The sequence below is a fragment of the Melozone crissalis genome, unplaced genomic scaffold, assembly GCF_028551555.1.
Source record: "Melozone crissalis strain CALT ecotype California unplaced genomic scaffold, PUWL_Pcris_2 ptg000004l_1, whole genome shotgun sequence".
Lineage (NCBI taxonomy): Eukaryota > Metazoa > Chordata > Aves > Passeriformes > Passerellidae > Melozone > Melozone crissalis.
This window is the reverse complement of record NW_026535782.1, coordinates 23,178,190-23,250,278: the sequence shown is the minus strand read 5'-3', so window position 1 is coordinate 23,250,278 and position 72,089 is coordinate 23,178,190. Positions and strand designations below refer to the sequence as shown.

The following is a 72,089-nucleotide window of genomic DNA, read 5'->3' as shown; positions in this document are numbered from 1 at the left end:
TTCTTTTTCTTTTTCTTTTTTTATTTTCTTTTTTCTTTTTCTTTTTTTTGTTTTTCTTTTTCTTTCCTTTTCAGCATTTTGGGAGAGAGAGGAAGGGAAGGAAGAGGAAGACACCAGTAGGTCCCTTTCCAAGTCATTTTCCAAATACAGATTTTATTTTTCTGTACATAAAATTTTGATCAACTTGTAGCATCCATTTTGCCTAATGCTGACAGTCCTTTCTGATTATGTAAGGGAGAAAACTGAGACTTATTGGATTTGTCTAGAGACAACTATAGTCTCTCCAAGACCTTATGTCTCTCCACTCTGCAGAAGCTCCTGGCTTTGGACAACACAGAGTTTTGGAGCAGGAAAGCATAGGAGATGGAGTCCATCTGCTAGTAACAACAGCTTCCCCTGACAAGCCTAGTATTTGCAATTGGAAATTCAAAGAGTTAATGCCTGCCTCAAAGCCTGAGGCACAGATAACTTCACTTTCACTCTACCTGGCCACAAACCAGAGCTGATGGCCTTGTTATTATGTGGCAGCCAGTCAGAATTAAGTCTAAACTGGACCCTAGCTTTCCTCATTCCTGTGAAACAAAGAATCACAAAATACCTACCTATGTCTGCACACAAACAAAGCTTCTATTCTTATTGACATTTGACAACATTATTCCAAAAAAGAGCTAACACATCCACAGGCAGTGTGATTCCCAGAGAGTTCCAATATCACTGCACTGAGAGACCCAATTTACTATACATAGTTATGAAGTAATTAATATGTATTTATTACTTATTATTTTATTATGTGTTTATTTTGGAAAGGCAATAAACTATCTGCAAGGCTCTTTTTAAAGATGTTTTATATCTTTGACTTGTCTTGGTTTGAAAATTACCAAATTACCAATTTTGCAGGCAATGACAGTGGGTCTTGTTTGGTTTCAAAAAAATAGTCCTCTTGTCTCAGGTACCAAACTCCAACTCAGGAACAGCAAAGGAAGTTAGTTTTCCTACTTAGTTCATTAAGAAAGCAAAATATATGTTTTGTCCAGCTTTGACAAGTTCCTATGAAATCAGACTATAAAGCTGTAGTCCTTCCATTAATTCCATTGTGCAGTCACAAAACGTGCATGGAGTTAATGACCATCTGCCTAGTCACAGTTCATAGCCCAAGCACAGGGGTTGGTTTATGATCTGTTTTCCATTTGTTTCACAGGCATTGCCCACTGTCTAATGGATAGGATATTTGGTCAAAAATCAAGGAAATAAACTAGTTAGAACTGAAGCACTGCAAGTTCCTGACTGGTACGCATTGTTGCATTTGCATTGAGGGTTTTGGTTTTTTGGTTGGTTGGTTGGGTGGGGTGGGGTTTTTTGCTTTGCTTTGCTTAATTTTTGGGGTGGGTGGTTGTGAGTTTGTTTATGGGATTTTTTTTTGTATAAACAATTCTGTTAACAAAAGTTTGGGCACTCTTTTTATTCATTACTTAAATGCAAAGACTTGTTCCTCTGAATAAAGTCCTTTCCATTTGGAGGTAGAGTGGTAAAAATTAAAACACTTGATTAATATATTCCTTGGCAATTTCCCACCAGCACAACCAGAGATACGATTGTTTTTCATAATAATATTTTCCCTCAATAACTCTTAGTAGAGATTCCCTTTAAACCTACCAAGGCAATCCTCAAGAGCAGTTGGTTTTACCATGCTTCTTTAGGAATGTAAATGAAGTTGTTCAACTATATTTTGTTGTATTCCTTGAGGAAAAAAAATTAGAAGTTGACTGCTTGTAAAAATCCAAACAGTGACAACCATCCCATTGACTTCAAAATTTTTATGGGTCTAATTTTCTCATTCTATTTTCTTTCAATATTTTGTAGCTATACTAAATTAATTTTTTAGTGGAACAACATCTAAAAAGTGTTTAAAGGGTTTTTTCCCTCCCCTTTCTTTGGCAATAAACATCTTGAGGCTTCACAATAGGTCTCTCGTTTGTTTTGTTAAAACACATCTTTATTACCTCTTTCAGCTGTCATGAAAAGGTGCAAGCATTTCGCTACACTAAAAGCTTTTTGCTGTGCTGAGCTCAGAGGAATAAACAGACTTGAATGTAATAGTGATGCTCTTAAAAAGTAATTACCGAGGCGCTTTCTGGAAGGATTAGTGCCATTTAATATGCTGATTAATCAGCTCCTAAATAGTGAATTTGTAAAATCAAAAGCAGTTAATACCTGAAGCGTGTTTAATTGTACAAACAGAATTCTTTTCAGAAAGAAAAACGTGTTTGGTAACATCTTTACTGCCTACCTATTCTGTCTGGCCGAACATTTAATTTAAGGGTTTTCTTATTCTGTCAGTAACAGGCAATAAGCCCCGCAGACTTCAGTGACACCCCAGGGACAGCGATACCAGGGATGGTGAGCGGGCTGGCACCGCGCCCCGGGCACCCACCCGGGGAGTCAGAGCTAATCGGGCAGCTCTAATTCCTGCTGAGCATTGGAAAGGGCCCCTGAAAGCTTCTTAGGACGTCTCAGTCAAAGGCAACCTCCAAAAGCAAATGAATAGCAGATAAATACCTTATAAATGCCCAGTTAGAATTATTATTCACTGTAACGTAGGAGTGCTCTGCCTCTTTCTTAAAAGCAAACATAATTTGCAAATGCTTCTTAAGCGGCTTGTCACACCCACGTCTTCACATGAACTTAATCAAAGTGTCAAATGTCCAGTTGGGTGAAACAGATTCCAAACTTTCCCCTGCGCTGCAGATAAAGCAGGGCACTTCTCTGGTCTGTCACTTCTACATCTACTTTTGTCTGAATTTTCTTCTCTAAGTAGTCTCCTTTATGGCAATATAATTTTCAAAGTACACTTCACTATATATATATGGATTTAACGTGTTGTACAAATAATCTCCAGAAAACACTGTGCTCCTGTCTTTTGCGACTTCAGATATAGGAGTAAGCTGATGGAATTAAAAGACCCTCACACTCTTAAAATTAAACATAACAAATTAAAATTTGTTATGTTTACAATCTTTATTTTTGTTTTTACCCATTCTTTAAGGCTGCAAATTAAAACAAAGAAGACAAGCCTTGGCATCAGGAGCTGTACTTCGATGATCCTTGTGGGTCCCTTCCAACTCAGGATATTCTAATCCTATGATACTACAGGACATTTTTCACCAGTGTCTCTTCAAACCCTTTATTGGTCTTTACTGAAGTTTTCAGCGGAAAATTTGATATGTGACAGATCAGTTAGGGAAAAAAAAAATAAATAAACCAAATCACCACATCAGATTTAATGATACAATCTATTGACCACTCTTGCTTAATTTACCAGAATGGACCAAATCTATTTCCAAAATAAATCACCAAATCCATAGCAGCTGTAGGACTGTGCTAGGGTCACTGGTAGACAATATGAAATAACACTATAAACTGTGGGACAGAACAGCATCTTTCGGATGATGAGAAATGTATAGCCTTTTCTTTCATGTGGAGAAGTACCAGCCTTTTTAAAACCATGCAATAAAACACCCATTAGCTGCACTGTTATCCTCCTTACTTGACGGTTTGTTTGCTTTTTTGTTGTGTTGTTTTTGTTTTTTTTTTTTTTTTACCGTATGTGTGGCAATAACAATATTCCAAGTTTAGCTTCAAAGAGACTCAAAGTTGCAGTTGTATAACAGTTTGGTGCATTTGGAAGACTGAAGCAAAGGTTTCTCATCTGGGAACTTGTAACGCCTCAGCAAGGAGGATGTTTCTATCAACACTGCAAATCACAGAAATCCGTGGGGTGCAGCAGGATTTGCAGGTTTTCCTGCCAGGCTGTTGAGCCTGAGGCTGACAGAGACCGTCTCAGTTGAAAGCTGCACTAGCTGTGCTTGGAACCTACAGTACTTGTGACAAAAACATGTACATGCAGTACATGAAGTTAAATATCATATGCAGAGAAGGTTAAATTACATATAAAACATAATTATGTGTATATATGAATTTACAGGTGCACTATGAGTGTCTGAGTATTCAAATCAAGAAACCAGGACAAAATTGTGCACTAAAGAACTGTAGCATGCATGCAAACTTTGTGGTTTTAGACAAACAAATCTTAGACAGCACTAGAAATGGAAGAACTTAAAATACAAGCCCTGATACATGCTGTCAGGTTTGTTTTCAAGTATTTTTCAAATTTTGAGCCCCTACACATTATTTACTGGCATTATGAATGCCCGCCAGGCTTATGAAAATGAGCTTGTTTTTCTTCTACTGCAGGTTCCATGATCATTTATACCACACCTGTGCATTACTGGAGTAAATGGAAATGCACATTGGAGATAGATCAGGTTTGAATACACAACTGCATTCTGCCAAACTGGACAGTAAGATTTTTAATTCTGTCTTTAGGATCTTATACTAGCTTTTTTTGAGCTACAGATCGATACATTCTGAACTTGCATAAAGCAAAAGCAAGGGAGACAACATTTGTGACAGCAAAGCTTCAAGATCAAAGATGTCTATGAAAAAAAAATGAATTAGTTTGAAGAGGCAGAGTGGAGTTTTTAAGTTCAAGGGACTGTTATGTTTCTAAACTCAGATTCGGTGCACAAAGACTGGATTTACCACCATAATAAATGGTACTCTTTAGGGCACAATGTATTTGACACACTCTTTTCAGAGGTAACAACCATTTAGGGTGCACCTAGGACCCCTAATGCCTTGCTACTGGTTCATATAATGACAGCCAGCATCATTTGTGGGGCCAAATGACAAACCAAACAAATGAACAGAGGCAGGTTAAAATAACTCTAACAAAAAAAAAAATCATGATCTGGCTTCATCTAAGGCACCACAAGCAGCTGTGCTCACACTGTCCAAAGGGTGGTTAGGGCAGGTCTGAGCAGGCAATGTGCTGGATGGGAAAATCTGAAGCCAAGGTTGCTTGAGAAAATTGTATGGGGAGCCATTCATAGGGATACTTATTCTGTTTGCTCTCCACTGCCTCAGCCTGTCAACCTGAAAACTTGTCTACAGGTATGGAAAGGTCCTCAGGCCACAGGCAAAAGGTTATTCAGGCACACCTGCTCTGCTGAGGGAGAAGTGCTAGAGACAGCTTAGGGAAACATGCTCAAAATGCTGGCAGCTATGATGATTTTCCCCATCCACTGTATTCAGCTTTGTTACAAGTCCAACACTCAAGTCTAGTTCAGAAAGGGTCCTCACAATCCATCTTACTGGGCTTAGAGTTCTGAGTCCAAACCTCCTTCTGAAATACATGCTCCAGGACTCTTTGAGTAAATGACATTTTTCAATAGTCCAGCTCTGGAAATCAGTGTATGCTCCTAAATAAAGATGACAACAAAAGATTGTTTGCATTTGCAAAGCAGCTTCTCTGGTAGAATTATTCATTTCTGTGAACTGCTTTTACATATTTTATAATTAATTATACACTTAATTTTATCTGTTTAAGAAAATTAAGAGAATGAAGTATTTGGAAAGCAGTAGAGTAAGTTCAAGAAATATAAAATGCAAGAGAAGTCAGGCAGCTATACCCAAAAATTTTAAACAAAATTCTACCCTTTTATATTTCACTGTTGACATTTTTTTAGACAGTCACATTTAGTTTTAACTTTTAATGATTTCTTCTTGTCGATTTTAACATACTTTATGGTTTATTTCTTATGACATCCATTCATATATATGTGTAAAAAGAACATTTACTTATAATTGATGATATTAATTTATATACTGAAATATACACAAGGCTAAGCTTCTTCGTTAGATCTCTTTTGATCTTATTTTTAAATAGTATTAGTTTACAAATAAGATGCTAGTCCAAGGGTTTAACATTGCCCCAGGAGAATTAGTCGCTGAGGAACACATTGCTCACAGCTGCAGTGAAATATCCATCACTGAAAATTTCAGCACTTTTAATTCCATCTCAGTGACATCAGTGGGATATCTGAAATATTACTCACATGTGATACTCAGTAAGGGCATGTATGATTTTATGAAAATTCTAGAAAAGCAATTTTGCGTTTATCATTAGCAGTTTTTTCTAACAAAAAATCAGAACAAAAAATATTACTGTTGTAACATGGTGCATTTGTGGTGGAATTTTTTTTCCATTATGATTACAATAAGACGTAATTTTCCTAAAGTTTAAAATGATCAGCAAACCTCTTCCTGGTTACTTTAATTTATAGAAAATTATCAGCAAACCTCTTCCTGTTTACTTTAACTTATAGCTTCTTTCTTTTAATCTCCCCATTAAATTGGGAAACTCATACTGTAGCAGTAGCTTAGCCAACCTTATGGAGACTTTACTGATAATTTCCCAGAATAACTAGGTTGGAAGAGACTTTCAAGATCATTGAGTCCAACCCAGCCCTAACACCTCAAATAACCATGGCACTGAGTGCCACATCCAGTCTTTTTTTAAACACATAAGTCACTCAAAGGGTAACTCAATTACTGAGCATCTGCCACTCAGTGAAAGACAAGGTTTCTTAATCACCACTGCCAGACTTATGCCCAGCCTGACCACGCACATGTGAGACACCACTGCTTTGACACTGCACGTGTGCACCAATACACGTACACAATATCCCACACTGTGGCACTGTGCCTTCTCATCCTCAGATCCTCATACCTCAGATGTGGTAGGATGCTGACACTGTTGTTGATATCTTTCTAGAAGATTGTTTTTTCTAATGCTCAGGTCAGTTCTGTCCACGGAGAACTGTACACTAAACTATTTGTCTTGTGGCAATGCTAATGCATTGCACCCTTGCATCCTATTTATTTCCTCTCCACAAGCTGAACAGGAATAGAGAACACAAATGCAAGGACAGTCCCTGGATCAGAAGTTCCTTCTCTGGAGATTACAGTACAGTACCAGGAAAGTATCTGAAGACTCGACATATACAACTCTCTGCCCTCCTAAATATTTTGTTTTATAGATTGAAGAGTGTAGAGAGGTTAGTGTAGAAAGGGTGAAATTACTGAGAGGAGATTACTAGGCTTCAAACATGTGAGGGAAAACAACAAAAGAAAAACTTCGCAACTGAAAACATTATGGGAAATGTATGCTGAATGTTAGCTTAGCTTACCCTAGCAAAAACCCACTTGATTAAGTTACTTAGTATCAAAAGAAGTACCACGACTGTTAGGAAACTGACAAACCTGAGTTTCCCAGTGTTCACTGGCAGGGGTATTTGAAAGTGACATCTCCATTTCAGAGACTTCCCAGACCATGTTGCCTCAATGTCAGAGATGTTCAAGAGGCCACAGAAACGTTTGCTTGTATAAAGTTCTCCAAAAGGATTCAAACCAGAATCCCTTGCAGTTTCTTCTGATTCCATATTAACAAGATCAAAGCGAAGAGTGTGCTGCAGACCATTGTTCACCCATCTGGCCAGCTGGTGCACAGGACTGGTGTTTGCTGTAACTCCTGCTGGGATGTAGCTGGCACCCAGCCCATTCAGATGCGCAGGCTGTGTGCTGCTGTTGGAACCAGCCTGCTCTTTGATGCTCCAGCTCAGAAAGTCAGACTTTATTGGCAAACATAGCTATTTCAAGTAACCACTTGAACAGCTGTGGTAGTGGTGCAATGTGTGTTTGGCCAACTCCTCACTGGGATAGTGCTTGCTTATTTTGTTGCATATAATCATTGGGAAAGCAAGAGGCAGTAGACAGCAGAACAGGGGGACCAAGTCCAGATGACACTACAATGTGCTATGACTCACTGGTTTCCCAATGATGGCAATGGAATAGCTTTGTGCAAAATATCAAGTGTTACTTGCTGTACTGCAACACTGGGTATTCATTTTGTGAGAGCTGGAAGCTCTGTCCTCCTGTCCTTGCTCCCAGCTTTTTGTAGCCTACTCCATTCCTCTCCTTTAATATGTGACTTCCAAATGGGATATAGTACTTCACCTCAGTCCTCATCAGAACACTATTTCTTTCTCTCACATAGAAAGATCCAAGTGATATACCCCAAAAAGTTTCCTATATAGTTATTGTTGACACATACTTATTTAGTTTGTGATGCACTACGAATCTTCCATGTGTCCTCATTTTGTATTAGTACATGATACTTCATTTATGCATAGCACTTCCCCTTTGGTTTACTAAGTATTGTAAGATTTAACCTGTTTATAAATCCTTAGTAGAACTTGTTACATCAGCAGGAAACAAAGTAAACTATTACAAGGGCATAATAAAATTTAAAACTACAATTCATATTTGTGATAAATTTTGCTTACTATTGTTACAATAATATTTAAGGTACTATCATGGGTTGATGGTGGCCAGATGCCAGGCACCCACCAAAGCCAGTCACTAACTCCCTTCTGTAGCTGAACAGAGAAGAAAAAATACTATATATGGGTTGAGATAAGGACCAGGAAAGAATCACTCATCAAATACCATCATGGGCAAAACAGATTCAACTAACAAAATCAGACAAGGATAATGAGAAGTAAAATAAACCCTAAAAAATGCCTCCCCCCACCCCTCCCTCCTTGGAAGTCCATCACCTACTCCAGTGGCTCAAGGAGGCAGGGAATGGGGTTATGGTCAGTTCACCACCTGAGGTTTCTCCTGCTGCTCAGGGAGAGGAGTTATTCTCTGGCTGCACAATGGGGTCCCTGCCATGGGAGACAGCTCCCCATGAACTCCTCCAATGTGAGTCCAACTCACGAGCAACAGCTCCCCACAAACTGAAGCAATATTTGCCCACCATATGGGCAATAGTCCTCCCAAAACTGCCACAGCATGGGTCACTCTTCCATGGGATGCAGTCCTTCAAGGACAGGCTGCTCCAGCATGGGAGCAGGCCTCCTCTCTCCATGGGGTCACAGCCTCCTCTTAAGCATCCACCTGCTCTTGTGCAAGGGTCCTCTACAGGCTGCAGCTGGATCTCTGCCTCCCCATGGACCTCCATGGGCTGTAGCAGCACAGCTGCCTCACCATGGTTATCACCAAGGCCTGCAGGAATCTCAGCTCGAGCAGCTGGAGCACTCTGTCTCCTTCACTGACATTGGTGTCTGCAGAGCTGTTCTTCCCACATATTATCACTCCGTTCTTCTCTTGCTGAAATAAAACTATGCCAATACTTTTTTAATCTTTCTTCTTAAATGTTAGCACAGCGGCGTTATCAGCATTTCTGATTGGCCCAGCCTTTGCTAGTGGCATGTCCATTTCTTGAGCCACCAGAGACTGGTTCTGCTGGACACGGAAGAAGCTTCTAGAAGCTTCTCACAGAAGCCCCCCCCGTAGCTTCCCCACTACCAAAACCAAGCCAAACAAAACCAATATAGGTCCCCATTATAGAAAGACATTTGAGAAATATATTCCCATATTATTCTATTTAGCTTAATGTGTATACTTGAAGGCAGACACTGAGAATCATCTGAAAAAACAGGGTCTAGACTAAACTAGTCAAAAGGTTCTTTTTATACAGAAGGAGAAAATCTCCAGAGACTGATTCACTCTAAATTCCTTGATTGTCTATTTTAGAAAGGTCGTAATCACTTCCTGGATTTGTATTTTTCAACTGAGTACAGAAGAAGCCAATACAAATGCTTTAGAAGAGATACCAAACTTCCAAATTGCTAAAATTACACAAGATGAGTCCCAGCTGCAGCTCGTTCTCCCCCTAGAACAGACAATCAGACATAAGATTTAGGGCCTAACTCCCATTGATTTCTTGCTGTGAGATTCTTTAAGCAGTTGACTTTAAGGAGAGCTACACACCTAAAGGTAGTGAATACTTAACACTGAGACTGCAAAATACTGATATAAATCTTAAAAATTGGCCTGTGACAATTTAAGCAGATAAAGCCTTCAAGCCCTTTTTCCTGGGGCAACAGCTTCCATCCCCACTGCAGAAAGGAACTTATGTTTGAACATCAGGTACCATAATCTCCCACGCCAGGGAAGGGCAGCAGCGAAGAGCCATAGACATCATTGACTGGAAGAGCCACTGCTAGGTGCAACAGAGCACTCTTTCAGATTCCCTTTTGGAGCACTTCTTGGCCTTTCTTACCACAAAATGTTTACTTATTTTAAAAGATTATTTAAAAACCCTCAACAAACTAAAACAACAGGTAGAACAGACCTGGCAGGTGTTTTATTACAGTAGCACCATCCTGAAATTACATCTACTTATTTTTATTCAAATTGAAAACATTTCAACTTGAGTGTTCCTTAATGACATAAAACTAAGTCTTTTTTTTTTCTCTTTGAAGTTACATCATTGTAGCTGTTGATTGTTTAATTGTCCTTCCAATCAAGCACTTAACTTCCTACTTAGCCCCACACAGGACATGACTTGAAGACATTAACAATCGTCACTAATGCGGATTGCCTTAGGATGTTTTAAGTTTATTTGTAATGGAGGCAAACACTCACTGTTTGGATGAATTCTATAAAAGCTCAACATTTTCTGCCCTAGGCAAAGTTTTCAGAAAGAGTTCATATGGTTTTTCTGGTTGTAATCAGTGCATTCAAATTATGTATAATTTGGTTTTCATGGTTTCACTGTTGGATCACATAAAGTCAATTATAATTACTACCAAAAATAAATGTCTGTATGCACCTTGGAATATTCACTGTGGAGTTATGACACACTAGAAGGAGATTCACAATTACTAGGAAATTATTTAAGAATATTTTATTATTTTCCTCAAATGCAAATGAAATTGCGATGGTTAATCACAGGGTTTGAAATAAATGGTCATGAAGTCTTAGTGCTACTATAAACTAAAAGTAGTACCAATTGCAATACCAAATGGGCAGAAGTAAAGGAAGGCAGAAAAGCTCTTCATTTAGAGTAATTTCCATGAAAAATATTCCAAGATATTGGATGTGACACACAAGGAAGTGAAAAGGCTCTTCTGCATACAATACAGAGGTTTTGTGGGACTCTTCAGTAACTTCCAGACAGGTGCCTGAGGCAAAACGTTCTCTTGCCTACTGCAAGGTATTTCATGTAGGCAAGCAGCCTCCACAACAAGCATGTCCTGCTCCACTTTTGTTTTATAAGCAGGATGGGTCTCACTGGTTCATCTCTCCCTCCAGCTGCGGTTTTAAAAAAAAAAAATTGTTAGCCTTAAGATTATTATTTCAATGGACTAAATTGGTGAATCTCCAAAAGACAATGATCTTGAAAGCATGAACTCTTCATTTCCTTCTTTCAGATAGCCCTAAACATCTTCTTTGACAACAAATAAAACTGAACTGTCAAAGTTTAGGAATAAACAGACAGGACATTAATTCTGCCACTGCTCATACAGGGCCATTTACTGACAGGAAAGTAAATAGATGGGCCATTGGTTTCTATCTCACTCTATCAGAAGTTAGATGTGTCAGAGTGTAAGCAATGTTGTTCTGCTTCGCTTCTGCGTTTTGCTGCTGAACCCTACCCAAATTACTTCATTTACCCATGAAAATAGAAAAATCTGAAATGAATACCAGACACAGATTTGGATTACAAGGTGATCCAGGAGTACATGGGGAGACTTTTAATTCCAGAGGTGGCCTTAGTGGACAAAATCATTTAAAGTCTAGTAGATGTAACTGTTCAGTCCTTTTGACCTTCTGATATTAATCCTGCAGATCTAACTACACATAACTATATACAACTATATGTAATTGTCTGATGTAATGACTTGAGATTCCTTTGCAAAATGCATAAAAACCCTCTAATTAGATTAACTGAACTCTTACTAATGTTATGAAAGATGTTCTAATTTGAATTCAGAACAGAAAATGTATAACACCTTATTTAGTTTTGATGAATTTAGCAATAGGTAAATTATTTTTAATAATCTGCTAAACCCAGTCAGATTTAGGGTTGACTTTTTCTGGAAGTAGATTATTTGAAAGCAGTGCCTGATTTCAGGGCATTAATGATATGCAAAAATCATCATACTTACACAGCTTCTGGGTGTGTCTTTTGCCTGAAGTGAATACATATTTTAAACAACATATGTTTGAACTTGACTCTGATTTATAATCAAAGACTGAAAATGATACCATTAGAATCAAGCCATAACATCCAAAACAGTGGATTGTATCTCACTACACAATCCCCTGTCCTCCACTACCAACTCATCCTCAGGACTATGCTTGGTAGTGTTGTGGAGGAAACTAATCTCGTTTGCCAAAGACAGAGCTTGAGAGTCTAGTTTTACAAGAATTCTTCTCTCCAGCCATGCTCCCCTCTCCTCAACATCATTCCCCCAGGCTGACCTGTATTCAGGCTGTCATGGAAAGGACTTGTCTTTGCATAACCACAAGGAAAGTCTTTTCCTTGTGCAGCTACATGGAAAACTGGATAAGGAAATTATTCCAACTCAGAATTAAAGAAAGTGTGTTTGTGTGTGTGTGGGGGGATGTTACTATTTTTAAGGGGTTTCAGACATATCAGTCCCCTAATCCTCGTGAATCCGCCATTATGTTAATGCCAATGCCAAAGAATGGTCACCAGAAGTTCCTTGCTACATGCAGATATAACAGGGTAGATGAATGGGAGACCTCTTATTTTGATATAAGCTTACTTTTAAGCTTGTAAGATATAGTCCAGCCAAACTTGTGAAGGAGTGACGTGTATTTGCTCATGCACAGTCACAGTGCACACTCAACCTAAAACCAGTGATGAAGACACTCCTGGAACTGAGGATCCCAGGAGCTTGCAGTGCTCATAGGACGTGTAGAACCAGCCCCTGAAACTTCTGACGAGAGCAAATCTCCCTGTGGGAAGAAAGACTTTCTGTCATGGACTCTGAAGTACACATACATATAAGCATATATAAGCATTGTAGGATTCATAATATTGATTATTTTGAGAAAAGAAGCTGCAAAGACAAATGAACTAATTTTCTGGATTGATTTACCTTGCTTAACTTAAACCAGCTTCATATATTACTAGCACTAAATATGCATTAGGTTTTTCTAAGGACACAGTATTCCCTGACTGCATGAGTGGTTTTCAAAATTACAAAACCAGAAGTTCCTGCCCTTTTCATCTCTTTTTTTCCCCTGCTTTTGTTTCTCAGACTCTGTCTTGCTCCACCATTCACATAAGCACCACATATATTATTGACTGCTATGATAAATTAAGTTCAAAATGCTTTGTTTCTAACTTTTCTTTTCCTTGGATGTTAAAACTGACAGTTTAATGATTCTCTTGCCACCTACTAGTGAATCACCACCCTTACCAACACTCAAGATAAGAGAAGCTCACTTTTCCCAAAGAAGCGAGGCCCTTCGCTGTGCACTCTGGGAACTATAATACAAAGCTTAGTTACTTTAAATCTATTTTAATTTTGGTAGATCCTTCAATAATTGCCTGGAGCAACATAAAGATCCTTCTCTTGAATTTTTGATTACTTTGCAAAATTAGCAAGTATAGCATATCTTACCTATATGTAAACATGTTCACTTTATCTTGGTGTTACAGTGTGAAACAATTGGACAGCTAGAACAAATGCTGGAACTTGAGAAAAGAAGCTTTCCCACTGACTTCCATGGAAACAGGTACAGACTAATCATGGATAGCTTCAAAAATCCAAACTGGGCACTGTCCTGCTGTCTGTTTAGAACAGCCTAGTGTTTCACAGGCTTTGTTGATCTAATGTCATCCTAATGTTTTCCAAAGGAAGACTGGAAAAGAAACTGTAATACTGACGTGCCAATGGTACCAGGTCAGTTTTCATATACTTTAAATAAAAAACAACTTGTAAAGACATACTAAGCAATTTCTATCCTATATTTTGTTCTTTTGCTGGTTTGCTTGCTTTTATATGTAGAAAAAAGTGTGTTCCAGCAGCATTTGTTTGTTTTCCCGGGGTAATTTCCTTAAGGAACACCAATGGTCAATGGAGCACAAGCTGACAAAACATTGCAGAGCTCTGCACACCCTATGCATCTGAAACAGTCATGCTGACAGTGGCACATGAATGTTTGTAGTTACTTTGGACTTGTCAGTCTTGCAAACTCATGACTCCTGGCTAAAATGTAGTTTTGTTCCTTTAACAAAAATCCCTATATCATGAGATATACATGGAAACAATAAAAACCGGGACAAAGCTTCAGCCTTACAAACCTTGATACTGGAGCTGTCAAACTTCCTGAGGCTCCAAGTTCACAGATGTCTACCATCTTTCAGGTGCACCTATGAAGGCGGGAGGGAAAGCAGTGTTCCTGAGCAATTTGATGGTGGCTGTTCCTGCAGAGTAGGGGAGCGTGAAGCCTTCAGTAATTGAATCCTTTGCAGGGTCCGCGCTTACATATGGAACTTGAACAATAGGTATTTACTTAAATTACATCGATTACCTCAGACATGTGGAATCTGTACGTCCTGCCCACTTCCCTGAACCTTTGGAGCCGGGATCCTGTGGGGAACATAATGGGCTTAATTATGGTGTCTGGACTAGCCATGTAGAACCCGGAAGGCAGGAGTTAACCTCACCTCACCTTTTACATGCCAGTGACCCCAGGCTTGGCTGGGAAGCCTGGGGCCTCTAGAGCAGCTTCTGGATTACCACGACATTCACTACCTGGTGTGATGGCAAAGGGAAACCCCATGCGAGCACGGCCATGGTGCCCGTGCCTTCTCACCTCGGCCCGGGCGTGGTGGGTGACGCTCGGGGCACACTCCCCGCTCCCCGCTCCCGCCCGCCCATGGAGAGGCCGAGGACGGCAGCAAAATCCCACAGTAGCGCCCGCCGTGCTGCGGCGCGGGGGCCCGGGGCTGCCACCGCCAAGGCCTGGCAGCAGTGGGGCACGATGCCGGCCCACCCTGACTCGCCATCTCACACGGCAGCCCCGCGGGGCCCGGCCGCGGCTGTCACATGGCAAGGGGAGGGGGCTGCGGCGGGGCGGGCCGTGCTCGGGGCTCCCCCGGCCGCGCGGAGGCGGGCTGAGGTGGCGGAAAGTTTGCGGAGTGGCTGGCGGCGGTGGCGGCGCTGCGGTCCCCTCCCGCTTTCTTTACTTTTTTCTACACAGCCGTCTCCCACCGCCTTCCCCCATCAGCGGTCGCTCCGGGGCATGAGCGGCAGCCGCCACCCGCGCTGAGAAGCCGGAGGTCGTGCCGCGCTCGGCTCTGTCAGTGGGACGAACGCCAGGGACGGGAGCGCGGGCAGCGGCTCCGAGCCCGCCATGCTCCGCCGGCCCCGCTCGGCGCTCGCCGTCCTCCCGGTGCTGCTCCTGCTGCCGCTGCTGCTGGGCGGCCGCCCCGCCGCCGCCCGCTGCCCCGCGCCCTGCCGCTGCGCTGGGCACCTCGTCGCCTGCAGCCGCATGGAGTCGAGCCGGCTGCCCGAGCGGCTGCCGCGGGGGGCGGTGCAGCTGTGAGTATCGGGGCGGCGGGCTCCTCGGCGGGCTGGGGGCACCGGTCTGCGTCCGCCCGCCCGCCATCTTCTGCCCCCGGGGCCGCGGACGGGCGGGCTTTGAGGGGAGCGCGGGTGTGGTGGCGGCAGCGAGGTGCGGGAGCGGTCAGCGCTGGGGCTGCGGCCGAGCTGTCAGCGGGACAGCGTCCCTTGGGGCGGGCTGCGGCCCCGGCCGGTGGCGGCGATAAGCGCCCGGCTGAAATGGGCCCGGGAGCGCTGCACAGTGTCGGAGAGGGCGAGGAAAAAGTTCTGTTGACTTTCTTAGACAACGTGCAGTAATCATCACGTTAACGCTGATCGGTGTGTTGGGAAAGCTCCTATCGGTTTTCTTCGTGCAGCTCTTCATTCCTGGGGAGTTTTGGCGCTGGTGATGGTGCGGGCCCGCCTGGGCCGGTGCCGCACAGTGACCGAACCCAGGGCAGCGCGAACTCAAGTGCCAGCTAAGGAAAAGTTACTTTCAGTAACAAACTTATATAGAAAAAGCATAAATTAGGTCTGCTGTCTAAAAGCTTGAAAATGGCCGAGGTACTTCTCACATTTGTTTTTAATAGCTTGTCACTGAAAGATCTTCTGTATTAGTCGTATTAATTTTCTATTACATTTTCAAAGCAGATCGAGATAAGGGCTTTAAAGTAAACAGGAAGACTTTCAATTAGTTGTGGCTAATTCTGTTCAATTGCCTCGTCTGGAGGTCATGCTGCTTTACTCATGAAATGTGGATGGCTGTATTGACACCATATGGAACTGAACACAGGCATGGCTCTGGGAGTTGAATATTTCCAGGACTGGTATACGAAAGTGTGAGGGGAAAGAAGCTTTTTTTTTTTTCTTTCTCATGTGATTGAAACATACAGATCTACTACTGCATCTGCTTTACATTCAACAACTGGTTTTGTTTTCTATTATATTTCATTCCTCTGAGTTTTTTGAAGTGTTTCAGTACGCCCCCTTAAGTTTTCCGACAAAACCTAAGGATTTTGTTTTGATATAAAGTAAGCTTTATAGTTTAATTTCTTAGTTTAGCATACGTCATTGATGTTGAAATTCAGATGAGGTAAATAAAAAGGAGAAAATCACAGAACTTTTCGTTTTTTAGAGTTGCCTTAAAATGCCTTAAAAAGCATTTTTCATTAGCAGTAATCCAAATTTGTTTTTTCCACTTATGTTCCCGAGAGACAATAAAACACATTGCAGGGCTTTTTCTGTTAGCAGGAGGGACATTTTTCTAATTAGAATTCCCTTGGTAGTGTAAATTGCCCTTATGTAAGTTCACATTCCTTTAAAAGTGTGAGAAAATAAGTTCCGCTTGTATAAATAAGCTTTGGTCTGTTGTAAGGAACCCTGCTGTGATTACTCATTGGACAGCTGTGTCACTTGCTTTTAAACTCACAGAGGTACATCTTTGTAGGTGTCGCCAAACCATGTGGTCTGGCCGCTTTTGTGTAAATATTTCTTTTGTTTGTGACAAATGCCTTAGAAGTACCCAGCTCTTTCTTCCTTCCTCTCTTAATAAGAGCAAGGAAGAGTGTGGCATTGTCTGTTACCTCCAGCTACCCCAGTACTTGGACCTGGGATTGTGCAATTTGGTAATTAATGAGTTCAGCTTTACATACGCAAAAAAAAAAGGTTTGACTAGTTTTTGGATTATTGTTGCAACAAACTGCACATTACAAATTGTAAAAGACTGTTTATGAATTTTATTGCTATATGTCTGCTATGTTTTCCATGAAACTCTATAGGGGGTATAGCCAAAGGCTAGTAGTTAATTGCAGGCTTTCCAGTCCTCTTGAGAAAACAACAGCTTTTTTTACCACCTTCTTAACATACACAGGCGAGACCCCCAAGCAGGAGAATGGGAGCTGCTCTGCCTGAGAAGGTCTAGGCCCATGTCAGGCTTTACACCTTCCTTTGCCCATCTATGCTCACCCATATGGAGAGCTGGTTTTTGAAACTCCTGCTGCATACTTTCATGCCTTTTTTTGTTCACACTCCCTTCTGTAATAAGAGTGACCTCAGAATGGACAAAGAGAGCGGAAAAAATGAACCTGACTTATGTCCCCTTCTTCTTGGTGGCAGGTGTGAGTCTACTGTGTTGTATGTGGAAGTGTCTTCCAAAGTGGAGTGCAAACGGGCTATAATTGCCAACTTCACTGTGACTTTAGCTAAAAATGCCTTCCTCTATTACCTTGCCTTCATGAGGGGTAACAGTCTGCTGAAAACTGTTAAACATTTTTAATGCCTTTGTGTACAGATAGTTTTGAAGTTGGATTTCCGTTTAATTCCAGGATGTGTATCCCGATATTGCAAGAATGTGGGGTTGTTAGAGCTGGTGGAGGAGGAAGAGTGTTGGGCATTGGCCAGAGTCCTCCATGTGTGCAAACTCCCACTGGCACTGCAGAACCTTTTGCCAGGTTCACTCAGGAATGCTAGAACTATCGGTGGGGCAGGAGGGAAAGTCTGAAAAATGGTTTTCACTTGTGTTTGTATTACATCTTTAGTATTTACATTTTATAAATCCTCTAGTTCTCTACCAGTATTGCCAGAAGAAAAGCTGTATGGTTTTCACAGCTGTTTTTCAATATTTTCCAGACTAAAGCTTGAGCATAGCAAGCTGATTTATGAGTCACTTTGGATCAGTGTCTTAAAACAGCTACAGCCTGGCTTTTTGTTTTTCAGCTCTGCTGATTTCTGCTGAATTAGCAGCTCTATAGGCCCCAGTGGGACTGATTAAGGAACTGTTGCTGGATTTGCATTTTAAAATTTGACTTGGGGCTCAGGTTTCTGAGTTCTTTAAGGAAGAGGATGATAATTGTGACTAAGTGTTGTAAATTAAGTTAGAGTCTAAAAGTTATATCTATAAAATGTGTGAAGAAGCACCTTCTCCCTCTATGCATTAGGCTTCCTTTCACTTTTTAATCACACAAACATTGATGTTCAGAGTTCTTTCAGCTAATGTTGGGACTTGTGAGTTACAAAAGATGGTCACACAAACATAATGGAACAAAGAAATTAGTTTCTTTCATAGAACAGGTTCTTTGAGGGTAAAAACTGTGGCATGCTTTCTCAAGTAGAGACAGTTCTACTTAAATGTCCAATCACTTCTATTAGAAATGTGAGCTGAAGAACAGGTATATATGCTTACTATTTCTATAAAGACTTTCTTAATATGTATCTGATTTCTGACTTTTCAGAATATGTTTTATCTCCTATGACTTTTGAGCTTCTAGTAGCAAAAGTAACCACAGAGGGAAGTTTCTCCCGTCTTGTAATTTGGTTTTAACATACAAGGAAAATTCAGAAATGGAAAACACATAGTACTAATGTTTGAACAATGTCAGTTCCATTTCTGTGAAGGAAAAACAGAATTTAATTTTCCAACTTATTCTTCATACATGTTTTAAGGTATGTTGAGAAATGCATTGGACTGAAATAAACTTGTAGCTTTTCAACTGGGATGATAGATTTTTATATTTTAAAAAATTGTGCCAATCCAGTGCTTGTAAGTTTGAAGAACTTCTACAGGCTTGAGCTTCATTTAGATTATTAGTAAAAGGCAAATATTTTAACTCTTGCTTTCACTTCCAGCCACTCTGATTGAACTTGAAATGTAACTTGCAAGGCTTTTTCTACCGAATGTTCATGAAGTTTCCTATGCCAGTGGTACTGAAGTAATGTTTAGTAAAAATTTACAATATGTATTTTATGCAACTATTAGTAGACAAGCATATATACTGTATGAAATAGGCAATTCAGTATTGTCTGGAGGGTTGGGCATTTTTTGTTGGTTTTTTGCTTTGGGATTTTTTTTTTTTCATCTTGTATTTGACAGCCTGGTGTAAGTAAACCAGGCATAAGAAATTTCCGTGTATGTATTTTTTAAAGTAGGTGCTACTTGGAGAATGTGAATGTATCTTTAGTGTTAAAAAACAAACACCAAAAAAAGTGGTTTGAGACCTAGTGTTAGTTACGCTCACGGTTGCCTTGATAGACTCCAGATGGATGTGAGCTTAAGCTATGAGTGAAAGTGTCTGGCTCCAGTGTGGTGATCATGCACAGCAGTGGTTGTAATTGCAGGATTTTTACAGTTTAAGGACTCTGCCAGATTTTTTTTTTTTTTTAACATGTTTTAACTCCAGCAGAACAAATCTACTCACGTCTGTTACTGTCTGGTGGGTCCTTTAGGCAAACTTGCCTTAAATAAACCTTTTGCAGAGTTTTTAGGTGAAATGAAGAAATGCAGGTTTTTAGCACTAATGTTGAAAGCTCTTTGTTGAAATAATTACTGACTCCTAAGTCTTGTCTGAAGCGTGAACAACAGTAACATGTTAGGCAGTAACAGCCATAACTTAACTGAATTTTGGCTGTTTATTTGCATAGTTCTTATAATCCCTACAGACTGAAGCCAAATATTGAATTAAGTTTAAGGGCCAAAGCTGTCTCTACTCTGTCTTTAAGGACCAAGTTAGATTGCTGTCTAGATTTTTGTAGCAGCATACTTTTTCAGTATTTACACTTAGGAATGCAGTGTGAGAATTTCAAACCTGTGCAGCTAATGCCTTCAGATCTTAAACAAAGGGATTTTTCTCCAGTGTATGGTCTGGAGATTGTTTGCACTAGATTTTTAAGTCGTGAAAGATTCAGTCCTCTAACTTTAGAGGTTCACCTAATACACGGGAGAACTCAAAATCATAGTGGTGGAACTAAAATTAGTGGGCTTTGGAAAACATTGACACTGTATTGGTTTTCCATTGTTAAGAGGAAAGTCTGTAGGGGTTTAGACACCTGGAAGTCAAGGCACAGATATATATTAGGTGCTTGAGTCCAGAGCTGAGTCTCTGAAAACATCCCCTTTGTGGCCACCTGGAGGTGGTGGAATGTGTTCCCCTCTGTAGGTGGCCCTCCCCCAGCCCTCAGCCCCTTCTTCTGGAAAATGCCATTCACACCTGCAGCTCTGCCCTGTGCAGTCCTGGCTTGGGAAACCCAGCACATCTCTTTTCCCTGCCTGTGGCTCTGAACCAGGCTCTCATGCCACAGCTCAGCAGCTCACTGGGCATGGTCCAGTTGGCTGGCTCAGAGCACACCTACAGCTGAGTACTGGTGATACCCCTCACAATACCCATGTGTGCCTGGGATTATTTTTTATACTTAATTCTTATTTTTACTGGGGGATTTTTTAATTGCCAACTGTAGAAGAGGAGCGAAAGTGATGATGAAACTGTCCCGGCAACATTGAACGAGTCAGTTGGGAGAATCTAAAACAGGGTTTTACTATCCACCTGTTCTGCTAAGGAAACCTAGCCTAGGTGCCTGGCTGGATTGCAGAATTACACCTGTGTCTGAGGATGTGGAGTCGTGGATGCAGGGAAACTGGATTTCTCTGGATCTGTGGGTTTTCAGGGCTTAGTCACAGAGCAGAATGCCTAGCCCAGACCCTGAACTTGGCTTTGTTTAAGCCAGCTCTGGTCTGTGTGCAGCAGGGATATGCTGTTCATCAGCTTTCTTCACTTCTGGAACTGTGGATGGAGAGCAGACATGTTCATGGCAGTCAGAGCTGTGTTTGGCGTGCTCAGCACAGATCACTCTGCTGAGTCATCTTACCCAGAAAAAGTGAGGAATCGTGTAGTTTCTACACAGATTCAACTTGAAATGACACTTCATGCTTGTGTGGCTTGATGAGGACCCCAGGTGTGGTGGATGACTCTTAAGTGCTTAATTAGCGTGGGGAATAGTATCATGGAGTGTGAGCGTGAGCATTTATTTTTCAAGAAAATTGAAAAAAAGCACTCTTTACTGTTACTGTAGCTGCTCACTGCTGAGGTGCACTGACTCATTTCTTTATGTGTCTGCATTACAAACACTCACTGGAGTGAATTTAAGAACTTACTAAAATAATGTCATTTTTGTTAGCTGGCTTGGATAAATGCAGTGTTTTAACTTGGGACAAATGCTTGCAGATGTCTGGATTGATGCTGGTGAGATAGTGATAATCTGTAGTAGGGGAACAGAAAAGTGCACGTTTTGGTGGGTGAGTGACTGAGAAGGGGGAGGCCTTCAACAGAGCTAGTCATGGTCACAAGATGAGTTGTGGGTCTGTACTACTTGTGCAGAGGTTAGAGAAGTGCAGGTTTGAGTTCCTGCAGTTAGCTTTTCTGTCTTTCACTTTACAGTCACTCTTATTTCTGTTATATTTCCAAAACAGAAACATAAGGCTGAGGCTACAGCAAAAATTTCTTAAGCCTCTTGTATGATGTCAGGTGTTTGAGAGGGTAAAGATGCATGGCACTGTAAGGAAAAATATTTCTTGTGGTCAAGAAGTGTTATATTTTTAGTACCTGGCTTGTTTTGTAGCTAATGCTGCAAAGGTGTTAACAATTGTTTATAAGCTGCATCAATATATACTGGGATCTTCAACATGGCACAAGCTAAGGGTTCAAGCTGCTTCTTCAAGGGTCATTAAGTATTAAGTGGTATTAATATCACCAGTATACAGACATCTTAAAACTCAGAATTAGCCCTTGCTATTTCCGTTTTCTTCTGCTATTTTTTGAGGTCTCTATTGAATTTGGTTATGTGGGAATGGTGTCTGGAATTTTGTGGAAGCATGAAAATACAGTTGTGATTCATGGGTAGTCCTCATTGTGTATTTGTGAACTATGCATTGCTTTTGAGATGCATGTGAAAAGAGTGAAGTATTATGATTAACCCACAGAATGAGACTGCAATGACTATGGTTTTTGAATTTTCCTTGTTGAAGGAACCAAGAGGTTGTTATAGCCATATTTTTTGTTGTGAGAGTATGTGGGAAAGCAGTTGTTGGTTTATCTGAGTCAAAATCTTAAGATGTTTTCCATGGGTCCTATGTACATTCCAATGAACAGTTCTATATTGTTTAGAGATACTAGGAATTCCTTTGACACTGCTAGCAGTGATCAAGGTATTTGCATTTGTATTTGTATATTTATGCCTTGTGTAAGCAAATGAGTTTCTATTCTAATTTTGCTAATAAAAAAAATCCTTTTATGTACTTGGAGACAAGCGAGAACATAATTTGGATTGAAATTGCACTGCTTTACCTGATATCGTATGGCAAAACTGACAGGGTGTTTATTTTTGTAACCTCACAGGGACTTAAGTCACAACAAATTATCTTCAATCAAGACCAGTATCTTGGATCACCTTCATAGTCTTCAGGAAGTGTAAGTTAATTTGTCTTAATTAAAAACCATACCAAAACATAAACCCCAACCAAAAATACCCAACCTGTGTTTGTGTATGCTAATTGTATAGTTGTTTCTCTAGGGATGGTTGTTTGAACAACAAAGATTCTTGCTGTTCTGATATTTTACATTAAGTGAAACTGAAATTATTTTTAAATTTTGAGGTGACAGAGTTCAGCAGTTTAGCAAGTCCGATGTACATAGTTCTGATTAAAATTAAAGCTAACTCTCCCTTTTGTAATATTAATAGGAAGTTGAACAACAATGAACTGGAGATCATTCCAGATCTGGGACCAGTCTCAGCAAATATAACTCTTCTGTCTTTGTAAGTAAATCTTACTTTTGTCCCTGTTTAGTGGAACTAACTCTACAGGGTTCATGGAAATATGTGTATTACAGAGATTAAAGTAAGATAATTGGAAATAGAGCAGCTTGTGGTTAGGAAGTCGATTATGTCATATTATTTAGTAGTTCTTTAAAATGTGTATAATTGAGCTTAATCCTTGTAGTTTTTGTGCTTCCCAAATACAAAGACTGCATTAGAATTAATTTATGTTGTGGTAGTACCCAGAAGCCTCAGTCCTGTTGTGCTAGGCACTGTATGAGCATCTGTAAATGTTACACAAACTTGTACAGTGCTGTCTTTAAAACAAGACTTACACTCCATCTTTATGCATCTTGGCTGAGATCCTGATGTGTTAAATCATGGCTGAATTCCATTAATTTCACTGGACAATACAGGGAAATCCTCTTGAGATGCAGCTTCAGCACAAGTATCTAGGTCAGAAGATGTTTTGCCAACGTTGTGAAAAATTTTTTTTTGAGCCCATTTTAATGTGTGGCACTTTTTTTTTTTTACTGCAGTTAATACATAAAGTTATGACACATGATTGTGTCCATGTTCATTGCATTTCATGAAAGAAATGAGTAGGTTACTTGGTGTTCATGTGTAATACGAGTATAATGTAAAAGGCACACAGAACCCATAACAAAAAAAGCTGATTTTAAAGGAAATCTTATTCCTGATGTTTTAATGATAAATTAGTTGGATTTCTTTTCTGTGATTTAGTTTCAATAAACTGTTGAAGGAAGATGTAGAAAAGTAGCTACTATCATACTGTTAGTTTAAAAAAAAGACCTGATTTTCGTGTATGGGATTTGTGTTTTATCAGTGGGAATCTAAAGTGTCTAAAGCTAATAATTTGTAGCCCTCTGGTCAAATCCTGTCCTTGAATACAAATTGCAAGTTACCTTTCTTGAAGAATCCTGAAGGGTTAAAACAATACAATAAACTTTGGAAAGCTGTTCAGTTAATTAAATTGATCACTATTCAATTGCTTACATCTGGTGATTTATAGGGGTTTGTTTTTACTCTAGGCCTAGGTCAGCCAAGTCAGCTGGTGCAGCCGCTGTGTCTGGGCTGCTCTGTTTGAATAAGAACTAAGTGACATTTGATACTGATGTGGTTTCTTACTGATCAGAATCAGAAAAGAATGAAAGAAAAAGCAGATGGTGTCTGACAAATAACTGTTGAATTTAAGTACTTATTTTATTTTGTAGTAGCTTTGGCATTACTTTTACACTGGCATAGCATTCTGTAGTTCAAGCATCTAATTGAGCTAAAATTTCTTTTATATATATATATATATATATATATATATATATATATATATATATATATATATATATGTATGTATATATATATTTACCACCTTGCTAAAGTCCTTTTTACCACAAGGCTAGAAATATTAGCATAATAAAGTGATTTATATAGTCTTGCTTTTTTTTCTGAATTCTCAGCATTTCTCCTTTTCATGGAAACTCAACAATTGTTGTTTAGAGGAAGCTAAAATCATTCTTTTGCAGCTGTGCAAAAATTTTGGTATTCCTTTGAGAGAATAAATAATTTTCAGTCACTGTTGAATTGTTTGTTCCATATCCTTATGTCCCTGACTTGGGCCATTTACTCAGGCAGTCAAACATGGAAAAATCTTTGCTATGCACTGTATATGCTAACACTTGAAAGAAAAATAAGTATTTTCTAAAAGCTTTTATTACGCTACTAATGCAGTTAAAGTTGCTCTTGTTGGGTGTTAGCTGTTTTTCATTCTAATTCTGTGTGCGGATAAGGAGATTACTGAATGGAGCTGTGCTACACTTAAGATTTAGTACCTATTCTACAACTACAGCAGATATTCCTGGAGTTTAGTATGGCAGAAATAATTAATGTTTTGTGTTAACTTACAAATTCCAATCTACAGTAGTTGAGACAATTGTTTGTTCTATATCAAAACAGATGAACATAGAACATAAAAATAAATTGTGTTGTATTGTATTGTCCAAAAATAATTCATCTTGTCTCTTTTACATGGCTTTTCTTTAAAACCTAGTGTAGAATCATAGAATCGTTTTAAGTTGAAAAAGACCTTTAGGATCAAGTCCAGCCATTAACTCAGCACTGTCAAGGCCACCACTAAACCATGTCTGTAAAAGCCACATATGCACGTCTTGTAAATACTTCAAGAGATGGTGGCTTAGTCCCTTTCCCTTTGCAGCCTGTTCCAATGCTTCACAACCTTTACCATGATGAAATTTCAGAGAGCAAAAAGGTCTCTCCTGAGCCTCCTGTTCTTACTGGTTGGATATTATTTATGTAAAGGTACTAAATTTAATTTCATAGAAAATAGTATAAATAAAGAGAAATAAGCATATAACTGCTTGGCATAAAAAATATATAAGGTATTGTGATAGCATAAATGGACAAATAATCTAATGATACTTGGTTTTTTTAGATGTGAAAAAATACGTGCATTTGGTTTTTCTGTGGTGGATGTTTTTTGAAGGGAACTGATTTAATGTATCTTAAGTCATGTGAAGAGAGCACATATAGAACAATTAGAATATAAGTTTAAGAATCACTCTTTAGAGAAACATCTGATGACCTTCTCCAGGATTTTAAACTTTTATAAGAAAGGAGGTTGTGAAGCCTTTCCAAAGCAAACCACTGTTTCCATGTTGAGTCTTTGTTCTGGCTTTCAAATGATAGCAGAAAATAGAGTGATAGTCTTCTAGCTTTGATTCCACTTCTTGTGAGATACATATAAGTTGGTTCATTACTATCACTTAAAAAACCCAGCTGGTTTTTTTCCAAGGAATGCTGTAGAAGTGATACCCTCTTTTCTTGCCAATATCTGCATTGTTGAAGGAACTCTGTTACAATATTTTTTTCTTTCACTTGTGAAGAATTCTCAGTGAACTGGGGAGCCTTAGACTCTTACCTGTTCTGAAAGAATTTTCTTGCCCTGCAGAGGAAATTACACTGCTGGTATGTCTGCACAGTAGTGCAGGTATCCCCACACAGCCATGTATGTCTGAACTCTTTGAAGGATATAAACAAGCATGGGTGGATTATCATTTTAGTTCAGTTTCCATTTCTGGAGCTACCTCATTTCTAGCTATCTAGTTGATATTTTATCTAAATGAGATATTTATGTACTAATGAATTATTCAGGATAAACATTCCCAGAGCAGGAGATGATCCCTGTCTGTCTGTAACATGAAACAGCAATGCTAACGTTTTGTTTTTACCAATGCCAGGTGAGGGTTGAGCATCTTGGGAATTCAGTATCAGGCAGGCACACCCCCTCACCACCACCCTGGGAGATGTGTCAGTGTGAAGGAGTGAGTATGCAAGGATATTCAGGCACACTCTTGTTACATGGCTGGAGATGTATCTATGATTTTATTTGTGTGATGATTCTATTCTTGTTAGAGCTTGTGAGCCTCCTGGGAATCTGGATACAGCTGTGACCTATGTGGGTGGTAGTTTGGGATATATCTGGTCAGGGGGCCTAGGTCAGGTCTCTGAAAATTAAATTGCAGGGTGTTCTTTTTGCACAGCCACCAAGCCCTTTTATATACCTTCTGTAAGAGAAGGCATGAAGAGAGCAGTATATGGAGGCAGGGAATTTCGGGTATTTGCCAGAGATTGTCAGCACAATAGCTCTAGCCAGGAGATCAGGTCTCACACGGGCTGGCAACTCTTTTGAGGAGAGTATTGGATTTAACAGCTGCTTAAAACAGGTATATGATGTGCAGGCAGTACACCTGGTAGTGTATTTATCTATCCCTCAAAGTAAAATATGTTAGAAGTTTTCTAGTTTGCATTCCTGAAGTAAATGTAAAAACAGTTTAATTAATTCTTCAATTAATTAAATTAATTGCTTCAAATTTTTGTAGTAGAGAATTATTCATTTCTAGGAGAGAAAACAGTTTACTTTTTACTGCTCCAAGATAGGTGGATTGCTTTTGTATCAGGTACAAAATGGGGCACTAATGCCCTCATTCCAGGAGAACAAGTGAAAGTTCTGAGTATTGTTTCCATTCCCATGACATTGCTTGTCCAAGATGTACCAGCTCTGTCCTTTTTATCCTAAAAATCTGCCTGAACTAGTGGTCTTGACACATGAGAAGAAAACTAAATACTGCCTTTCAGGTCTATTGTTGTTGTAGTTTTGGACCTAGGGGAAAAATCCAGAAACAGATTGAAACCAAATGGTGTAAGTACAATAGCCTTGTCTAGAAGTCCTGTTTGGTGTTTTACCTACCAGCTACTATTTGCATAGGGGTTTTACTTAAAAATTCTTCTGAAAATGTTAGCTACTTCTGATGTTACTAGTACTTTGTAAAGAAGAGACTGATTTGCAAATTCAGCAATGTTAGGTTAGATTTTGTATAAGGATATACAGTTTAAATAAGAAACCCATGCTACTTTTACTTGCAGAATTTAGAAAAAAATACGTAGTTGTATGCACTGTCCAACATCATCAGTAGACTGTATCCTTCAGTACTGTGAACTATGGAAAGTAGCAGTGACTGTGAAGAGATAGAAAAGCTTGGAGTACTGAAGTATCCTGTCTCTCCAACTAGAATTTATTGTTCTTATCAAAACATGTGTGTAGAACTGGTATTAAAGCCCCCATGTTTCTTATTACCCACATCCAGGATATGTCCCATAGTAATGCACTCGTAGTCGGTAGAAACTAGAAGAGCTGTACATGCCCAAGTCTTTCATGCATATAGTGAAATTCTAACATTAGACTAGTTTTCAAGAATGGAGTGTTTTAAATAGCCATGTAAGTTTACATTTTATTGAATAGGAGATAGTTTATTTAAAGGCACTAGAGCATATGGTGTAGGTGATTCAAGTTGTTAGATTGTAAGGACTGATCATGTTAGTTTAGAACACAAACAAATACTTGGTTGTAGTAAAGTCAGAGAGGAACATGTGGAAGTTAAAGGGTGCATGAATGATTCACAGTTCAGGAATGTTTTTCAAGTCTTACAGTAATGTGTGTTTTATATTAGGTTCCTGCTTCACTACTCTTTTAGAACATGAAATCTTCTGTTTATGAGAGACATAATGAAAATGTGACATGGTAGAGATTTTTCTATGCTGTGCTGGGGGAATCTTCCAACTCTATCTGTAGAGGAAGCCTTTAAGGCAGGGACTGTTGGACTGTTCACTTTTGAGTTCTGAGATACTTAAAAGTGCTGCCAAAACTGAGGCAGTTTTTTTTGAAATGTGGCCATGTGTTTGTTAGACGATGAACAGAATCCACAAGCCACTTCTCTGAAGGTTTTGTACAGCCTTTAGTTTGTAAATGTCTTTCTGTCAATATGTGCTGAATTTAAATTTACTGGCTTTGCAGATGTGTCTTGTCCTGGATGTTTAAAATGGTAAATGAACAAAAAGTACTAACAGAAAAGGTCAGGAGGTAAAACAGGACAAAAGAATTGTAAAGTAGCAGTCCTAGGTGACTGCACAGGTCACAATAAAACTATTGCAGCTTTAAATTTAGCTTTCTAATCAGCCACTACAAAATTAGCCTGATGATTTATCTTACTTTATGCACAAACATAGTTACTGAAGAAAAGTGGCAATTAATCCCTTCTACTTTTTTTTTAATTTTTAAAAATTTTTTTTAGTATTGTGTGTCTCTTTCTGTTTCAAATGTGGAAAAGGGCAAAAGTGCATTTATGTGTGTGATTTGATAATGGGCATCCCAGATCAGGCTTCAGATAGTCATACTGAGAAATAAAAATCAGCTAATTAAACCAAACACTCAAAGTAAATCATGCATTTGTCCCATCTGACAGTTTAGAAATAAGAGTGATAGGTTGCACTTTGTGGCAGTAACTTAAACCCTTGTGAAAGGCCTTCAGTAAAGACAGAAGGATAGGTGTGAGAAGTTTGCCTCTGTGTCATCTCACAGTGGTCTGGGAGTGAAAGCTGTGTGTAAAATCCTGGAGAACACTGTCTCAGGAGGCAGTTAGAAAGCTGCAGTCACAAGAAAGATGTTTAGATGAAACTCCTGAAAATGAAAGCTTGCATTCACTAGGAGCCTTTCCCCTCTATGCTTGCCAGAGAAAGTGGTATTGTTTGTTTATAAAGCTAGCAAACTAAACTGGAGTCTGGATCCCAGTATGAAGAAAACATTGGTCAAATATTTTACATCCTTGTCATCTCTTCAGCTACCACTTTATTATGGAAAGGATTAAGATTTGGATGCTGCCTGGAAGAGTTTGTTTTGAAGAAGGATTGAAAGAAGGGATAGAGGAATGCCAGAGAGTGGTGGTAAACCATGTGTGACTTGGTCTGAAGTTGTGAGAAAAAGCTAGAGCGAGGAACTTACTGGAATTTGTTCTTGCAGTCTTTGACTTGGTGTGGAGACTCAAGAGGAAGTAAATGAAAGAATTTGAAAAAAAAACCTGACTTACTCAGGCTTACAGACATGAAAACTCAATTTTTATGACAGCAATTTAGGCTGAATGATGGGAAAGAGAAGTACATAGAAACCCATAGTTTGTTGTAGCAAAAATTGTGTGAGTGAGAGCCTAGATTAATGCTTTTGCAATGAGAATGGAAAAGAATGCAAATTTTATGAACTATTTGCAGCGGATAAATCTGTCATGATTTTCTGATCAGAGTGGTAAAGGAAAAGGTAAATTAAAAAGAATCGTAATGGACTACAAAAATAGCGAACACTGTTCTGATATGACAGTATGGAAGAGTGGCAGGAATTTTACAGAGGAGTGGGGCATATGGAAAATGGAAGAAGTGAGAGTGACATTGAGAGGTCAGGCATAAGTTTGGATTTTATTTTAGAGAATTGGTGGTGGTGATTGCAATAGAACCATGAAATCACTTGTGCCTTGAGTGAAAGAAAATTGGATGGGAGAACATTGCTCACCTTGAATGATTCAAGTTAGGGGTACACCTAGGGGAGTGTGCAGTCCAGTCTGCCTAGACTTTGGTCTGCACCCTCTAAAAGGGAGGATTGCTCTGTAATGATAAAAAATAGGTGTTTTTACTTAGGAGCTCTGTACATTAGATTAGAGAGATGATGTATAATACTCTAGGGAACTGTACTGATTTTATCTAGATCATATTTAAAGTTTTCCAAGATTTTAGCTTTAACTAACTGTCACACAGCTTACCAGGTCTGTATCAGGCTATTCCTGTTGTCAGCTTTTGCCAAAGTAGCTATGCTTGAATTGCTTTTGTTTCAGTTGTTAAAATAAAGGGATGAACTTACACATTCACTTGCCTATCACATGCTAGGTAACTTGTGATTATTTTGGAAAAGCCAGAAAACTAAATTGGAAACAGACATCAGGGTATTAAGAAGAGAGTTTGGAAGAAAAACTTAATTAGTTGCATATTGGTACTATGACTGGAATCAGAAGAGAATTGTTATGGAAGTATCATGTGTTTGAAAGTTTGGATTTGTCTCTTCTTTTTGATGAGGAAAACGTATCTGATCACTGTTTCAGTCTGCATCTTTTCCCCTTTCCTAGTTTATGTTTGATTTGGGAACCAATAAACCTTTGGTTTCAAGTTTTGGACAGGGTATCAGTATCCTACAGAGTTCTGAGTTTTCATTTTCTGTAATGCCTGTGTAATATAAAGACACGAAATAGAAAAACAGAGTCTTTCTGACATCTGGCTTGAAAGAGGAATGAGAGGCATGGATAATGAAATGGAACCTTCAAAAGAGGGAACAACTGCTTGCCACAAGGAAGCTCATGTGTGAGAGAGGTATCAGACTTGTAAACCTACCAGTGGAACTGGAAGTGAGCCAGAATCTAGGCTCTATTTCTGCTGATTTTGTCTTGGAGAAAAACAGTTTCACTTGCAATACTTCTGTGACTAACACTTACAAATATTAAAAAAAAAAAACCCAACAACCCAGACTTTCTTAATTCAGGGTGTCTTAATTGTGAGAAGAGCATGTAGTCCGATTTATATCAGAAGCTGCTTTTTTTGTAAGCGTAGAGTTCAGCTTAAAAATTCAGTATTTTAAATAATGTAATTGTTCATTACAATGTTGCCCAGTATTCAGATGAGTAGAAATAGAAGAAAAAGAACATTTTTGCTCTTCCTGAAGTAGTAGTTACTGAGGCTCTTCTAATAAGAGTTCCTTAAAGTTGTCCAGTCTTACCCTAAAAGCCACAAGGTATGTGTCTTCCAGCACTTCCAATTACAGTCTTGACTCTTTGTATTTAATATAATTTGTTTTTTCCTTTTGCTTCAATTTTCTTCCACACAGTGTGTTTACATCATTGCTCCCAAAGGAGTTTGGGAGGAGAGGAGGGGAACTGCAAGAAAGAATATGCCAGCTATATGAATATGATGTCAGCTAGTTAATGATGGGAAGAGCAGGTGAAAAACCCAGAAAAATTTAAAAGGAGGCTGTGAGTTGTAGTGGCATGCAGTGGAGACCGCTCAGAACATGCTCAGATGTGGACAGTCATGTTGGTTTTGTAAGGACTCTGATATGGAGTCAGACCATGCATCTGTGAAAAGCATCTGTGTCTTGGCCTCAGCACTGATCAGAAAGATGCATCCTGTCCTAGCAGAAGACTTTTTTTTCCTCTTTACTCTTGTTTTCCAATAGGAGATTCCACAATGGTTTAATTTGTCTTTTTGTAATTCAGATTATTCTGCTTCTCAAGGTTTAGTTGAAGGACAGAAGGTACTGTATTAGTCCAGTTATACACATATGTTAAGACAGTTACTTTACATCTAACAGTTATACGGAACAGGTTGCATGGACTCTTCTCCAAAATTGTCTTTGTTGTTCTTGTTCTTTACTAGCTTGCTTCACCTCCAGGCTCCTACACATACTCTTTGCCAGTATAGTAGGGTGAGATCCAACAAAGAAGTTTTCAAAACACTGCAGATCAGGATACAGCTGGAAGAAAAAGTTATACTGGAAGTGCAGGAGTGTTTTTTTGTGCTGAGATTTCGAAGAGAAACAAAAGACAAGACTTCAGGTCCTAATCTGTTCCTGCCTTGGATTTTCCATGTTACAGTGTGCACGATGAGTTACATTTCATCAGGACCATGAAGCTTAGGTGGATATTTTTCTTAGGTAGAAAACATTTCCTACTGACAGTCTTAATCAAGAGACAGTACGACTGTCTCGTATCTTTAAAAACTGGGGGGTGGAGAGGAGGGGGGGGTGGATGTTGCAGCATTTAAGAGCTTTTATATCTGAAAGGCATGATCTGGATGCTCAAAAAACTGAATACAGAAGTTTCTGACCTGCTTTGTATTTCCCCAGAATAAGGAAAGTAAAAGTCATTACATCATATATATGGCAGCTGGTTATATAGAATGAATCTTAAGATCAGGGTTAAGAGCACTGTTACAGGATTTCTGGCCTATTGGTACACTTAAAGTCATGAATGTTGAGAAGGAGAACTAAGGTTTCTCATACCCATAACGAAAAACTGGTATTCTCTCTTGAGCTGGTACTCACACTTTTACTTATGTAAAAGTAATTAAATCAGGCTGTATGCACTCCTGGTCAATGGTTTGTGGGGTTTTTTGCTGCAAGTCAGGATATAGGCACTCAAATTGCAAAAGGCACGTTCAAATTCAAGTAGATATTTTTGGTGGGTTTATCTGCATTCCTTGGTGCTCCTGCTGCTTTAGCTGTAACAGGAGAAGTTGTAAGGAAGCTACAGCATGTTGCTGGTCCTTCCACCTGAAGAAATTGTTATCATATTGCTGCAGGTTTGTTTCTGGGCGAGCTTGATGTGCTGGTTTTCTTGTTGCAGGGAATCTCTTTCTCTCATCTTGCCTTGAGGGTCTGTGAAATTAAACCAGTGGAGTGTATGCAGCTCCTTTTATCTGAGCACAGCAATAGTACCGTTCACAGGAAAGATTTTCGTTTGGCTTTTTTTACCCTCACCCTCCTCTCAGTGGGAAAACTTTTATGTCATTGTGTCCACATTCGTGCTCTTTGATTCTGTCTTGACAGATAGGCTTGTGTTTTCAAACATGTCCTTCTTGACTAATTTTGATGATGGTTGTGCAGTTGGCAGCGAGGAGGGTGATACACTGTTCTTTTCAATTTGCTTAAGTGATGATTATGAAGAAAAATCAAACTAGAGTTAAACTGTCTCAGTTTAAATAAAGTTGGGTCCTAAAGTAGAACTATTTGGATATCTTCAGTGCTGAGTAATCTTCCAGGTGTGAATTATTATATTTACATTCTTTTGAAGAGAAACTGGACTAGGATGTTGGAGCAATAGGGAGTGAACCGTTCAGCTATTTTGCAACTGAGTAACTTCTACAAATATGATTAAGCAGGAAGGTGCAGTGAGGGCTGGTTTGATTTTGATTGTGATATGGACTAGGACTATGATGTATAGTGCAGTTTCAGTGAGCAAAAGAAGTTGCTTGTCACTCCTCAATATGGCCTTACCATCTCAAAAAAAGAAAAATGTTCCTGAAGCAAACAAGCTGCAAGTTTTTTGTTTGGTTTTGTTGTAACTTTGTCTGTGTCAGGTAATTTGCCAGTTGGTTTAAGTGCTACTCTGAAGATGGTGTAAGAGTTTTATTTGGTTCCATTAGCTCCAACTAAAGTTTGTAATACAGGGGCTATTATCCTGCCAGTTGTGAGGAATTTCTGTTTTATGGAGCAATGCTGACACAAAGACAGTACTGTGCAAGCCGTCTTATAACTAAACACTTTCACACTGCAATTTAGGAGGCGGGCAGTTCAGGAAATTGCTGGCTTCTGCTGGAGCACACTTTTACTACAAGGAAAATTTTATTCATCACTCAAGTAATTGGCAGTTTTAATACCTTGTTAGTAATTACCTTGTAAACAAACTAATGCATAAAGGCAAGGCTCTATGACCTGTTATGTTATCTAACTCACATTCTTATTTGGCCAGTGGAACTGGCACAGGGTGGTGGTGTTTGTTGTTGTTTTTTATTAAAGTAATTTGTTTCCATTTATTATAAATACTTTCAGCTAAGAGTTAAAAAATGCAGTGTACCTATAGCAGACAGCCTAAGGAATGAAACATGATACAAGCTCAGCATTGGAGGGGCTGCAGGATCACTTACCCATTCCCATATGTGGTCAGAAGGCCCATTAATCTCACTTCTGGTTCAGTTTGTGAGTTAGGACTTTTTTGTCTTGAGCAGTAGTTCCCCCACACCCTTGAATACATGAGAGTTGTCCATGTTGTCCTAACGTGTGGCTTACTATTTGATCCAGAGCAAGTATTTCCTTTAAAGGTAAACACTTTCCAGAATTAATATTCTTGTTGATAGTTTTCCTAAAATTGCTTTTGCCTGCAATCTCTAGGATCTGGGAAAAGCTCCTAAATCTTGGTAATTATTGAACAAGGTATAGAGTGTACCACAGCTAGAATGACTTGAACTTAGAAGGTAACAAGAATTATTTCAGGTTACATTTGTTTAATTGGTTGGGATCTGCTTTCACCTATGTAGTGGTAGCCCTGAACAATAATGCTGCTGATGTGTGGTGTATGGTTCTGTACATCATGCAGCTGAGGTGGAAAAACTGGTAGGTTGCTGGGTATGAACATGAAATAGGGTCACTGGAAAAAGTTCATGTGTGAAAGTGAAAGAAGGGGTGTTCCTCAGAACAGACTACATTACCCACATCTTCAGATTGTTGCATACTTTTTGTTGTGGAATTGGGTGTGATGCTGAGCTGAAGTTTGACCAGACATGAAGTCCAAAACTCCTGTAATGACCTCTAATATGCAGAATTTTTGTTCTTTGCTAACTCATTAGAAAAGTCTGTAGATTGGAATGCTAGGTCTAATTCTGCAATTACAGAATGTTTTTCAGGGGGCTGTGTTGTCATCCATCCGTTATAATCTAGCTCTGTGTTTTTTTCTGGAAATTCAGATGGACTTCTGTGCCAAGGAAGTTTTCAAAAAACCCCAAGCACTGTGTTTAGTTACTATGATATTAATTTACTTAAAACAGAAAACAGCTCTAACTTTATTTCATTACAATGCTGTGGCATGCAGTTCCATGCAAGTGCCAGATATTTCTACTGTTCAGAAACAGGTGATTATAGTGTTTTGCATCTCTTTTTAAAAGCCATGAATTGCAGTAATTTGGTTATATTGCAATTTTTTTTTTCATAATTTCCTGGAATTATATTTTAAGAAATATTAATGAAAATTTATTTAGGCTAGTCCAATTTGTGATTTTGGATTAATATTATGCATAGAGAACATACCTTATTGCTTTTCTGTAATTCAAACTTATTTTCAAGTAGAGGAATTAAGAACTAATATTTGCCAGGGTTGTGTAGTTAAGATGTGTTTACTCTGTAAATGACATTTTGCCTACTGCCCTTAAACTTCAGGACCAGTAACAAGATTGCCAACATTTTGTCTGAACATCTGAAGCCATTTCAGAGTCTAGAAACTTTGGACTTGAGCAACAACAACATATCAGAGCTAAAAATTTCATCATTTCCATCGTTACAACTCAAGTATCTGTAAGTAATTTTTTTTTCTTTTAGGTTACTTTCAGATATCTTGTTGGATAATTCAGATTGGCAGCTGTTTATTAAGTATTAAATCTTCTTTTACTTAGAATGACATTAATATTCCTACCTGTCTAGTTTAACATAAGCTACTAACTTGAATATATGAGTTGTTACAATGAGATGTTTTAATTCATTAAAAAAAGCTAAGGCCATTATCTTGAGATGAAACAAATAGATCTGTCTCTTGAGAGAAATAATTATGTGATAAAATTAATTTAAGTTCCCCATGGATAGTCTAAGTTTGTATTTATATGGAGCTGGATAGACTTCTTGTGAATACACTTCAATTCTTATTCAGGAATATTGGAATGCAAGATATACCGACTGATAAAAAAGTAACAGGATTGCCACATATTATCTTCTTCCATTATCACACTCTGGCAGATTAGACTAAAATGATAGTGGTGAAATACAATTTGACTAGAGAAAAAGCTGTCAAGAGCTCTAATTAATATGAAAAAATCCATTTATAAATGAGTAAGCCCCACAAGAGCTTTGTGTTTCACTATTTGGTGTTAAGAATTTATTAAATAACTGTAAATTTAACCTTCTAGACATTGTTTCAACAGGTATATTAACAGTAACCGAATAACCTCTATGGAGCCTGGTACCTTTGACAATTTGTCTACCACACTTCAAGTATTGAAACTGAACAGGAACAAAATTTCAGCAATTCCTCAAAAGATGTTTAAACTGTCCCATCTGCAGCACCTGTAAGTGTAACCTACAATTGACTAATTGTTTTCAGGTTTTCCAAAGCACTGGCAGTGCTTGAACTTTAGCCTTTAATTTAACCAGAGGCAGAGTGAGACAGACAGAGAAAACATACTACTGCAACCCTTACTAACTGCAGCATTGTACTGAACAAAACTAGTCTTATATGTTGGTGAGATGTGAACAGTCTTTGTGTATAAAATTGTGTTTGCCTGTTAAAAGTAAAAAAAAAAAAAAAAAGACTGGAAAAGGGGTAGGAGCAATATTTCTGTAATAAAGCATCAGGAAAATAGTAAGTAAAGTAAACTTATATAGTTCACTGCAGCAGTCATTTACTTTGTGCTTTCACAGTGGAATGAAGGAAATTAATTTTCTTTCAAATGGTATGACAATAAGCAATATGCTTGAATAAATAGACCTTCAGCTTTACTGACACAGTGCTGTCCATAAATGTTTTACCAAATAAATAATAAAGTTATATGAAAGAGACTGTGGGGCTTGTTTTAATTGGAAAACTGAGAAAGTGCAGAAAATGGACAAAAGAATGGGTTGCACTTTGTCAAATCCTGGATAATTACTTTCCATATTAGATAGTCAGGAGTTAAAAATTACAAAGTCTCTAAGGTTAGCCTTGAAAGTGATAGGTTATAAGAACACTGAAATATTAGGGTGCTTGACACTTCTGGAAAGAGTGACTGTGTTTCTTCTGCATATGAGTGTTGGAACACTTTTAGTCAGGCCTCAGTAGAAGTCCTGCAAAGCTCAGGATTTGTTAATGATTTTGGTAGACTTTCTGATCTTCAGATTCACCTTAATTTTTTGATGTTGGTTATATCCTTGCCTAAAAATGTTCCCTTTGTTCATAGTCGTTATGCTGACTGTTATGTTAGGTAGCTTATCTGCAAGGAAGGCCAAAAATTTGAGTTATCACCTGAAAGTATTCAAAGAAGAATGAGGAAGAACTAAAGCCTATTCTTACTGAATGTTCTTCACTTTTTATTCATATTTAAACATAGGATAAGAAGTAGGGCTCTCCCTCAGGTCTGTTATGAAGTAGATTTTTGTGTCAGGCTGCTGGAGAGACAAACTGAATTCTTACAGGGTTGTGACTCTGAAAAATAATGATGGTAGTAATGTGGGGAGAGAATTATTTAGACCTTTACTTTGCATGGGGAAATGAGTTTTGAAAGGAGATTCTTCCTAGTTCGGTAAACCTAAGACTTCCTTGAAGGGGCAGATGATGACTCCTTTTATTACCTTTTGGTAGTATTGTCTAATCCTGTCACTGCATCTTGCCCTCCTGCTAGTTACACCCTATATCTCCCTCAGAGGATACACATTGCTCCCAGTTTCTGACCTGCACAGGGTGAGTGTAGTGGCAGAAGAGCGAGTGCCAAGACCACTTGAGAAAGAGGGAAGGCACTATGTGTAACTGGTTTTGGAGAAGGGAGAGATGTATTGAGTGCTTGACTACAGATACAGAAATAGATCACCCAGGATGTTCAATTTTGTCTCGTTATCACAACTAAAATTTAACTTTTTTTTACTGTTTATTGACTGCAATTACAAACCAGCCTTAACATCTCTACTGCTGGATAAACACTGCTCTCCATTTTGCATTTAAGAACAGGATTAAACATGACATTCTAGGTCTACAGGGATTCTTTAAGTCTGAAAATCAAGGAACTACTAAGTACTCGTTCTCAGTATCAGAAAGTCAGAACAGTATTAACATGGTTGAAGATAATGTGTTACTATACAATATTTTGTTTTTATTACTTCTTGTCTTTGTTTCATATGCAAGAGAAGTGTTTAAATAAAGTTGGTTCCAGAGAGGGAAGAAAGGTTGTTGGCATGTAGGTAAAATTGCTGTGCTGTAACTAAATTCTATTGATGCAGGGAGCTGAATCGCAACAAAATCAAAAAAATAGATGGGCTCACTTTCCAAGGACTTCCTGCTTTGAAATCATTAAAACTGCAGAGAAATGGGGTTACAAGGCTTATGGATGGTGCTTTCTGGGGTTTGACCAACATGGAAGTCTTGTAAGTATCAAAATTTTACTGATAGGTTCTGCTGATAACATATTAAGTAGATTTGCACAAAATCAATAGAATTGTGTGATAAAATTTAAAGATGTTTATGAATTGAATTGTTTTGTTGTGGTCTGAAAAGGAGCAAGCAGTCAGTATGTGTAGTGAATGTGTAGAGCAGCACATTTTAAATGCATAGGTACAACTCAAGATTTATGTAGAGGCTCCAGCTCTCTAGCCAGTGTTGTGAGGTCAGAGGTGGACCTGTGGCATAGTATGCATGCTGCTGAGTTTCTAAACCTTATGTCTTTTTCTGTTTGTGGGTGTTTGTAGGCAGCTGGACCATAACAACTTAACAGAGGTAACCAAAGGCTGGCTTTATGGCTTACTGATGCTGCAACAACTCCATCTCAGCCAAAATGCCATCAGCAGGATCAGTCCTGATGCCTGGGAATTTTGCCAAAAACTCAGTGAACTGTGAGTATCTTTATTCTCTTCCAGTTTCAAAAGCCAGGTACATGGCAAAGCATGAGCTTCTTAGCACTGATCTGTGAATTTTTCATAGCAAAGTTTCCAAGATGACTACAACTTTGTTGTATAAGACAGTTATATCTTGTTGAAAGAATTTGGAAGTTAACTGAGATTGCTCCATTTCACTGTAGCAGTTGTACTGAAGCCATAGCACAGTGATTTTTCAAATGAGAGAAAATAATTCTGCAGTAATTTGTGAATTGTTCAAAACAATGCAAAATGCTTTGTGGTCAGAAGTGGTGTAGTGGGTTCTGTCATAATCATCAGGGGAAGACTGGTGCTTCCCCCCTGAAAATTCGTGTGGGTTGAACTAAGTTAAATAAGCACTGCAGCATGAACATTAAAATGCTTTTTTCCCCCCTTAAATTTGCAGAGATTTAACATTCAATCAATTAGCAAGGTTAGATGATTCAAGCTTCATTGGTTTAAGCGTGCTGGTTGGACTGTACATTGGAAACAACAAAGTAAACTACATTGCTGATTGTGCCTTCAAGGGACTTTCCAGTCTACAGATTTTGTAAGTTGACAAACTCAATTTGTAAGGTTAAAACCTTAAGAAAAATCCTGTGTTTATAGGTTATTTCTTTCCTTTATCAAAGAGACAAGAACATTTTGTTAACTTCCCCTGATCAGTGTGTGATTTTCTTACAGTAAGATTTCTTTCCAGAACAGCTGAGAAAGGGAAGAGTTCCTCTTTTTTTAAGGCTGTGCACAATGGATGGTGGTAACAGTGATGCAGACTTCGAGTAGCATTGCTGTGGGAGAGGCATATCTCTTGAAGGCAGCAAGCTGAGCACTGCTACCCACGGTTTTAGGGATCTGGATCATAGTTGTGTCTTAACTGAATCATTTTCTCTCACAGAAATAAGACAAAAATCATTGTCATGACTGGACAATTGCTTTAAGTATCAGTTTAAGTGTGTTTTTGAAATAGCATTTCTTAAAGGAAGGGAGAGAACTAATCTAAATACATTCTTCTTCATTAAAGCCTTGCCATTGCATACGACTGACCCATCTGTCAGCCAGATGAGCAAAACTATTGCCTTTGCCTCTAGGCTTTGTTTTCAGGGGTTTGCTCACATACACTTAGGGCATCTAGGAAAGATGCAAATTAGAGGAGTGTACACCATGTTTTTTAACAGTATAGAGAGTTGGAAATCTTAAAGAAAGGAACTTAGAGAATTGTGAGCTGTTTAGGTATTAAGTATTAGGCAATTTTTCCTAGATTTTTCTTTCTCCTCCTGCTCAACCCTGTAGATTGTTTGCAGACACACTATTCTGTACACAAATCTGTAAGCTCTTTATGCTTCATAGATAATTAAGCAAGTGTTTTGGGATGTTAAAATGACTCTCTGGGTGTTAATATTAAGGACTTAAAACAACATGAGGAGGTTCCGATTCAAACAGACAACAGTTGGTCCTTTCTCTTCCTGCAGTGCATGTTTTCTTAAATAGTCCTGCATCTGAATACCTTTGGAGGGATATGTGGTTTTGTTTGCTCACAGTTCTAAAAATTGTTGAGTTTGTGATCTTTTCAATTATCAGTGGGAAAAATACTAACAGTCTTCCAAGTCTCTCAGTAAAAATTGAAGTGATAAAGTTAATCAGGAAAAGCTTCTCTTAACCCACAAAAACCAACTGAACAAAAATCCAACCAATCCAACAGAAAGCTATTTTAGATTTTTTTAAAGTAATACATGCTGTTGAAGAGCTGTGTGCCTTGTTCTTTTTAATATCTTTTGTGATTTGATTTCCCCTCTCCTCTTAAACAGGGATCTGAAAAATAATGAAATATCATGGACTATTGAAGATATGAATGGTGCTTTCTCTGGCCTAGATAAACTTAAGAAGCTGTGAGTATTGCTACAGTATTTGTATCTCATCATGCCTTAAAAAAAAGACCTTATTATGTGTCTTTCAAAGGACAAGCCCAACACTTAAGGATATTAAATTTTCCATAGCAGAGATGATTTTTTTTTCTCTTAACACTTTGTTCTCTATAACATCTTCCTTGTCAATAAAAGAAATTCAAGATTCTCCAAGTCAAACTAACCTGAAATACTTTAAGTATTGATAATATTTATGGACATATTTATCAAAGAATGAGGTTTTTCATACTAAAAAATAATAAGTGTATCATATAATAAAGGCATAGTGGCAGGCTTAGTCTTCAGTAAGGTAAAGCAACACCCAGTGGAAGTGGCTCCATTGCATTGAAATTTTCAAATGCATATTTATGAAATTAAAAAGTGTTTACAGTTTTACATTTAGAATAATCCATATCACTTAACTGCATGTCTTAAATGTCTTCTAAAATCATTGTAAAATCTAGTTCTTTATTCAAGGGGAATAAATTAGTATCTTTTAGATGTGATACAGATTGCTGCATTGGAAATGGGTGAGTGGTGAATACTAGTTACAGTTGAAAAATAAATGCCAAAAATGCAATTATTCAGCTCAAAAATACTCCCATTTCATTTCATTTCTTTTGCATCATGTGCTTAAATTTTTCAGGATACTCCAAGGAAACAGGATTAGATCCATTACAAAGAAAGCATTTTCTGGTTTGGATGCACTTGAACACTTGTAAGTAGGAGACATTCACATTTAACCCAAAATGGGAAAAAAATGAATTTTGATACTAACTGAATTTAAAGGAGAAGTAACAAGCTTTATTTATGACTTGGGATGAAAGTCATAAATATTTGATTATTTGATTAACCTTACCATGGTTGCTACTGTGATCTTCAGAAGATTTTTCAGTTTTGAAGTTACACTGAGTGTGAATTTTGGAATTAATGCAGAAATTCTTACATATGAAACATGCTGTGAAACTCCTCATTTGCATCTCCTTTTATTTTGAGCTTAAGCACCCTTTGTATATCACTAAAATAGCAAATTATTGCTTGAGTCTTAAATCCATTCAGTTTAATAAATCTATTATTTTCTTCTAATCCTGTTTTTCTTTTTTCTTCCTAGAGATCTAAGTAACAATGCAATTATGTCAGTTCAAGGAAATGCATTTTCACAAATGAAGAAACTCAAAGAACTGTAAGTTTCTATCAAAAGACATAATCTCTATTAAGTATATAGATATTATCTATACATATAAATGTATAAATAAAGGCCTTGTAAGACATCACCTGGTGCAGTGATAAACCCCTGCTGTAATCTCTCAGAAATAACATAAAAAGTTTATGCCAGTGTTTTGGGGGTTTTTTCTATTTTTATATGATGGGTGTATTTAAGTGAGAGAGTGTAGGATAGGTGGCTACATTAAATTTCTGCTACATTTGTTGTCTCTAAAATCCTTATTTTAAATTAGGTGATCTCTAACAGGTTTTAGATAAGGGAGACTTTAATGTAACATGCTCTTAAGAGCAGCAATGCTGGACCAGTGAAATGCAGTGCTGTAATTCTTTTGTAAAGACCTGGCTGTCACTGCTTGTAATTGGCTCCTTCTCTCCTGTAGCAGCAGAGAGACAGATCTTCAGAGAAGTCGTGAAGTGGTCACTGCAAAAAATGTATTTTAGTGAGGATGAGTTTTTGTTCTCTCACCCTTTCTTTCTGTTGATCAATGCAGAGCAACACTGGCTCTCAGGCTGGGTGCAGAGGGTTATACTGAAAGGGGTGACATCAAATCGGCAACCTGCCACTGGTGGGGTTCAGCAGGGCTCCATCATCAGCCCTGTGCTCTTCATCAATAACTTGGACTTAGGGCTCAAAGGGATACTAAGAAAGTTCACAGATGATGCAAAACTGGGAGGAGCTGTTGACTCCCTGGAAGGCAGGGAGGCCCTGCAGAGTGACCTCAACAAATGAGAGGGCTGGGCAATCAGCAGCTGTATGACGTCCAACAAGAGAAAGGGCTGGATTCTGCCTCTGGGATAGGGCAGCCCTGGGTGTATGGACAGACTGGGAATGAGAGGCTGGAAAGCAGAGCTATGGAAAGGGACCTGGTGTCCTGGTTGATGGCAAGTTGGATATGACTCACCAGTGCGCTGGCAGCCAGGAGGGCCACCCATGTCCTCGGGGGGCATCAGGCACAGCATCACCAGCTGGGCAAGGGAGGAGATTTCAGCTGAGCAATATTGCCATCTTTCTCTTGCAATATGTGTGTTTAACTTAGAGCCTTAGTTTTGTTATGAAAGTGTGCTCACACAGATCTGTATTACAAACAGAAAAGTGCAAACAAACAGGCTTTGGTTTTAATTGCTTTTTCTTAGGCACTTCAACACATCAAGTCTCTTGTGTGACTGCCAGTTGAAATGGCTACCACAGTGGATGTCAGAGAACAACTTCCAGAGCTTTGTAAATGCCAGTTGTGCCCATCCTCAGCTGCTAAAAGGGAGAAGTATTTTTGCTGTCAGCCTGGATGGGTTTGTCTGTGGTGAGTGTAGCCTCTATTTCTCATTCTGTAAAACAAATATTGCTGTGTGCTTGGGATTTTTTTTGTGGCTCCTTGATATGTTGTGATTTCTATAACAAAATTGAAAGTATGTGATACTTAGTAACATTTTCTTCTGTTCCCAAACTGTCATCTAGATGCTTAAAGCTTAAGGCTTTGTACAAGACAGGGAGTGATGATATTTTGACTTTTATACCAAGTACAGCTTTCTTACATAGAACATACCATGTTCTGTGTGTGCAAGTGAAAGCTCAATACTTTGTGAAGGTAAATGTATGTGCCTCTAGATTTTAAAGATATTGTTTTGATTACTATTGCTTTTAAGTGAGACATACTTTGGCAAAATTAAGATGTAGTTTTTGAGTTTGGTTATTTGTAGATTTTTTTTCATATTCCATTATTCTTGAGGTTATTCCACGGATTATAAAATTTCAAGGTAAAAAAGCTATATTGGCCTCAGCTCTGATGTTTTTTATGTGTGCTTGTGGTGTGCTTTAAAAATTATTTGGAGTATTTAAATTACTGCTTTTTAAACTGTGTTTAAAAAATACCTGATTACCACAGTTACAATACTGGTATTTTTTTATTTCAGTTTGCCAGAGAGTAAATGCTAGCAAAATATTTTTACTTTAGGACCTGAGAATTTGAGATGATAGCATCTGCTTTAAAAATGAAATTTTTCTAGGTGTGTTTAGTAGCATTCATGAACGCTCGTGTTATGTTCTCTATTTAAAGCAAAGTGAAGCTAAGCATTCAGGGTAAGGACATGTTTGATTACTCTGATATATAAAGTAGGAACTTTGAAAATATCAGGAAATTTAAAAGCCAACTAACTGCATTTCATGTTTTTTTGTTGAATAAGTTCTATTTTTCTTACTAAAGAAAATTCAAACATCATATTCTTTGGAGACAAAAAGATAAGTGTCTTCTCAATAATTTTGTCTCATAGCAAATATAACTGGTTAATTTTTACTGTTCCTACCCTTTTTCAGTGGGAAAGCAAGTCCAGAATATAAAATAGTGTACCAAAATGTTTGTTTTTCCTTTCCTGTTAGCAGACAGATATTTAATAAATAATCAGCAGATTCTAACTTCTGCTGAGAAGCAGAGGTTGATATAATGTAGGGAATTACAGCTTACTCAGTGGCTAGAGGAATATATATGAGGTAGGGATCCTAATTTATGCAAAACACATTCTGTTAAAAAATTAACCTGGAGATTTAAATGTATGTCTTCCATTTGTTAAATTGGGGGAATTGTGATCTTTCTTTGGGCTACTGAATGCTATTTTTAAGTATTTAGTTTTTAAGATGTGTTAGCAAAAAGAAATGTACTGAATTCATTTTTGTGCTTGACTTAACACAATTGCCATGCAGAAATAACTAAAATCTCCTAATGAAATCATTGGGTGTTTCATTTATATCTGTAAAGTCTGTTATCACTTGACGTTCTGGTGTACCCACCTTGCTTACAAGTTTACAATGGCTGCATTTGCTTTTATAGAATTTTTAAATGGAGTGTGTTGACTCCTGTCTGAAATTAAAAGGATGTCTTTGTAATACATTCCTTCAAATATGCTCTTGGATTATTCTGTTCTGACAAGACATAATGCTAGTCTTATCCTAGTGTGTTCTGTATTCTGTACTGTATGCTTATTTGAGTGACCTTTGTATCACCCCTTCCTGTCAGATAATTAAGATTGAAGTATGTTCTGCTGTCCTTTCACAAAGCTAATTTAAGTACTTAGAGCGTTTTACTTAGTTATTGCCATGCAAAGTCGGTGAATGTATTAACTCAATTTGCAAATGGTAAGGCATGGGTATGAAGCATGAAAAGCAAATAGCCTGGGATGTTCTTAAAGTCCATGCTTAGAGTCCCAGATCCGTGTTGCCCTGTCACTGGAGCACAGCATCATACCTGCAGGAGTTTTGCAGGTGGTTCAAGGTTAGGCTATCTGCGCATCTCATTTTCATTTGTAACAGAGTGGAGGTTCTTCAAGGAAGTAGCACCTTGACCCCATAGTTGTTCCCAGTCATTTGAGATGTAATAAGACAAATGTGCTAGGAGACAGCAGGATCTGCAGGGAGGAATTTTTGGGGCACAGGACTTTTCCTGCAGTTCCTTTATCCAGAGATTGGACACATCTTGAAAGTTGGGAATATACTAAGGCTTTTGGTTTTGGGAGACCAGGCATTTACTTGTCCACTCCTTTTGCACATGCAGTGTACACACAGTCCAATAAATAATTCAGAAGGCAGCTAATTCTGTAAACTCAAAACATGGCACTTCGAAGGTAACATTCCTATAGTAAAGGGACCTCCAGGAATTCTTGAAATTCTTATGTTCTGCCCTGCTTAAGTGACCTTCCATCCCCTTTGGCCCAAACAGACGCACATCGCTGGATCACTGACTTTTGTACATGATTTTTTTTGTGGGTTTGGGTGAAATGCTCAACTGTAACTTGCAGTTTCTGATAGCAGAAGAACTATGCATTCAATAAAGAAAAACTCCCAGCAGCCTGAGGTGTTGTAAAGATGAGAGGTAGGCTTCATGATAGATGTACAGAGTAGTTCTTATGGATGTCAGGGAGTAGTTTTTCTATCTTTTGTGCTGTTATTGAAGAAGCTATGCACACAGTATGCTTTTAAATGTGCTTTCTTTTCAATAAGAGATGGCTTGGCAAAATAAACTCATAAATACGGCATCTTTAAATGCCCTAAGGCTAACAAAATTTAAAACAAAAGCATTGTGGATCCATTTAATAAATACTTATCTGACTCTTCTCTCAAACCTATAAAACAAGGCTTACTAACTCTCTGGAAAGAGCCTTTAGGCATCACATGTATTTTTTTTCTTTTCCTCTGTGCAGATGATTTTCCTAAACCACAGATCACTGTCCAGCCAGAAACCCAGTCAGCAATTAAAGGCTCCAATTTGAGTTTTGTGTGTTCAGCAGCCAGCAGCAGTGATTCCCCAATGACTTTTGCATGGAAGAAAGACAACGAATTACTGCAAGACGCTGAAATGGAGAATTACGCACACCTCCGGGCCCAGGGTGGAGAGGTGATGGAGTACACTACCATCCTTCGACTGCGCAATGTGGAATTCAGTAATGAGGGGAAATACCAGTGTGTTATTTCAAATCATTTCGGTTCATCCTACTCTGTCAAAGCCAGACTTACAGTAAACAGTAAGTACATTTTGTTTTGCTTGTGGACTTTGAATTATTTTAATCAAAATAAGGATTCATAGATTTTTCATTCTTGTCATCTGCATCTTTTAGAAGATCCATAATATGAGATAATTTCATAAAATTTATCCATTTCCAAGGTCACTATTCAATTTTACCTCTGGTCCCAGTGTACTGAAGCATAGTATAGGAAAAAACAACATACCTAATTCATAGTAAATCTGGCAAAATCAATGTTACAAGATGGAAAAATGTTAACTTCTTCTCACAGGAGGTAAGTATATGCTCTGTTTCAAGATGCTATGGAATGGTCACATAGGAGGCTGTTAGCAAAAATGAGATTTTGATCTAGGTGGTCTCACATACTTCACAGTCCCCTCCCTTTCCTCTGGCTACTGATCAGTTTAGACTGTATGTTTCTCTAGTGTTTTTAGGCCCATGAGGAGTGTTCAAGGAAAGGCTGTACAAAAGAGAAGTATGTTTCATGTATTGATTTTGGTATCACCAACTTTTCTTTAGTGCTGCCTTCATTTACAAAAGTCCCCATGGACTTGACCATTCGAGCTGGGGCAATGGCACGTTTGGAATGTGCTGCAGTTGGGCATCCTGTCCCACAGATTGCTTGGCAGAAAGATGGTGGAACAGATTTTCCGGCGGCACGCAAGAGGCGCATGCATGTCATGCCTGAAGATGATGTGTTCTTTATTGTTGATGTAAAGATCGAGGACACAGGTGTTTACAGCTGTACAGCTCAAAACACTGCTGGAAGCATTTCAGCTAATGCAACATTAACAGTACTAGGTAAGATACTGGCAAACTTTAACAGCATAATCAATATTATGACTCAAAATAATAAAAGGTAGTTAATGTTTCTCAGTGTATACACATCTGGTATGCATGGGATGGAGGGAAGAAGGGGCTTCTGTTTTCATTTAGAGACTGTAGCTTTGTTTAACTTTTGATTTCTTGACATTTTGTTAATTGTTTTTATTGTAGTTCTCTGCATCTTAAGCATGTATGATGTAGCATTTTTACCCTGTAAAGTAATCAAGCATGTAAATTGGACCAGTTGACAAGTAGATTGTAGGCTTTAAGTACAAATTCTTGAGTTTCTTCTTAGAATGAGAGTAAGCTTTATTAGGCCTTACTGATGCATTTAATTCAGCTTTTCCTCTTGAGCTGTGAAGGAAAGGGACACTTCTTATTCTTGCGAGGTCATTAGGAAAAAACATGGAATATAAGCCTTGTGCTTTCTTTTCAGAAACACCATCATTTTTGCGGCCTTTGCTGGATCGAACTGTAACAAAAGGTGAAACTGCCGTCTTGCAGTGCATTGCTGGTGGTAGCCCTCCACCCCGACTGAACTGGACTAAGGATGACAGCCCTCTCATGGTAACAGAAAGACACTTCTTTGCTGCAGGCAATCAGTTACTAATTATTGTGGATACAGATGTAGAAGATGCCGGGAAATACACTTGTGAAATGTCTAATACACTTGGAACGGAACGAGGCAACATCCGACTTAATGTAATTCCTACTCCTACCTGTGACTCTCCTCAAAACGTTGCCCCATCACTTGATGATGATGGATGGGCCACAGTTGGCATTGTGATCATAGCTGTGGTTTGCTGTGTGGTGGGCACTTCCTTGGTGTGGGTGGTCATCATCTACCACACCAGAAGGAGAAATGAAGATTGCAGCATTACAAATACAGGTGCGTAAACTGAAGGTTTACCTTGGAAAGGAAAACAAATGTTTGTGGTTGCCTTGCAGTGACTTTATTGTAGGAGCGTTTGTGTGCTTTGACTCAGAGGCAGAAAGGTGAATTATTTGTTGCTTTCAGTGCTTTGCTGGCAAGTTCAAAAGTGTTTCTACAAACTGAAGTGTGTTGATGACTTTTGTATGTGTTTTGCTCTCCCACAGATGAAACAAATTTGCCTGCTGACATTCCAAGTTACCTGTCATCCCAGGGGACACTGGCTGAAAGGCAAGATGGATATGGCTCATCTGAAAATGGCAGTCACCACCAGTTCCTCTCATCTTCTACAGGAGGGTATTTCCTGCAGCAGAGGGACAGTAATGGTAGGTAGAAAAGGCTAAACAGATTTTTCATGTGACTTCAGGAGCTGCAGTTTGGCTATTGTCTTTCTAACGGATAAAAAGAACACTAAAGAAGCATCTTTACACAGTTTAATAGAGGACATGAAAATTCTTGCTTGGTTCTGTTCATCCAGATGACGTTATGGTGTTTATTTAAATCAGGAAGTTTTTCTCTAGTCTCAAGGGTAAATTTAAACTGATGAGGACATGTGCCATACAAGAGCATCCAAAAGAAATTACCATGGCATGTCTTTTCTCTTACAGCTTGAAAAGGGTGCTTTTAGAGGAGTGTAAAGCATGTGTAGTAATACCAGTGGAACTTTAGTATAACTCTTTAAACTTGCTGGTTAAAAAAAAATCATTTCAGTCAGAGTCAATAAAGAATTTAAGGTGACTGCAAGTTAAAAGCTGCAGTACTTGACATTTCTACCTGTGGCCCCAGAGAATCCTGTATATACTTGCACTAGGGAGGAAAAGGCACCTTTCTGGGAAAGGGCTTGGTGTTGAGACACTCAGGAGCTGGGACATGTGGGAATGGAGTGGTGGTGAGATAATTTTGCAGTTGTGGGGTAGTGAGAGGAACAGCCTCTTTGTGGATCAAGAACCAGAGTCTGTGTCCAAAGCTTTCAGGAGCCATTGAACTAAAAATCTTTATAGCTGTTTAGGCAGCCAGTGATTCCCTCAGATTCTTTCAACCAGGACTTTGACATTGACATTCTGCTTTTGAAAGAGGCTGTGAGACAGATAATGAATTTGTCTAGTGTGTTTTGGAAGAAGGAAGTCCCTGGTTCTGATCCCTGTAATTGGTTTGGTTTTGTTTTGTTATTCAATGATTTTACAGTGAAGACACATTCTCTGTCAACCTAATTAATCGAACAGTTGCTGGAGTTAGGATTCTCATCCAAAAGTTAGGTTAAACCTAGGCAAACTCTAAACTACACTATGAAATGTTGTTGAACACATGGGGTTCTTAAAACTTACTCAAGAAACTCTAAGCTGGAGATTCGAAAAATTGATGCTGACACATCAATTTTATTTTTAAGGCATTTGCCATCTAGATAACAGCAGTGAGACAGACTTGGAGGGTGTTGCAGATCCATTCCTTTGCCACTATCTGGGGACTTCGGGGACTTTGTATTTAAAAAGCAGCACTTACAGTTCTGACGCATTTGAAGCATACAGTACAAGTAAGTTCATTGGGGAGAGGTTTTAGTCCTAACTCAGTCTTTGTTAAGATGAATCTATATAAAATGAATTTTTCATTTCCTTTAGGTTGCAGCCCTGACCAGAGAACAGCAGGCTTGGGCCTTTACGAGTCTGGATGTTTAAAGAAAAAGGAATGCTGTCAATACTCACCTCCACAGGAAGATCCCTTTGACCAGTGTGTTGGCATTATTGGAACACAAGCTACAAGTAGCAGATTGATGAACTCTATTTATACTCAAAATGAAGGAACGGGACTGAAAAGCAGAAGTCTCAATTCCGACACATTTGATTTAAACAGAAGTTTGGAACCCTCATCTATTATGAGTAAAAGCACTTTCATGGGTATGTTCTAGCTATTGTTTTTTATTTAAGCTGCTGTTGTCTTTGCTGTCTTGTTTCCTGCCTACAACACCAAGCAAAACTGATTTCTCACCTTTTTCTTTCCCAAATGTTTGATGCTGAGGAACAGAAAAGTGGCTATAGTAAAACTGTGTAATGAGGATATTTAGATCACCAGATCTTCATAGTTCACACTTAATGTAAAAATCTCATCAGTGATGTGATTTTTATCTTCTGTCTTAATATAGCTGGCAGATTTCTGTAAAAGTTAGCATAGATAGCATAAATACACCTTAAGAAACTTCAGGCATACCAGAAGTTTTGCCTGACAGGCAAAAGGTGTGTAAGGAGGGCTCAGCGCAGGTGGGGAGAATTGAACTTGTGTGCATATGTATTGTATAGTACTGTCAGCCAGAACTATTTACCCTTCAAAATAAGGCAGTATGTAAAAATGCCCTCCTTTATCCCTCCTTTGTCATTTTCTCATGATGTGCATGATAAAAGAATTCCTGAAGTTCAGTTTAGGGTTTACAATTTTAATCCAGATTGCAGGGAGAAGTGGGGGAAGGAGAAAAGCATTGCTTTATCCTCGAAGCTCATTAAATTTTGGATGTTGGTTCGGTTGCTTGGTTTAAAATGCATACAAAACCACATATTGCTTTCATCTTTGTGATATCTTAGTGCCAAAACCAGCCCTGGTACCATGGATTGTCTCCCGGCTGGAGTGTCAGCACTGGCTGATCAAGATCTGGGTCTGCTGGCTCTGAAGGGGACCTGGGGGAATGTGCATCACTGGGCTCTTTGTTCTCAGAGGGTGGGGAGGGAGGCACAAGCTCTGAAGTTTTCCCCCTTCAGAAGCCAGATGTTCGAACTGTAAAATGTTGCAGATGCCAGGACATCTGGCAGAGACCCTGGGACTGCACACGGCCGGCCTCCTGGCTGCCTGCCACTATTGCTGTGGTGGGACCACGCAGATAGGGCTTTAGTATGTCTCCTGCAGAAAGCAGTCCAACTGTATGTTCGTATATCCAGCAGTTCATGTCACCCCAAGGGTGCATAGGCCTCAGTCTGCCTTAAAAGTCTCTGCAGAGTTACTTCTTTGATCAGTTCTCTAAGCGTACTACCCCACTTATATTGATTGCATTGTCATTGCCTTGGATGCTTCATAATCATTAGCACTCTTCCTTCAAAGAGCCTATGGCTAGATCTTGGATATGGTAGCTGTAGAAGAAATTGTGATTGATTTCTTTAGTTGTGAATTTGCTTCTTCAACATGGTCGTCAAATCCAAGCCCCATTTTGCCTGTGCAATCATAGTGAAGTCGGCAGCTGGCGTTAGCATCACAGTTGACGTACAAGCCAGAAAGTTCGTAGCTTGTATTTTTGTTTTCAAGACAGTTCATTTGTATCTTTGGTGCTGTGAGGAACATCCTTTCATACTGCATTAGGTCTAAACTGCTCTACAAATCATTGATGGAAGTAGGGGTTTTGTCCAGTTCCTTTTTTAGTAACTTCTCAGTTCAGAGTTTTACTTGAAACCTTTAGTTCTAACAAAAGCAGAAGTGTTGCATTTTGGGTTCAAAATTTATTTTGAAATGTAGTGTTCAATTGTTAATAAAAACTTGAGTTCTTCAGAGTCAGCCTGTGACACATTGTCCTCTGAAAATAAGTCCTTACAGACACTTGGACTTAGGATGGGTATGTCTTTACTCACTGAAAAAAGGAGGCCCTTCTTGTAGAGGTGTTGATGCTAACAGCTTCCCAGTGATAGAGAATGACACACACTGATTGTTTACTGGCTAGTAAATACAGATAATTGTTAATTATAGTTGAACTGAAATGTGTAATTCTCTTTGGGTTGCTACTGTTCTCTTTGCCCACAACTGACTGGATGATCAGTGGTGAATGCAGCATGTGGCTATCTGCATCTTTATTATTAATGGGAGATGCTAGCCAGAAGAAGATTCTGTTAGCATTCAGATTGCACTGTGGGACAATATTGTATAACCTGATAGGGATTGTGGGGTTACATTTTTTTTTAAATTCCTAGTTTATTTTTTCTGAGCTGCATGGCAGATTGCATGTGCCATTCATTTATTGAAGAACAAAACAGGGAGTGACTTTTGCATTAGAAAGTGTCTTATGATGTGTTTGCAGATTGATCCCTGTTCCTAACTCCCCCCTCACCACCCTACCCAAAGAAAAATGGGTAAGGAAGTAGTCATGAAAACAAAAGAAAGGAAGTTGTAGGTGGCTATGCAACTACCTGGAAATGTTTTTAATGTCTATTGTGGCAGAATCTTGCCTTATGCTTGTTATCACATGGATGTTTTCTTTAAAATGGTGGAACAGCATTTAAGTAAAATCTCACTTTGGTGAATTTCCTGTCAACCTTGCATTTCAATGTCACTTATGTACACTAGGGTGAGACACAAATCTTTTTGCATCAATATTTCTGTGCTCACTCTTTTACTGTCTTTCAGGAACATTTGGAAAGCCTTTATGGAGGCCTCAGCTGGACTCTCTTTCAAGCTGTAGACAGCCAGCAAATTGCCAACCAAAAACCTCCCATAATAATCATCATGTCTCACTGGACTTTGATGCAGAGGCAGATGAAGAGGGAAAGGAAAGGACAGTTTCTAGAGGAGAAAATAGCTTTTATACTTGCAAACAGTCCTTTGAAAACTTTAGGACTTCTACTTTCCAATCCTCTGATTCGGATACGTAGCTCCTTTTGGAATGAATGGTTTGTGGAACCAAAGAAATAATTTTACATACTACTACCTCAGTATGGAACTTTATTTAAAAAGGGAATAAGGAGAAGAAGGGAAGAAAGAAACCCCATGATGCTCTGAAATCAGAAGAAAAAAATATATATTTTTTTCCAATAAAGCATAATTTCCAAGATGCTCTACATTGGTTATACAGGGAAAAATCCTATATTTGTAATTATTTTATAGCCTTTTTTTAAATGCAAATAATATGTTTTGTAAATTAATGGTGTAAATAATACAGTGTATGTATTTCTATGTCAGACTTCATTTTCTTGAAATGAGTAGTAAGCATTCTAATTTTGTACTGTTACTTGTACCTTTTTACAAATGGAAACTACATGCTGTTTGCATGTACCATGCATCTTATTTGCACATTACTTTAATAAAATATGCTGCCATGTGGTCTCTGACCCACATTAATGTATGAAGAATGAAAAGTGTGAATTATGTTTGTAGACAGTATTGCAAATGTAGGTGCTTTCTGATGCGTGTTTGCACCTTCACTTGACTTAAACTTTTAGATTTACTGCGTAAAATATGTTCATCTTCAGAGAGTGGGTGTGGTCCTGCCACAGCTACTGGTAAGGTGGGTTGCAGCTATATGAACAAAACAAGGCTGTAAATCCTCCAGTTTGTGAATTCCCCCTGTCAGATATGCACACACATGCTCTCAGTTTTCGTGCCTGTGAGGCTGTAGTACAGCAGTTTCCCTGTGCCTTTGTTAGTGTGCCTGCATCTGGTGTAGGGATATACACAGTAGATGCACAAATTCATATCGAGCTATTTGGCAAAAGAAAAAAAAAGCACTGGATGTCTGCCTGGTAACCTAGCTTTTCTCTGAGTGGCTTAGTGTCAAGTGTTTGCCAAATACTCAGTGCATGCCTGAGTCCTTGCTTTCCCATACCCTTTCTCCCTGTTTTTTCCTTCTGCAGCCACTCCCTGCTTAACATGAGGAGGTAATCCAAGAACACAATAATGTTTTTTTTTTATTTAATTCATGCTTCTGTTCCTTACTTGGCTGCCCTTCTCTGGTTACAGATGAGATCTGTGCTTTATTTAATTGCTCAGTCAAGTTGAGAAATTGTAGACTCTTGCTGGATTATATTTGTAGTAATGAACCCAGTATCTTTACCTATCCAAGACGGAGAGGATTGCAGATTGCTTACTATAAAACAGTAGTTAAACCTGAGTGAAAACAGTCTTTATTTTGTTTTTATTTTCCATGTACAGATGCCTATTGTTTAAAAAAGCTGTGAATCATGTTGTCATCACTGCACTAAAACAGCAAGACTTCAAAATGGTTAATTCTACAGGACATTGGCTTTTTAAATGTGCCTGCTTTGAAGGTGCAAACTTACATGGTTGCCAAATAGCTTCTTTTAAACTAAATTAAAAGCAGCTGTTAGAGTAGGCCATCACAGACATCAGGGCAAAAGTGGGAGCAAAGATTTTGTTGCCTGGTGTAGCTGAACTAAGGGCTTGTAGTTGTCTGCAGCCAGAAACCTGGTACCCAGATTGCAATGCAATTTCCCTTTAATTTAGGCACCAGTATTAGAGGCAGGAAGTTAATCCATCCTTAGTCACTGGTGGTCTAAGTGTACAGAATGGATTTTGCGTGCTTTAGTTGATCATATTGCCAGATTTTTTGACTTATTGTTAATTTGTCTTCATTGCTGCCAGATGTGCTGATGTGGTGAAAGACATTGGTATGGGTATTTGATTATAATTAAGTACATTTGAAAGAGATTAATTTTTCCTCAGTTAAGCACAAACCTGTAGGTCAATAGGGCAAGAATCTGACATTTGATTCATTCAATATCTCTCCTTTTTCTCTCCCAAACCCCACTCTCCAGTGGCCCTGTTTTTAGGGAGAGGAGAGCTGGGGCCTGTGATAGCTCCTGTTTATAAGCAGACAGTGCTTTCTGACATACTAAAAAATACCCAAGTTAAAAACAGCAACTCCATATTTAGTGTTTATCCTTAAGAACTCCATGTTAAAGGTCCATCATGAAAAACAAGCTTTAAATTCTGTAGTGGGTGAAGGTTGAAAACAGTGGCAATGTCATTCCTTTTTCATCTCCTTTGCAAAGATACTAATCTTCCGAAGGCTTAGATATCTGTGCCTAAATAAATGTTCAGGGTCAATGGCTGAATTTTAAGTGTTATTTATCAAGTTACATTTAGCAATCTAGACATAGGAATTACTTAAAATTTTATTTGATGCTTTAAATGCCCAGAAATGGAAATGAAAGCTCCCAAGTCCTTTCTGCTAGCTTGAGTTTTTATGTTTTATACGTGGATTGTGCTTAAATATACAGTGGGTATCTGTAAAGTGCAAGATATACTGTAAAGTTTCAATATCTTAGTAGTTCTTTTCAAACCAATGATGTTACCAAACACCTATTTTAAAGGCTTGGAAGTTTGCTTATTTGGGGCTTTTTTGTTTTTCCTGCCCTCTAAGATGCAGATGTTAGTGAGCTGGTAGTTGGGTATTTACTCAGCTGAAAACTAAATCAGGGGAAATAAATTGCAGCCAACCCTGAGTAAAGCTTACACTGCATCTCAAGAGTTACAATGAGAAACAAGTGTTGTGTTGCTGAATGACAAAACAGACATTTTTCGGTTTTATGACCAGGAGCAGCTGGAATCTTTCTGTTGGCTCATTTAAGACTTGTAGAATGTTCTTTAAGGGCAGTAGCCACTTAATGCTTTACACAACAAAAAGTTTTGCCTGTTGAATTCACACAAGCAGTTGCTGAGGTATAGTTTCTGCAAGCCTTAAATAGTTTAGATAAATAGAGTTAATCATTTACCACAATTTCTCTGGCACAAGCATTTCCTAAATGAGTAACCTAAATGGTGTCTGAGATGACATTGCATACTGAAGGGTGTTACAACACAACCTTATGGAGTACAGCTGTAATTCAGCAGCAAATGCTTTAATTTGGAATTCATAACATAAGAGGATCTTGAAAAATGGCAAAGAGTTAGATGCAAAGCTTTCTCCAACTGAGGGCTCATTAGTGTCACCAAACATTTCTTATTTCAGTCTTGGGGAGCTCTTGAACACTTAAGCCTTATTCCTTGAGCTGCTTCAAGGAAGCTTAAAACTAAGACTTAGCTTTGCACTGCAAACATTTTTGTTCTGCCAGCCTTACAAATTAGGACTATAATTGGCCATTGTGTTTCTTCTTGAATATAAACATAAGGAGAAATTCTGTCAGCTCCCTGCAAGATTTCTTCTTGGGGATATGACACATCTCAGAGAACTATACTTTCTCAGTGAAGTCTTGTTTTTTGCTCACTTTGTGTATTGCTTTGTCATAGAGAATGTGTCTTGACTAGTTGGATGTTAGTTAAGAAGCCTTGTGAAATTATTTCATTAAAAGAACAGAGAGGGGAATCTCAGCCTGTTTAGTGAAGGGAAAAAACAAACATGTAGAACAACATGTAGTGTGTGTACATACCATTTTATTTTGATTAAGAACTTTCCAGATGCCTTCTGTTTTTATATTTCAGGGAACTGTTACAGGAAGGAATAAAATCTGCAATGTCTTGACTCACTGATGTGTGGCAAACAATGCTTTTCGTGTTTGTTGTGCTTAATTATTAAGGGGTCAGTTATTCCCCTGAAATAAATATATATGCACGCCTGATCTCTTACCAGAAGGCACAGGTGGCCTCTCCCATGCTGCTCTTTTTCTCAAAGCTCAATACTGCTCCCATGTCCTCAGGGGGACCCTCTTTGCTCACCTGTGCTCCTCAGTTACCAGTTTCTCTGCTTGCCCTGGCACTGTGGCGAGAGGCTGGGACAAATGGACTCCATTTAGAGAGCACAGTGCAATTGCAGGCAGCAAGCAGCACTTGTGTGCTGGAAGAGAGGAGGAGGAAGTGTTGGAGAGAGAGGCTAGCCACAGCTTTAGGAAGAACTTGGTATGAGTGCTCAGAAAATGCATAATTCAGGAGATGGGGATTAAATATTTATAGGACAATGTTATAAGCATAATAAAGAGCATTTTTGTACTTCACAAGATTTACAATGCTTTTTGTATATTTAATTCCACTCACCCTCTATGCTTTCAAGTGCCAAAAGCAGCAGTGCACGAAAGAGCACATCATCTGCAGATTTACCTCTTACTGCATCTAAAATCTCCTTTTCTGGTAGACAAGAAACAAGATCCATTTGTTTTTCTGTGTTTGGGTTCAAGACTGAATATTGCTGGTGCAGTGCATAGTTTCCCAGAGTCATGTGGTCTGTGGGGTCCACTGTGTCAGAATATGTGTAATCACTATGACTCAAGAATGCCATGGGACAGCAGGACCTGAGGGTGAAGTTGGTAGCAGTTCTAAATTCACTGCTTGTAAAACAAATTTAGGCCTTTTTTACTTCAGAAATTTTTTCCCCACACAGCAGAGAGCAGAACCATAAATTACTCTAGATGAGACTACTGAATAGCACTTCTGCATGATCCCTGGACCTCAGCCATCAGCAAGGGCACTGCTGTTATTGCTATTCAGTTTGGCTGTTGACCATGGGCTGTTGACCAGCAATTTCAGTGCAGGAGTTTGCAGTCTGAGTACCTCCATGTACTCTTTTCTGAAACTAATGGTGGCCAGTTTTAGGTGGCCATTTCAAATACGGCATTGGAAATTAAGATCTAACTTAGCTTACAGAGGTAGTAAGATCCTATGGATATAAAACAGGCTTTGGGATTTTGTAGGCCCGTACTTTGGAAGGCTGGTATGCGACATTGTCCAAAGACACACTCATTTTTCATAGCAATATGGGATGTACTTACTTTCAGCACTTCCTTTGTAGGTGTGCATGGACAAGCCATGACTTATGATTTGGGTCTGCTGCTGGATTATCAAAATTCAAGTATTGATTATAGAGCCATATGAAATAACATCTTTTTGGACAGTGAAGCTTCAGATTCTTTTATCAAAATCATGCAAAGCCGCATCAGTTCCTATCCAGTTAAACAAGCGACCTGTGGTAGTGTTCCTGGTGTTCAGCTTACTTATTTTATGAATCACTGAAGAAATACTGTCACGGAGGAATAGGCATTGATGTCCTTTGGTTGCTTACAAAATGTTTGCAAAATGCTTGCATTTTGTTTTGCTGTGACATGACGAATTTGGGGCTCCATTCAGCCTCTGTTCATCAACAAATAGTGGACTGCTTTCATCCTTTTTTTCATAGATGTGCCAGCACAAACATACCTAGTTCTGTGTTGGGCTGGCATGCTACATGTTAAGGGAGTAGTCAGAACTACTGTAAGGCAGAGCTGCAGAGATACCATAAAGGGAATTCAGGAGAGGAGGGCAATAGTTCCCCTCTATGGAGGGGTTTTGAATAGTTCGCTTGTTCCAAGGAAGTAACTTGTGCAGGTTTTAAGATTTACTCCTCATAATTCTATAAGCTTATCAAGGAGTTAAATCTGCCACTTTATTAGCCTTTGAATGGGAAAGGTGTGCATTTTCTGCGCAACAAAGTACTATGGAGTTTTTGGAACTGCTTTTCAATTTCTTTGTGATTCTAGACCCTTAGAAGTAAGCAGAAGGACTTAGTCCTTCCTTTGGCATGAGGAGATCCCTCATGATGTGCCTTACTACATGCAGAAGAATTTTGCAGTCTGTTGAATAATCAGAGAGCTCAGACAAAAAATATTTGATTCACTGGTACCACATAATAATTTTTAACACATCTCCAAGTGAGTCTTTTGTTCTGTATTTTTTAATCACTGTGGCTGACTGGCACAGCAATGAAGAAGCTGCTGTTTGAGTAAGCATATATAATTAAGCTAACTCATACCTGAAACTAGCCACTCTCCTGGCTTAAAATAAACTGTATTTGTACTGCTACCTGCTGTGGGTCTGCACACCAGCAGCATCAAGAAAGCATCAATGCTACAGCAGCCAGCTGCCCATAGCCTGGCCTCTGCCACAGAGTGGTTGGATTCTTTATTAGTGTAAAGTTCTTTCTCTATTAACCTTCCCTCAGGAAAGGGGAAACATGGCCTCCATTGTAATTAGCTTACACAGCCTTCCATGTAAGCTGAAGAATGGAAAGTGTCAGGGGTGCTTGCAGCAGCCTCGTGGGTATTTGCTGTTAGCAGGGAAAAGTTAATCTGCTCTCAGATTTTGGCAAGGGCACAAAAACCCACGTGTAAAAATGTTCTTAGAATGAATTAAATTTCACATAAATGTGACCACACAGTAGGTAAAGTAGTAAAATGGCGGTGGTGATGGAAAATATGACTAATCAGAAAGCTGCATTAACTTAATGAATAAAATTATCGTTTAACATAAACTGAGGTACTTAAGTGCCTTATTTTAAAAATGTGGTTGTTTATTGTTCTGTAGCTTATAACAACTGTGTTATTTCAACTAGCAGCACACTTTAGCAGTTTGGTCTGAAAGAGCATTTATATTCAGAGTATGGGGGTTTTCTTGAAAAATAAAAACGATAACTCAAAAAGCAACTCTGTGACACTGAGTCACTGAACTTGTTTTACTAAGTGGTTTAAATCAGAACATGAAAAAATTGTGAAATATATAAATGTTTCTGATTTTTCACTTTGAAATTACTTGTCTCAAAATTATTTTCATTTTTGTTTTTGAATTCTCCCTTTGCCATTTGGAACTGGAATATAAAGTGCAGACCTCCTTGGGTTATCAGGGCAGCACAGATCGGGCACACAGCTGGAGTGTGCAGATCTGTTGCTTGTTCTTTCCCTGCTGCACGTCCCTCTTCCCAAATCCATTTGATATGAGTTGGGCAGGTCCTTGTGGATTGATTCTCCTTCCTACCAGAGCATGTTTCTCTCCGTGATTTTTTCTTGAAAGTACTGACTCAACAAGTTTCTACAATCATAAAGTGTCAGGCCTGTTGTTTTTCTGTGTGATTAGAAATGTTCTGCTCCCTGTGCGCTTTGAGAGCTGTCGCAGGCTGGTCCCAAGGTGGATTCGGAGCAAGCCCCAATGGCCTCTCAGCGTGGCTGTGTGTGCTGTTGTCAGGGAAGCCACAGTGGCTGCCTTGCTCTCCACTGCTCCTACCCTGGGGATGCCCTGATCCAGAGATCTCAAACAGCACCTCGGATTCAGGAGCTGTGCAAGCAATGCCCAAACCATCTCTTCCGTTAAACTGAAGTGCAAAAAAAAGGCTGCATCAGATAGTTATCTCTGAGACAGGGCAGCTGAGGGAACATCTTGGAGTCTATAATGTCTGGGCACTGTTCAGGTGCAGAGGCTGAGGAGAGGGGTCTAGGAAAGGCATTCCTACCTCTTTCCTCCACCCAAAGCTTTCCAGCTGTTCAGTAGTGTTGGGCCTCTTTTCTCCTCACAAAACATTCCTAAAGGGAAAAGTAGGTATTTGCTCTTATTTGCTCTTATAGTTCACAGCAATTACAAAGTAACTATTTTATGTTTGGTGGGATTTTTTCTTTTTTCTTTTTTTTTTCTTAATGAGGTCTTTCACAAAGGAGTTTTAAGCTTATGCAGGCTTCCTGCTCAAGCTTCATGTATTTGTCAGGAAAGAAAAAAAAGGGTCTGCTTTTTTGAGGGCCAGGTGTTTTATACGGCTAACTTAAGATGTGCCTGAAAAGGCTGTGGTTATTTTCCTGTCTGAAAAGTTCTGTATTTATTTGGGTTGTTTCCCTTCCTTTTTGTAGCATTGCGTACATAACCGTTCAAACATGCTGTTTATTTCTGTGTTTTCTGTTTGTGAATCCCCTATGACCATTAATTTCTTTGGAATGCTGGAATTGAAAGTGGACATTAGTTTCCTCCTCTCCTCAAATATTCTTACAGATGTTGCTGTAAATCAATTGCAGGGCTGACATAGCATTTGGCTGCCTGACAAATGTGCCATAATAACGCAGCTCAGTAAAATGTGGAATTTCTGAGGTAGTTCTTGAAACTTTTTCGAAGCAGTTATAAATTCTCATCCATGTCAGCAAAGGTGGAAAGACAGTCACAAATAATATGTGCACGTGTGTGCATAGAGGGTGAGGTGTAGAGGTTGCCTGTACTTATTCCTTCTTGAGTCCTCTAGGTGGTTCACCACTTCCATTATTTAATTCAGCTACTTGAAACAAATTAGAGAAAGAAATACTCTCATTAAACTCGAAATGATCTTGCTAGCAAAGTTTTGGGGAGAGAATGTGTGCCTGAAAATTGAAGCAAGGAGTCTGGGGCAACTGAAGGTTGGAGCTGGGCCTGGCAAACCATGACAAACTTCACAGCAGCCCCTCAGGTAATGATAAAAGGGACATTTCAGGTACCCACCATGAGGTTTTGCTTCTGGGAGGGCTGAGCCAAGCTGCTCTTGGTCTTCAAGAGCTGGTAGTTCACAGCTCTGGGCAGGGAAGGGAATGTGTTGTCCCCAGACCTTTTGCTTTCCTGTTTCCTTGTGTGATCAGTTCCAAGAGGCGAGATGTTTGGATGTTGTTATTTTTTCACAGCTAATCCTACGGGATGGTCCATGTAGACAAGGCAGCCCCCATTCAGCCTTCCTGAATTCTGCCTCCCTGGTGAGAACTTGCTTTTCATCTGAACACGTGCTGAGCCTGGCCATCCTTTCCCCAAAATTGAGAATTTTCTGTTTCCTTTGAGTAAGACTACTCAGGAGTTATTGCACAATAGCTGAGGGAAAAACATTTGGAAGAATCTTAGAATTTGATGAGCTGCTTTTGTTGAACTACTTGTGAGGAAGCTAGGCAGAAATTCTGGGAACACTGATTTTAGAAATATTGCCTCTTCTTACAACGAATGATAAGAAGTATATTTGCTTAAAAACTAGATAATAATCTCACCTTAGAAACTTGTTTCTTAGCTATTATTTCAGTCATCACTACAGAAACATGATTTAGAACAGAGTTCCAGCTTACACTACATAATAATATTTGTAGAGCATGGAAACGGTGATGAACATCAAGCTGCACACAAAACTAGTGTTAAAAGAATATTTATTCTCATATCTAGAGACTTTAAAATCATGTGGTTTTAAAGGTAAAACTGAGTATTTGGCCTTGTCAAAGTCTTCATGAACTGTCTGTCTTTAGCTGCTTGGAAGCAAACAATTTTCTAAATCCAGTAATGTAGTAGGTATATGGTGTTCTCATTTCTTATATTTTAAATATAGTCCACCACTAAATGCAACACAATTTTCAAGAGAAAAGGAGTATTCGAATTCAAATTTGTGGAATAAATCAGATAGCATACTTGGAAGACTAACCAGTAAGTAATCTATTTTTTTTCTGGTTTATGATTATTAGTGTTTATACCAGCATTTCCCAAAACAGAGCATGTTTAAACCTAGGTGCTCTCATTCATCAAAGTATTTGATTTTATGGAAAATTTATAATTCTATTCTCAACAGACTTTAAAATCTGCCTACTTTTAAAAACTATTATTCCCCTGCGTGTTGCAAATTAGGATACTTCTAGATCCCATATAATTTAAAACCAGTTGATCTGAAAGGTCAGGTACTGGACCCAAAATAATGTAATTTCCCTAAGTGATAAAGCGGTCATTCCTTGTTACTGCTTCCTGATCCTTTTGTGGTGTCAAAAGCCACAAAAGACACATCTTGTGATGAAAAGCCATGCAAGACTGGCTTCCACTTGGTAACACTCCTGCCTTGGACCTCAAGCTTTCACAGAGAAGGCAAGGGCCAAAATAAGGATGTGGTCTTGTGAGGTAGCTTGTATGGTTTTATCCACAGCTTAAGGTGGAAAGACTCAATAGATGTGGAGGGAAGGAAATGCAGGAAAAGAGAGAGAGAGGAACTATGGTGTGGAGGGATATAAGGAGTAGACCATAGAGATATGCATGGACTGGGAGGAATAGGAGTGATCAAGTACCTAAAAACTCTGAGGAAGTCCAAACAAACCAGCAGAAACGGTCTGACTGGCTCATCCCTGCAGCCGTGTCTGTAGGCTGGTGGTTGGGTTGGGAGGAAGGAGAAGATAAAATTGAAGAGTTGCCACAAAGAGGAGCTGCTCTTCACAGTATGAGCTATTCTGAACAAATTTAAATGTCTGTCCTGCCACAGATCCTTACAAAAATACTTCCACTGCCTTGTATTAGCACCACTCAAGCCACACACTTCAAAGATAATTCTCATCTTCAGGTGCACCATGAAAAGCCCTTTCTGTACAGTCTTCAAAGGAAGTTTTTTCTCACACAAGCAGATACAGGTGGTAGTTAGGGCTTGGATTCCTCCTGATTCCTTTTAGCTGATGGAAGGCTGGGCCTGTAGCCTATGGTAGCTGTCTTTGATTCCTCAGGACTCAAGGTATATATGATAACCATCTCAGGAGACACTTCTCCCCATGTCTTGGAAACCCATCTGAGAAGGAGCTGCACTGTTGTTCAAGGCTGACCACAATTCTGCTGACAACCTCAGAAAACAGATCTAATTAAAAGCTTAACTTCTGGTCAGATAGGGATAGGTCAGTATATCTTGTGCTATAACAATCTTTGTTACTCACTAGAAATGAGAAAAAAGAGTACAGTTCAGCTGACTTCAGAAAGCCCCAAACAATTTTATAGAAGCTGCAAAAAAAAAAAAAAAACCCAGATATTTAATTGTAATTTGTTGCATCTGATGATGAAGCTGAGCTCATTACCACAATACCCTTTTCTGATGATTTTAAATGCTTATAATAGGAATGGAGTTGGGTCTATTTTGACAATACTATGACAAGGAAATTATTGCAGAAAGTGTTCCTTTGTAAAAGCCATTTGTGTTTCCTCCTTCAATCCATTTAGAAAGGTGCGCTAAAATTGACTTTCTCACAAATGTAGGAGCCTCCTTCTGATTTTCAGCCCAAATTTATCCAGGACAGATATTTGCTCCTTAGAATAACAGCTTTCTGTTCCTGAAAGTGGATGGAACAGTATCCAATATGTAGATTCCAATGTTTTCATAAAGACCAAACATATTCCTTCTCTGCCTTCCTGGTCTAGAGAAGCCACATTTCTGTACTTTCCTTTGAATATCTTGTGTCTTTTCCTTAACATTTTGGGCATCTCTTTCCTCTAAATTTATAAATCAAATAAAGAATCACTGTAAATCAACAATGGCAATCATCTGAAAAATTAGCTTTACTCAAAACTTTGAGTTAAATGCTGACTAATGTAGCTCCAGGAAGGAAGAAATCAATTTCTGTTGAGCAGAATCACAAAAAGGTTCTGACTTCTTCTAAAATGGGATGAGTTACACAGGGTGTAAGTTGGCCTTGTTTGATGGCAATGGTAATATCCTTATTTAAATTAGGATTTTATTAGTGTTCTAGCAGTTAAGAATAGGATGACTGAAGGGGCTGGTTACAGTGATAGGGAACACTGGGTTTGGATCTTTCTGTTAAAATTATCTAATCTCTCAATAATGCAGGAAGCAGTTAATTGGCATTTGCAACTATTGGAAATAAAACAATTTGGTCAAAATTCAAAATGTCCTACTTCTCAAAAACATGAATTTTAATGAAAAGCAAGAACATATTCTGACACTTTAGCTTGTCTGATCTCCATTCTAATCACACTGAAGGTTAGTTGTTTGAAGCACTTGAATAATTTTAACTACACTGTACCAATTTATCATTCTAGGTTTAAATTTGAAATTAAATATACAGAAGGCAGTGAAAGTAAAAAAGCAAAGTCTCAGCTTTCCTGAGCAAGTAACTAACTAAGCAAATGAAGTCACATTCAGACTGCTCACATGTTCAATATTATTGCAGCTCCCTTCAAAACTTAGTGGGTTTGGTTTTTTTTTGCTTATCTCCATTTTGCTTTCAGCTGAGATGCACCATGAAAGAAATATGGCCTTTTCTCTGAGTTTATAATTGCTTGAATTATAAGCTTCCTGTGGGAATGGCTACCATGCTGTTATGCTTAGGCATTTATGAAATGTCTCTGTTTCTGTCTGTGTCCTGACATGGGGCAAAGGCCAAGCAGGAAAAGCAGGTTATTCTTTACAGGGGTCATTCCTTTGGGAAGCAGAGGGACCCTCACAGCTGCCTGCAGAGCATTCCCAGTTCCAGCTTATTTCACCTCTCAAGACCAGCTTTGGGCACCAAATGTTTCTTTTTATTCTGTGATTCTTCACACTCCTCATGATTTCACAAATCAGGCAGCTGACTTTGTTCTGCAGCTGCAGGATGAATCTGCATTAGCTCAAAATGTGCTGACTTCTAACTTTGGCTTGGGTTTCACTTGTGTGTATTTGCTAAAGGCTTTAGGTGTATCATACTCACCCATGCCTGGCAGACTCTGGCTGAGCCCATGGCCGGGACAGCCCTTGGGAAGCGCCTGTGTTTCTCTAATGACAGGAAAATGTACTTGTGGCAGAGGCCTTGGGAAACTTCTTGGTTAGCAAGAACCACTCCTGAGCTTTTGCTTTGTGTTGCTCTCCTCACGCATGATGGAGAGAGTACTTCATCACTAACACCCATTCAGAAATGCATTTGTGTATGAGGTTCTCACAGCTAGGATTTCAGTATTAAGCTGGGCGGAACTGTAAAGTCTTTGTTTAAGCACAGAAATGTGAAAACAGGCACAATTTTTATCACACATTCCCCAAAGACCTAATATATTCAATCTTATTCTGAATCCTGAGAGGTGAGGCTGTAGAACATGAGGCTGTATTGTATTTAATTTACTGTTTTAGTATGAAATGATCCACCAGGTAGATATTTATTTTGTAAGTTTGAATGGGAGAATTATATTTTGGTGCTGTAAAACTCTCATAACTTTATACTACCAGCAAGATAAATAAATAAAAGATATTATGTTTCTTAAGATACAGAATAGAAAAAGAGATTAACAAATTTTTTCCAACAAAAATATTGTTCCATATCGATGCAATCCTGAAAAAAATGTTGACCTTGTGAAATAGCTGTAGACTGAAACAAAGTAATTTTATTTTATGTTTTCCAAGTTTGAATCTTTCAATTTTAGTTTCCTATAGAGAAATTTCAAAGGAGTTCCAAAGCAGTATCCTCAAGTTTTCAGAAATGTCTAAATGTCTTTACCAGTTTGCATGATGAACCAGAAATATCTGGTATTATGACACATCAAAAGCCTGTCTTTCTTATATTAGAAATATTTACTCTGTATCCATAAATGTGCACAGCAAAATGAGATTTCCCGACTGGGGCCTGGCAGAAAGATGGGAGTATTTTATTGTCTTAACATCTCTGTTTCCCTGTTCAGGCCTTATCTTTTTTTTTTTTTTTGAGTGAATCAGCCAGATCCTTCTGTAATTAAATTAATATGTGCTTCTGGGGACAACTGCGTTTGAGTCTGTTCCCAGTGATCAGCTGGGGAAGGAGGAGCAGTGGTGCCCCTGCAGAGCCTACTCACATGCCTTCAAATCAGGGATTCCAAAACATTTTATGGGCTGTAGCACAGTCCTTACAACGTTGCAGGGATTGTATGTTGAAAAAAAGGGGGAAGGAAGGAAGGAAGGAAGGAAGGAAGGAAGGAAGGAAGGAAGGAAGGAAGGAAGGAAGGAAGGAAGGAAGGTTGGTTCTCAAGAAATAATGACTTTGCAGAGGTGCCAAATGGAGCCTAGAGGGGACCCAGGCTTTTTGGAAGAGTCCAGGGCTTTGTAGCAGAATTTGTCCTAAGCAGCGTGCACACAAGCCACACCGTGTCATTTGATCTAGAGCCAGGTATGGTCCCTTGAGGGGATGGCTCTGATGTCTCTGTGATGCAAAACAAGTACTGGCATCTTGAAAGTGCATTTTAGGTTTTTGACTGTATGAATTCCCAACCTGATCCCCTTTAGGAGCTACAACATCATCAGTCTCTATGAGCAGGCAAGGAAGGAAGAAGAATACCTTTAGGAATACCTATCAGTTTGGGTTTATTTGGGGTGTTTGTGTGTGTTTTCACTTATTCAAGGGGCCTCTGAAGAAAGTATATGATTACGCACTATTTTTAATAAAGCTGTGGTTATGAACTTTGTTTTCATAGTGAAGGCATGTGAAATGAGAAAAGGGAAGGAGAGGGCTGTGAAAGACCTTTAGGGGTAAAAAGGGAGGCTGTCCCAGCCTTGACTCCTCCCAATGCCTTGTGGACCCCAAGCACTGATGCAGAAAAGGCCAAGATGATGTGAAAGGACTGCTCAGCAATAGATAAATCATTGGAGTGTTACTGACATTGGTCCAGTCACAAATCCAAAACATATTGCTCCATTCAAACTATTATAAAGAAAGTTAGTTGTGTCCCAGTGAAAACCAGTACAGGAGGAAGAGGCACAGATCATAATTGGGGAATATTTTTAATTTTTACCTGATAGCATTCTTTTTTACTTATTTTTAAATGCCCTTTCTGTTTTATCCCATTACATTTTTAGTTACTTCCAAGACATGCAATATGGCTTCTTGTCCTTGCTAAAATTAACTAGCATTAGACAAGTCAGCATTTCACCTAGAAACTTCTAAGGAAAAAAAAACTTGTAATAAATTATAAGTAATATTTTTGCAGGTAAACCCTATTTGGTGAATTTCCATACCCAATAGAATATGAATTGGGAAAGCAAGCTCTTTTAAAAATTAATAAGAACTTTTCAGAAAAAGAAATTTGCAGAAAAGGTCATAGTTTCAAAATTTGGAAAACAGCCATAAAGTCATCTAATCAGCATTCCCTGGGGAACACTTATTCAGGGCAAAATAAATCAGATTAACTGAAATAATTGCCTTCCAGAAATAATTTGATCAGCTCTCCATTTAACTTGACATTAATTTGACCAAAAAGAGGAAAACAAAGTAATGTCTGGGCTGGAACCTTCTGTTTATTGTTTCTTCCTTGTTAAAAAGCTCACAGATAATTTTTATTGGTAGCAATTTGGTGTTAGTAGATAACCAACAATTTATTACTAGACTCATGCCATATTGCTTCTTCAACTTGCAAAAACCCATTTCTTTCATCAATAAAACACTTTTTAATTTATCACCTCTTGAGAGCACTTAAGCAACTGTGATTCAATTAAACCAGTGTTCAATGTCTGTGCCTGTGGTCCACACTTGGCTGATAAAAGAAAAAGATGGGGCCCATTATACCTATTGATGGACGTTATCTTATTTATGGTTTTAACCTATAAGTCTTTAACAGTCACATGAGTTTTGCATGTGTGTGTGTGGAGAGTGCTGAGCTGATAAACGAAATCTACAAGTGCAACCTACACAGATGAAGGAGAAACACGTTTTAACATTTTATCTGTTTATAAACTGAATCTACAGCTTTTGGTTTTGTCTGTTCCAGAGGGCAATGTTTCCTCCTTACATGCACAACAGGGATGTTACAAGCAGTGCAACCTTTCCTAAACTGCAAGAGCCACCAATGCTATCTTAAGGGACTTTCACAAGGATTCAGTCTCTCATCCATTCTGTTTGCTTCCTAAACTCCTGTAATAGGCTTTCTGGCAATGATGTAATTTCAGCTTGTAATGTTCATGCATCAGAGAAAGGAAAATAGTCTTTAAAAAATATGCAGGTGAGGAAACTGAATCAGACAGCTGTAAACTGGTTTGTCAAAGGTCATGAAGAAAAAGCCAACAAATCTATTTTATATATGAATATACACACATATATATAGAGAGAGAGATACAGATAGAGATAGATAGATAGATAGATAGATAGATAGATAGATAGATAGATAGATAGGTATAGGTCCAAGCCCAGTTTGAATCCAGAGGAGAGCACAAAACTTCACAGGCATCTAAGCTAAGGGAATGAAGAACACAAAAATGGATAAACCCCAATCTTTTAAAATGTAAAAGGAAGAAAAAAATAGCATGATTGTACTGTTTTCAGTCTCTATTTATCTGCCATATTTCTCTCACAGGGAAGCTTTGAAACAGAGAGAATTTCAGAACACAAATGGAAGGATAGATAGTGAAAGGTTGTTGAAACTCTTACCCTGATGTCTATTCCACAGGCTTACCTAAATAATGCCTTTTGAAGCTGTTACATTGCAGGGGTTCAGAAGAACAAGGCAAAATGCTGTTTGTGTTTTTATTAATACGCTTGTGCAAAATGCAGCTTTCAGGGACATTGTCTCACAGGTATAACTGCCAAGATATTGCTTCAGAATCGAAACACAAAATCTTACTGACATGAAATTTGCATGAGGCTCCTTACTTAATAAAAGCTTTACAGGCCATGGAAAAGGCTGGGTGAATTTGAACTGCAAAAAATATTCTTGTAAAGAGAGGTTTAAATGAGCATGAAAACAGTAAGTTGGAACTGGTGGAATATTTTTGTTTAAAATTTTCTTTGGCATACAAAATCTTTTAACAAACTTTAATTCTTTTTTTTTCAGGAGCTCTGAGGAGCTCTATTTTTTCCTCTTTTATAAATGCCTTTTTTGTAAAGGCAAATAGAAAGGCATTCATATCAGATTTGTTGTTAAGGAAGAAATTTCCTTTTTCCCCACAATTTCATTGTGTCCAGCAGGTAGTGATGATGATGATGATGATGACACAGCAAGGATGGCTGAGCTGTCAAGTGAAAGTGGGAACCAGGAGATCCCCAGGGAAGGTGCAGTATTCCCCCAGAGATTTCTGATAGGAGTTTTTCATGAAAGAGATGTGAGAATTAAAGATTATTAACAATTTAATTTTTGGTTTTTTATGATTTTCTCAAACTTTTAATCACTGAAAAAGTATAAAGATGAGGGCTTTCTTTATTTTGTTTTGTTGTTTGTTTGTTGGGTCTGGGTTTTTTCCTCTCCTGACTCAAATGCTCTTCTGTGTTGTTGCTGCTCTGGTGTTGTTCCCAGTTTATTTAATCCAGCTGTTTGGGTAGGCATTCTGTTTTAGCTTGTGCTGAGCTGCTGATTTCTGACCATGGCTTTTACCTCTAATTTTGTACACAATGAACAAAATAGAAGAAAAACAAACAATAGCAAAACATGTCATGATCCTTTTCATATTTTCCATGGTTTTTGTTGATCATATGCACATCATTTGTCATGCTGCCAAGAGCATCTGAGCTTCAGTCAACTACCTTTGGGACTGTAATTTCTTTACGATCTATTCTCCTATTTATTTTGTTCTGAATGGTTTAGCAGTGCAACTTGGAAAAGATACAGGCAAAGGCCTTTGGACTAAGTTTCTGTTGAATTAACATACCATTGGCTACGAGCATAATGCATTTTGGGCTGGCAATTGCCCTTGAGAATACAAATCAAATTAATTTATTTTCTTTTTCAACTCCTATCTACTTGGAGCAGCAGACAATTCTTATCACAAGTTAATGCTATACTAGCAACATATTACAACTGGAGAAGGGTAATGGATACAAGAAGTTAATTCACCTGTTTATCTTGATATTTATCCTACATATGTTAATAGAATGTCTGCTACACAGAATTCATTGTATTTGGTTTCTTCTGCTTAGTTCTGGCATACAGAAATATAACTGCATTTTTTCAATTTTTTTCCTTTTTCTTTTTCTTTTATTATCTTTTTTTTTTTTAATGAAGTGAGGGAAGAGGAAAATTATTTGCATTATTCATAGAGAAAAAATATGGCCAAGTGGTAGTTTGGGCAAATTGAAGTAAATCATAGGGTAAATAGATTATTAAACCTAACTATCTAATGTACATAAGAACCCTGTATAGCTCTCTCTGGCTTATATTTCAGAAGGTGCCTTTGCAGTCAGACAACAGTGGTAGTTTTCAAAATGTCTCTAGTATAGGTATCTGTGTTGAAGAAATCTATATCTGATGGTATTTCAGTCTCCTTTTTCAGACTGCTATGAGAAACAGCTATTCCTAGGAAACCTCATCTCACCCTGATTAAGAGACTTACAGTATAATAATAAATGTAAGATTTAGTATTGCCATTTGCTCTCCAAAAAAAATAATCTGGCTGAGTAACCCAGATGCACCTGCCTTCTGCATCAGTCTGTTGAGATGAATGCCATTTACAATTTTTATAGAATTTGAAATCTTGCACTGTTTTTTGCTATTAGGATAATGTTATGTTTCAAAGCATGGCATGCTTTATGATAGTAGATAGCATCCTTTAATTATGAAAATGGTATATATTGTGTATTCAGGATCCTTAATAATTCTGCAGTGAATTAGAATCAAATATTGATTAATATGTTTCAATACAGAGATGACATTTAATCATATGCTTGAGTACGATCATCAAATATTTATGCATGTGGATCAATAAAGATTAAGAATAAAGTTCGCATGATACAAACAATTACTTAAAAGAAAAAATACAATTTTCTTATGAAGTAAAAATTAATAGTTAATGAAGCTATGTACCCTTGTGGATATATCTTAGATAGAGACTTGCATTTGTGACCCAGCAGGTGGTGAAAACATTGCAACTGCTCAAAAATATCAAGTGTTTGGCTATGTTGCTCCTGACCAAGTCAGCAGCTGAATTAAAATCCACTTACGTTAAAAAATTATATGAAAAATCTTGAAGTGAAAATCCCTGTGTCCATCTAGCTGCAGAATCGTAGTTAAAGGAGCAGTTGAGGTAGAGAAATCATAAAATTGTACAGTATGAACCCATCAATTCTGGGGAGTGAGATTAGAGCAGAGTCAGCACAGCCAGTCTCTGCCATCTGCTCCTGCAGTTTCTTGACCAGGTTGCAGATGGCAGGCAGTATTGTCCTTTTTGTGCTATTAAAAGTGCCATGTGCTGTCTTCTGCATCAAGGTGTTTGATGCAGTCCCAACTTCACACATTCTGAACGGAAATTCTTCAGAGCAGACTTGGACTGAGCCATAGGACTTTATCGTACACAAGTTGTCCATTGAAGCAATAAGATCACTAAATGTAAAGAGTAGGCAGTAACTAAGCTATAAGAACCAGTCCTAAATGAGCTAAAATGTGTACTGGAAGACAGGAATGAGTGTTTTTCCTCATAGTGTTGGATCCCGCTAAAGAAACTCTTCTGAACCAAGTCTCTAGATTAGCTCATTTAAAGTTAACATGGATATTTCTGCAAGGCTTTGCCCTCCTCACACATAGCCACACCTTCAGCGAGCTTGTCCAAACTACAGCAGAGGATGTTTTTATACATGTGAAATTACTGCATCAGAAATATACTCCATGGAGAAAAGACGGGCAAAAAGAAAAGAAAAGAATTTAACTAAATATTTTGCTCCTTTCAGCATGATCTCTACCAAAATTAAAAAGCTTGATGATGTAATTTTTAAAATTAATTTTCTCAGTATTTCTATGTATTATATTTCAGTATTTCTTTCTATTTTTATGTTTCTGTGTATATTATTTCAAAATGTAATTTCTTTTAAAGAAAGCCATCATTT

General features: G+C 38.6%; 1 protein-coding gene across 3 annotated transcripts; it reads left to right on the top strand.

Moving 5' to 3' along the window:
• The first annotated feature begins 15,144 nt into the window (after positions 1–15,144).
• On the top strand, positions 15,145–53,228 carry LRIG3 (leucine rich repeats and immunoglobulin like domains 3). Of its 3 annotated transcripts, XM_054273382.1 has the most exons (20): positions 15,274–15,332; positions 22,496–22,567; positions 22,839–22,913; positions 35,302–35,436; positions 36,057–36,200; positions 38,101–38,244; positions 38,566–38,709; positions 39,137–39,280; positions 40,536–40,616; positions 41,278–41,349; positions 41,743–41,814; positions 42,990–43,153; positions 46,041–46,361; positions 46,881–47,162; positions 47,623–48,075; positions 48,285–48,443; positions 49,505–49,648; positions 49,734–50,009; positions 52,163–52,214; positions 52,489–52,536. In XM_054273382.1, exons 1-19 carry the CDS (start codon positions 15,283–15,285, stop codon positions 52,165–52,167), a joined length of 2,937 nt encoding a protein of 978 aa, XP_054129357.1. In that variant the 5' UTR covers positions 15,274–15,282; the 3' UTR covers positions 52,168–52,214; positions 52,489–52,536. The 3 variants fall into 3 exon arrangements, with proteins under 3 accessions (XP_054129341.1, XP_054129357.1, XP_054129349.1); XM_054273366.1 differs by lacking the exon at positions 52,163–52,214 and having other exon boundaries at positions 15,145–15,332; positions 52,489–53,228; XM_054273374.1 differs by having other exon boundaries at positions 52,163–52,581.
• Positions 53,229–72,089: the final 18,861 nt, after the last annotated feature.

Coding starts and splice junctions, on each gene's coding strand:
- LRIG3 (XM_054273366.1), top strand. CDS start 15,145: ATGCTCCGCCGGCCCCGCTCGGCGCTCGCCGTCCTCCCGGTGCTGCTC. Junction 38,245..38,565: donor TTGACCAACATGGAAGTCTT/GTAAGTATCAAA, acceptor GGGTGTTTGTAG/GCAGCTGGACCATAACAACT. Junction 50,010..52,488: donor GAGTAAAAGCACTTTCATGG/GTATGTTCTAGC, acceptor ACTGTCTTTCAG/GAACATTTGGAAAGCCTTTA.